Raw genomic sequence first — 72,089 nt, 5'->3', positions numbered from 1 at the left:
CACAAATAATACAAGACGCTCCAAGCAAAACACATATCATGTTGGTGAATAAAAATATAGCTCCAAGTAGGCATACTAAGACACAAAGACACAAATAATACAAGACGCTCCAAGCAAAACACATATCATGTTGGTGAATAAAAATATAGCTCCAAGTAAATTACCGATGGAAGTGGACGAAAGAGGGGATGCCTCCCGGGGCATCCCCAAGCTTTGACTTCTTGGTGTCCTTGGATTATCTTGGGGGTGCCATGGGCATCCCCAAGCTTAGTCTCTTTCCACTCCTTGTTCCATAATCCATCAAAAGAATTCACCCAAAACTTGAAAACTTCACAACACAAAACTCAAAATAGAAAACTTGTGAGCTCCGTTAGCGAAAGAAAACAAAAGACCACTTCAAGGTACTGTAATGAACTCATTTTTACTTATATTGGTGTTAAACCTACTGTATTCCAACTTCTCTATGGATTATAAACTATTTTACTAGCCATAGATTCATCAACAACACACGAAAAACAGAATCTGTCAAAAACAGAAAAGTCTGTAGTAATCTGTAGCTAGCGCAAGATCTGGAACCCCAAAAATTCTAAAATAAATTGCTGGACGTGAGGAATTTATCTATTAATCATCTGCAAAAATAATTAACTAAATATCACTCTTCAAATAAAAATGACAGCAGTTCTCGTGAGCGCTAAAGTTTCTGTTTTTTACAGCAAGTTCAACAAGACTTTCCCCAAGTCTTCCCAACGGTTCTACTTGGCACAAACACTAATTAAACACAAAAAACACAAGCAAAACAGAGGCTAAATAGTTTATTTATTACTAAGCAGGAGCTAAAATCAAGGAATAAAAATAAAATTGGGTTGCCTCCCAACAAGCGCTATCGTTTAACGCCCCTAGCTAGGCATAAAAGCGAGGATAGATCTAGGTATTGCCATCTTTGGTAGGCAATCCATAAGTGGCTCTCATGATAGTTTCATATGGTAATTTTATTTTCTTTCTTGGAAGCTGTTCCATGCCCTTTTTAATGGAAATTTAAATCTAATATTCCCTTCCTTCATATCAATAATCGCACCAACCGTTCTAAGGAAAGGTCTATCAAGAATAATAGGGCAACAAGGATTGCAATCTATATCAAGAACAATGAAATCTACGGGCACATAATTCCTATTTGCAACAATAAGAACATCATTAATCCTTCCCATAGGTTTCTTAATAGTGGAATCCGCAAGATGCAAGTTTAGAGAGCAATCATCAAAATCGCGGAAATCTAGTAAATCACATAAAGTTTTGGGAATAGTGGAGACACTAGCACCCAAATCACACAAAGCATAAAACTCATGATCTTTAATTTTAATTTTAATAGTTGGTTCCCACTCATCATAGAGCTTTCTAGGGATAGAAACTTTCAACTCAAGTTTTTCTTCATAAGATTGCATCAAGGCATCAACAATATGCTCGGTAAAGGCTTTATTTTGACTATAAGCATGTGGAGAATTTAGCACGGATTTCAACAAGGAAATACAATCAATTAAAGAGCAACTTTCATAATTAAATTCCTTGAAATCCAATATAGTGGGTTTAGCAACATCTAGATTTTTATTTCTTTCTATCCCACTTTCATCAATTTCATCATTAAGATCTAAATACTCCAATTTTTTAGAACGCCTTCTAGGTAAAGGAAGATCATATTCAGTTTCAACAAGATTAATATTGCAAAACAAAGATTTAATAGTGGACACATCAATAACTTTTAGATCTTCATCTTGATTTTCATAGGAATTGGAAGAACACGCTTTAATAGAGGCATCTTTGGAAGCACGCATCCTAGCGGTTCTTTCCTTGCACTCATCAATGGAAATTCTCATGGCTTTGAGAGACTCATTGATATCATGCTTAGGAGGAATAGATCTAAGCTTTAAAGAATCAACCTCAAGGGAAATTCTATCAACGTTCCTAGCCAAATCATCAACTTTAAGCAATTTCTCTTCAATCAAAGCATTAAAATTCTTTTGTGAATTCATAAATTCGTTAACACTATTCTCAAATTCCAAGGGCATCTTATTATAATTTCCATAAGAGTTGTTGTAGGAATTCCCATAATTATTAGAAGGATTACTAGGATATGGCCTAGGATTAAAATTCCCTCTATAAGCGTTGTTACCAAAATTATTCCTACCAACAAAATTCACATCTATAGATTCATTGTTATTCTCAATCAAAGTAGACAAAGGCGTATCATTAGGATCAGAAGAAACACTCTTAGTAGCAAATAATTTCATAAGTTCATCCATCTTTCCACTCAAAACATTGATTTCTTCTATCACATGCACTTTTTTATTAGAAGATCTTTCAGTATGCCATTGAGAATAATTAACCATAATATTATCTAGGAGTTTAGTAGCATCTCCTAAAGTGATTTCCATAAAAGTGCCTCCCGCGGCCGAATCTAAAAGATTTCTAGAAGCAAAATTCAATCCGGCATAAAAAATTTGTATAATCATCCACAGATTCAAACCATGAGTAGGGCAATTACGTGTCATTAATTTCATTCTCTCCCAAGCTTGTGCAACATGTTCATAATCAAGTTGTTTAAAGTTCATAATATCATTTCTAAGAGAGATGATCTTAGCGGGAGGAAAATACTTAGAGATAAAAGCATCTTTGCACTTGTTCCATGAATCAATACTATTCTTAGGCAAAGACGAAAACCAAGCTTTAGCACGATCTCTAAGCGAAAAAGGAAATAGCTTCAATTTAACGACATCATTATCGACATCTTTTTTCTTTTGCATATCACATAAATCAACGAAGCTATTCAGATGAGTAGCGGCATCTTCACTAGGAAGGCCGACGAATTGATCTTTCATAACAAGATTCAACAAAGCAGTATTGATTTCACGAGATTCAGTATTGGCAAGGGGAGCAATCGGAGTGCTAAGGAAATCATTATTATTGGTATTGGTGAAGTCACACAATTGGGTAGTATCTTGAGCCATTGCGACAAACAAGCAAACTAGCACACAAGCAAACAAGAGCAAACGGGCAAAAGATGCAAACAGAAAAAGAGAGGGAGGATAGGGAGAGAGAGGGCGAATAAAATGGCAAGGGTGAAGTGGGGGAGAGGAAAACGAGAGGAAAATGGCAAATAATGTAATGCGAGAGATAGGGATTGTGATGGGTACTTGGTATGTTGACTTTTTGCGTAGACTCCCCGGCAGCGGCACCAGACATCCTTCTTGCTACGTCTTGAGCTTGCATTGGTTTTCCCCGAAGAGGAAGGGATGATGCAGCAGAGTAGCATAAGTATTTCCCTTAGTTTTTGAGAACCAAGGGATCAATCCAGTAGGAGGCCACGCTCAAGTCCCTCGTACCTGCACAAAATGATAGCTACTCGCAACCAACGCGATTAGGGGTTGTCAATCCCTTCACGGTCACTTACGAGAGTGAGATCTGATAGATATAATATTTTTGGTATTTTTGGTACAAAGATGCAAAGTAAAAAGTAAAAGCAAAGTAAAAAAGCAAAGCGAGATTAAAGTGATGGAGATTGATATGATGAGAATAGACCCAGGGGCCATAGGTTTCACTAGTGGCTTCTCTCAAGAGCATAAGTATTCTACGGTGGGTGAACAAATTACTGTTGAGAAATTGACAGAATTGAGCATAGTTATGAGAATATCTAGGCATGATCATGTATATAGACATCACGTCCGTGACAAGTAGACCGAAACGATTCTGCATCTACTACTATTACTCCACTCATCGACCGCTATCCAGCATGCATCTAGAGTATTAAGTTAAAAACAGAGTAACACCTTAAGCAAGATGACATGATGTAGAGAGATAAATTCATGCAATATGAAATAAACCCCATCTTGTTATCCTCGATGGCAACGATGCAATACGTGCCTTGCTGCCCATTCTGTCACTGAGAAAGGACACCACAAGATCGAACCCAAAGCTAAGCACTTCTCCCATGGCAAGAACTACTAATCTAGTTGGCCAAACCAAACGGATAATTCCAAGAGACTTGCAAAGATAACCAATCATACATAAAAGAATTCAGAGAAGATTCAAATATTATTCATAGATAGACTTGATCATAAACCCGCAGTTCATCGGTCTCAACAAACACACCGCAAAAAGAAGATTATATCGAATAGATCTCCACAAGAGAGGGGAGAACTTTGTATTGAGATTCAAAGAGAGAGAAGAAGCCATCTAGCTACTAATTATGGACCCGAAGGTCTGAGGTAAACTACTCACACTTCATCGGAGAGGCTATGATGATGTAGAAGCCCTCTGTGATGACGGCCCTCTTCCGGTGGAGCTCCAGAACAGGCCCCAAGATGGGATCTCGTGGATACAGAAAGTTGCGGTGGTGGAATTAGGTTTTTGGCTCCTCTTCTGATCGTTTGGGGGTACATAGGTATATATAGGAGGAAGGAGTACGCCGGAAGAGCACCGAGGGGCCCACGAGGCAGGGGCGCACCCTAGGGGGGCGCCCCCCACCCTCGTGACCGCCTCTTTTGTTCCTTGGAGCAGGGTCCAAGTCTCCTGGATCACGTTTGGTGAGAAAATCACGTTCCCGAAGGTTTTATTCCGTTTGGACTCCGTTTGATATTCTATTTCTTCGAAACACTGAAATAGGCAAAAAAACAGCAATTCTGGGCTGGGCCTACGGTTAATAGGTTAGTCCCAAAAATAATATAAAAGTGGAAAATAAATCCCAATATAGTCCAAAACAGTGGATAATATAACATGGAGCAATCAAAAATTATAGATACGTTGGAGACGTATCATGAAGCTGACAGCAGTACTGGCTTCAAGGTTCTTGATAGGCTTGGCTTCAATCCATTTGGTGAACTTGTCGACTGCTACAAGCACATGAGTGAATCCACTCCTACCAGTCCTCAGAGGTCCAACCATATCCAATCCCCAAACAACAAAAGGCCAGACGAGTGGAATGGTCTTCAGGGCCAACGCAGGCTTGTGAGACATGTTGGTGTAAAATTGGCAACCTTCACATTTGTCGACTATTTCTTTTGCCATCTCATTTGCTCGTGGCTAGTAAAATCCCGCTCGGTATGCTTTGGCCACAATGGTCCGAGAGGATGCATGGTGACCACAGGTCCCCGAGTGAATGTCATTGAGGATCACTCGACCTTCTTCAGGTGTTATGCATTTCTGGCAGACTCCAGTCACACTTTCTCTGAACAACTGTCCTCTTATCACGGTAAAGGCTTTGGATCAACGGACGATCTGTCGAGCCTCTTCTTCATCTTCTGGGAGTTCCTTCCTAAGAATGTACGCGATATATGGTACCGTCCAATCGGGAGTGATGACCAAAACCTCCATGATCAAATCAACCACGGCTGGAACCTCGACTTCAGTCGGATCAGTGGCACTCTTTGGTTGCGGGGGCTCTTCAGTGAAAGGATCTTCTTGAACTGAAGGTGTATGAATATGTTCCAGGAACACATTGCTGGGAATGGCTTCCCTCTTGGAACCTATCTTTGCTAGATCATGAGTTGCTTGATTTTTCAGTCGGGGTATGTGATGGAGCTCTAACCCCTCAAACCTCTTTTCTAACTTTCTCACTACATTGCAATAACCAGTTATAGCTGGGCTTCTGACGTCCCACTCCTTCATCACCTGATTGACCACTAAATCTGAGTTGCCATAGACCATGAGGCGACGGACGCCGAGTGAAATGGCCATACGCAACCCGTACAGAAGTGCCTCATATTCGGCTTCATTGTTGGAAGAGTCAAAGTGAATCTGGAGAACATAGCTGAGTTTGTCACCACAGGGGGATACCAACACCAGCCCAGCACCGGATCCATTCAGCATCTTGGAGCCATCGAAGAACATGGTCCAATGCTCCGAGTGAATTTGGGATGGAAGTTGCTGTTCGATCCACTCGGCGAGGAAATCTGCTATTGCTTGGGACTTGATAGCTTTCTTTGCCTCAAACTTGATGTCCAGGGGAAGGAGTTCAATCGCCCACTTCGCCACTCCACCAGTTGCATCTCTATTGTTCAGAATCTCTGATAATGGAGCGTCGCTGACGACTGTAATGGAATGATAAGAGAAATAGTGTGCAACCTTCTTCGTGGTCATGTAAATCCCATAAAAAAGCTTCTGATAGTGTGGATATCTTTGCTTCGATGGAGTTAGAACTTCAAAAACGTAATATATTGGGCGCTGAACTTTATAGGCTTTTCCTTCTTCTTCCCGCTCGACCGTGAGTACTGTACTGACAACTTGTCCAGTGGCTGCAATATAAAGCAGTAAAGGCTCTTTGCTGATTGGTGCAGCAAGCACCGGCTGGGTGGAAAGCAGGGCTTTGAGCTCTGCAAATGCTGCAACAGCTTCGGGAGTCCACTTGAACTTATCAGACTTCTTCATCAGTCGGTAAAGAGGCAATGCCTTTCCACCGAGGCAAGAAATGAATCGACTCAAGGCGGCCAAACAACCAGTAAGCTTCTGAACATCGTGCACACGCACAGGGCGTTTCATCCGAAGTATAGCACCAACTTTCTCTGGGTTAGCGTCGATCCCTCGTTCGGAAACGAGGAAACTGAGTAACTTTCCGCTAGGAACTCCGAATGTGCACTTTGATGGATTAAGCTTGATATCATATCTTCTAAGGTTGGCAAAGGTTTCAACAAGGTCAGCCAGCAGGTCGGAACCCTTACGTGACTTGACCACAATGTCATCCATGTATGCTTCCACATTCCGACTGATTTGAGTGAGCAGACACTTCTGGATCATCCTCATGAATGTGGCTCCGGCGTTCTTCAAGCCGAATGGCATGGTGACATAACAGAAGCATCTGAATGGAGTGATGAAAGCCGTTTTTATCTCATCGGGTCCATACAGTCGAATCTGATGGTACCCGGAATAGGCCTCCAAAAAAGACAAACGCTCACACCCCGCAGTTGAGTCGACGATTTGGTCGATGAGGCGAGAGGAAAATGATCTTTCGGGCAGGCCCGATTGATATGCTTGAAGTCAATGCACATGCAAAGTGAACCATCCTTCTTGGAGACCATGACAACATTGGCGAGCCACTCGGAGTGGTAGATTTCTCGGATGAACTCAGCTGCCATGAGCCGAGCCACTTCTTCAGCAATTGCTTTTCTCTTCTGGATGGTGGACCGTCGGAGATGTTCCTTGACAGGTTTCACTTTCGGGTCGACTCACAAACGATGCTCAGCCAGTCCCCTGGGTACACCCGGCATGTCAGAAGGTTTCCATGCAAAGATGTCCCAGTTCTCACGGAGGAACTGGATGAGCGCTTCTTCCTATTTGTTGTCGAGTGTCGTTGAAATATGAGTCGGAGCAACATTGGGATCAGTCGGGTGAATATGAATCAGTTTCGTTTCTCCAGACGACTGAAATGCAGAGTCTGTGGCAGGCTTCTTAGCTCACAGCAAATCACTCAGATCTACATTTTTCTGGTACTCTTGCAATTCTACTACTGTCATTTGTGCATCGGCAATTTTTGAGCCCTTCTGGAAGCACTCTTCTACCTTCTGCCGATTGCCAGTGATAGTTATCACTCCTCTGGGGCCAGGCATTTTCAGTTTGAGGTACACATAACATGGTCGAGCCATGAAATGTGCATAAGCAGGCCTACCCAGAATGGCATGATAAGCACTCTTGAAATCCACTACCTCAAATTTCAACTTTTCCTTGCGGTAATTCTTGGAATCACCGAAAACCACTTCAAGGGCGATTTGGCCGAGTGATTCAGCCTTCTTGCCACGTATAACACCATGGAAGCTCATGTTGCTTTCACTAAGCTTGGACATCGGAATGCCCAGTCCCTTCAAGGTTTCAGCATAAAGAATATTCAGGCCACTACCGCCAGCCATCAGCACTTTAGTCAGTCGAGTGCCTTCAACAACTGGGTCGACTACCAGTGCTTGCCTCCCAGGGGTGGCTATATGCGCTGGATGGTCTGACTGGTCGAATGTGATGGCAGTCTAGGACCACTTCAGATAACTGGGTGTTGCCGGAGCAACCATGTTCACCTCTCTGTTAATAACTTTCAATCGACTTTTGCTCTCAACATCAGCAAAAATCATCAAAGTGGAATTGACATTGGGAAAACCATCATCATCTTCTTCCCTTTCCTCACCCTTGTCTGACTCCTTTTCCTTCTCCTTGGGTTGTTTCTCTCAGAACTACTGGATTAGGAGACGACACTGTCGAGTGGTGTGCTTAGGGTAAATGAGATTCCCCTCTTCATCTTTTTTGGTATGAATGTGGCATGGTAGATCCAACACATCATTCCCATCTTGATCTTTAACTTTCTTGGAAGTCCAGGGCCCTTTGGGCTTCTCCTTGAATTTCCCTAGGGCCACAACTAAAGCTTCACCAGGAGCAGCTGGTTCGGCCTTGCGCTTCTGTTTCCGACTGGAATTCCCTCCTCTGGTCTCTTGGGCGACTGTTTTGTGATTACCGCTCCGGAGTCGGTCTTTCTCTTCACCATTGGCATACTTGGTGGCAATCTCCATCATTCAACTCAGGGACATATCTCCTATCCGACCGAACTTCAGGTTCAACTCTCTGTACTTAACACCTTCCTTGAAGGCACAAACTGCTTGGTGATCCGACACATTCTCCACTGTATGGTGCAATGTGATCCATCTCTGGATATAATCTCTCAAGGTTTCATTCGGCTTCTGCACACAGGACTGCAACTCTGTCAACCCCGCCGGCCTTTTGCATGTACCTTCAAAGGTTCTAACAAACACTCAGGCAAGTTCCTCCCAACTATATACGCTTCCAGGTGCTAAATGATTCAACCACACTCTGGCTGAGCCCTCCAACATCAAAGGAAGGTGCTTCATGGCCACTTCATCATTGCCGCCACCGATCTGCACAGCCACTTGGTAGTCCTCAAGCCAAGTGTCAGGCTTGGACTCTCCAGTGAACTTGCTGACTCCAGTCGCCAACCTGAAGTTGGGAGGAATCACTGCTGCTTTGATGGCTCTGCTGGAACACTCGGGACCTGAAACATGCACCCTACTTCCAGTCGGATAATCTCTATCATGGCCCTCTTTGTGTGCCCTGTTCATGTCAACCAGACCTTGAACGAGAATAGATCTCGCATCAAAGCCTGGCTCTCTGGGGTCGACTGGAATTCTTCATTCGCCTCTATGGGGGCGCCTGTCCTCTTGCCGCCGATGCATGTACGACCCACTCCTCGGAGGAGGCATGGGCACTCAACGACGGTCATCGTGGTCAAGTCGATGATCATACTGCTCACGGTTCCTATACTGATCCTGCCAGTGCCCACGTCCCTCACGCCGCGGAGGTGATCTTGGGCTGTGAGCAGATTGGACAGTGTCTGCCACCACAGATCTGCTATGAATCTTATTCCGCGATTGAGATATTATTGTATTCTGCTCTCCTGCTACCTGGAGTAAAGCCTTAATCTGCATCAAACCTCAGCCAGCTTTCGACTGGGAAGGCTGAATTGACTCTACTATTTGGGCTGCAATTATGAGATTCTGGATCGGAGTTCGGTATACCTGAGTCAGAGGAGGAAAACGTTGTCGTCAGCTGGACTCAGGAATCCGCTGCCGAGCACGCTCGTCGAGTGTGTGCTGGAGGTTCTCTAGTCGAGTGCGCTTAGCCAAGTTGGCCAGGCACGCCTCCTCCAATACCCGGGCTGTAGGAGATATGCCCTAGAGGCAATAATAAATGCTATTACTTATCTCCATGTTCATAATTATGTTTATGTTCCATGCTATAACTGCTATGGTTCTCGAGTCTGCAATAACACGAGGCTCGGAGGAAGACTCATATGCACGTTTGGAACAATAAATGGTAAGAAGTATTCCTAGTCTGGCCTCTAAGACTAGCTCAAGTGTTGCATGATGATTCTGTTTTCCTGGTCATGGGCATGTCTATGCCAGCAATTTTGAGGGCACAATGTTAAGAGAACATTTGTGTTGAATTGACCCGGATTGATGTTATGCTATGAGATTCGTTCGTCACAAGTTAATGGTACATAACACAGAGATGGTTAATGTTTGCATAATTCCTTAGACCATGAGAGTATCGAGTTTCTTCATACTTGCTTCATGAACTTTGGGGTTTGTTAAACGTCATCCATAAATGGGTGGCTATTACGGCGGCTTACGGGTTCATGGAAAAGTGTGTCAAGTAACTTGATAGCTCAAGATTGGTATTTACTCCTCCGACGATGGAGAGATATTCTCAGGCCCTCTCGGTGTTACGGTATCCATCATCGTCTGGCCAGACACAATGTGATTTGATCACAGGGATGCCGCAACACAGAAATGAGAAAAGAGGACAAAACCGCTAACGAGGTAACTAGCATAGTGGACAAGTAGTTGATCCACGGGGATGCAAGTAAATCTCACCTCGGGTATTTGTAACATATCACGAAGCAACAGGAATAGCACACGACAACTGGAGGTTTACTCGAATATTCATTCGTGTGGGTATAGGGGTCAATATGGGTGTCCACGGCTCCGATGTTGATCATTGATCGGAAGGGGTTCCAGGTCATGTCTATACTTCACCGAACCTATAGGGTGATACGTCTCCAACGTATCTATAATTTTTGATTGCTCCATGCTATATTATCTACTATTTTGGACATTATTGGGCTTTATTATCCACTTTTATATTATTTTTGGGACTAACCTATTAACCGGAGGCCCAGCCCAGAATTGTTGTTTTTTTGCCTATTTCAGGGTTTCGAAGAAAAGGAATATCAAACGCAGTCCAAATGGAATGAAACCTTCGGGAACGTGATTTTCTCACCGAACGTGATCCAAGGGACTGGGACCCTACGTCAAGAAACAAAAGAGGAGGCCACGAGGTAGGGGGCGTGCCTCCCCCCTAGGCGCGCCCTCCACCCTCGTGGGGCCCCTGTTGCTCCACCGATGTACTCCTTCCTCCTATATATACCTACGTACCCCCAAACGATCAGATATGGAGCCAAAACCCTAATTCCACCGCCGCAACTTTCTGTATCCACGAGATCCCATCTTGGGGCCTGTTCCGGAGCTCCGACGGAGGGGGCATCGATCACGGAGGGCTTCTACATCAACACCATAGCCCCTCCGATGAAGTGTGAGTAGTTTACCTCAGACCTACGGGTCCATAGTTAGTAGCTAGATGGCTTCTTCTCTCTTTTTTGATCTCAATACAATGTTCTCCCCCTCTCTTGTGGAGATCTATTCGATGTAATCTTCTTTTTGCGGTGTGTTTGTTGAGACCGATGAATTGTGGGTTTATGATCAAGTCTATCTATGAACCATATTTGAATCTTCTCTGAATTCTTTTATGTATGATTGGTTATCTTTGCAAGTCTCTTCGAATTATCAGCTTGGTTTGGCCTATTAGATTGATCTTTCTTGCAATGGGAGAAGTGCTTAGCTTTGGGTTCAATCTTGTGGTGTCCTTTCCCAGTGACAGTAGGGGCAGCAAGGCACGTATTGTATTGTTGCCATCGAGGATAACAAGATGGGGTTTTCATCATATTGCATGAGTTTATCCCTCTACATCATGTCATCTTGCTTAAGGCGTTACTCTGTTTTCATTAACTTAATACTCTAGATGCATGCTGGATAGCGGTCGATGAGTGGAGTAATAGTAGTAGATGCAGACAGGAGTCGGTCTACTTGTCTCGGACGTGATGCCTACATACATGATCATACCTAGATATTCTCATAACTATGCTCAATTATGTCGATTGCTCAACAGTAATTTGTTCACCCACCGTAGAATACTTATGCTCTCGAGAGAAGCCACTAGTGAAACCTATGGCCCCCGGGTCTATCTTCATCATATTAATCTCCCAATACTTAGTTATTTCCTTTGCTTTTATTTTACTTTGCATCTTTATCACAAAAATACCAAAAATATTATCTTATCATATCTATCAGGTCTCACTCTTGTAAGTGGCCGTGTAGGGATTGACAACCCCTTATCGCGTTGGTTGCGAGGATTTATTTGTTTTGTGCAGGTACGAGGGACTGGCACATAGCCTCCTACTGGATTGATACCTTGGTTCTCAAAAACTAAGGGAAATACTTACGCTACTTTGCTGCATCATCCCTTTCTCTTCGGGGAAAACCAACGCAGTGCTCAAGAGGTAGCATAGGGTCACATGCTTAAGGGTCATCTATCTGCTGAATACTAGACAAGGAGTCTGAGAGAAAGTCACCGAAAAAGTTTCGGAGACAACGGAAGAGTTCCGAAGAGAGAACACCGAAAGAGTTTCAGTAAAACCTAAAAGTTGTTTCGGAATATATTATTAGGTCAAAATGGTTTCGGCACTCGCCTAGAAATTCTTAGAGGGCCCTAGAATTGGTCTAGGAACTTTTGGGAATTTTCGGAGAGAAAAACCGAAAATGTTCCGGAGCTGTCGTAACCGCCGTTATTGCTTTTCGCTGATAAAAATCACCACACCGGAAGTGTTTCGGATCATGACCAGAAGAATTTTAGAGGGTGCCGGAAATGTTCTGGGACCTTCCGGAATTTTTCAGAAAAACTGTTTCGCGGAAAACATCTTGTCTCGGCACGAGGGGACAAGATCCCATGAATCGGGGGTTACATGTTTGGTGGCTTTTTGTCTAGGGAGCACCCATGTTTCTAGGAGACATGTTGGTGGCTTGTTGCCCCCCCCCCCCATGGGGGGGGGCAAGGTTGTGGCTGGCCAAGGGGGTGCCTCCATGGTGTCCCCTTGGTGCCCCACTGGAGTTACCATTTCACCATTCATGTGGGACATGTAGCATGGGTGTTTTGGTATTTCCTCCATCACCCCACCCCTTGCCTTGGCCTATAAAAGGAGGAGAAGGGGCTGCCATTCTCCTCTACCCTTCTCACATACAAGTGTCATGCAATGATCTGGCTTCTCTCTCCCTCCCCGAGAAATAGTTTCGTAGAGCCGAAAGGCTGTCTGGGTTCTGGCAGGAACTAGTTCTGGACGGCGAAGCCCTGCCGGATAGATCACACCGTATGTGTGCAACTATGTAGAGAGATCGTAGTTTCGGTCTTAGTTCATGAGTGCCTCCCGGAGGGCTGTCCGTGTGACCATCCGAGTTTCAAAGGTCCTCCCGAAGGGCTGTCCGAGTGACCGTTCGAGTTTCGAAGGTCCTCCCGAAGGGCTGTCCACGACACCGTCCGGGGGGCTATTCGACCGCCTCCCGGAGGGCTGTCTGAGGAGCAGATGAGGTATACATCCTCGCGGTTGGAAGGTTGTAAATCCTAGCTGCGGGGATCTGCACCGCCGATCATCATCGACTCTACTTCCCGATGCGCTACGAGTCGGTAACGAAAAAGATCAAACCATGTATGCAGTCTCCATAGTGGTCCTGGGCTGGTGCGTAGGTCGGAAAATTTTTGTTTTCTGCTGCGTTACCCTACACGGGCCTTCGGGGTTTCTCCAACGATAGGAGTGTGAAGTACATCCATATTGCGGCGGCGAAGATCTTCCCTCTGCTGCGAAGAGAGGGGTTCGGGGCGGTACTCCTCGTGGACGCGCGACGGATCGCCGACGCCATCGCCACCGTCGTCGCGGGGGAAGCCAGGAGGACTACGTGGTCCATTGACCATCAAGACTTCCATCGCGGGGTCACTACTATCGCACTCGGATGCAGTCTCGATGGAGCCAGCCGACAGGTCTAACAGGCCGTAGAGAGTTTCATTGGGCTCGATTGCCGCGATTTGTGGGGTGGCCGATTGGCGGGCCACCACATGCCTCACCCACCACTGGAGTCGTGACCGACCGGATCACTTGCGCCGGCGAGCAGAGGGGAGCGAGGACGTCGTAGGAGCCGACTCATACTGAGTTGACGGCTGTCGAAGAAGGACGCCGCGGACGCACGCGCGGAAGTGCGTTGCCCTGCGGACGGGGAGCGTGTCGACGTCGAGCGGAGCCTCGTGGAGCCAAGCAGAGCTGTAGGCGATGAAGACGAGCACGCCAAGATGGATCTCACGGCCCTCAGCCAACCCTCCGCCGGAAACCATGATGATGGGAATCGGAAAAATCGCAACTTCTCCAACAAACTGCTAAGACACCTGCCCCAAGGTGGGTGCTAACTGTCGTGGATCTAAGACTGACAGTAGAATGGGGGTAGGTATGAGGAGGCAAGATCCTAGCTATGGAGTAGTTGTACACACGAATTTACGAGTTCAGGCCCTTCATGGAGGAAGTAATAGCCCTACGTCTCGGTGCCCAGAGGCGGTCGACTGGATTGTGTATATGTGTATGTTTACAAAGGATGCGAACCCTTGTCCCAGAGGAAGGGAGTGGCTTATATAGAGTGCGCCTGGACCCCAGCTCTCCTCCGTTACACGGGGTTCAATGTACATTAAGAGTGGAACGTTACTGGTAACGCTAGCAATTAAGTGATATAAACGATAATTAATTCTATGAGTAAACGCCCGACCGTTGTTGCGTAGAGTGGCTTTAGGTCTTCTGTATGTCGAGTGGTTTCTGTGATGGTCGAGTGTCATTGATTCTTCCGAGTGGAATGCCTCTGGTCGAGTGGATGATGGTACCCTTAGAATGCTTCTGGCTTCAGGGCGCTGACCTTGAGGAGGGCGTCCAGGTCAGGCCTATGACCCTATCCTAGATACATAGCTTCATCAGACACCCCTTTGCTAGTGATTTTGGGTCTTACCTCATAGACGCTAACAGGCGTCAACTGAAGGCCTCATGTGACCCCCTTTCCTGATAGCCCCTTTGCTCTATTGAGGAACTCGGGCCAACCCAATGGTCTAGTAACAACTAGCCTGAAGAACCCAAAGCAAAAACTGACCTCATGTCTCCTTGGGTAATAGCCGTTCGATCTATTTAAATACCACATTTGTATTGAAGCAAGAATTACGAGAACAACATTTTCTTGACCAGTTGTGAATCAACCTGTGGTTGGATGGTTAAGAGGACCTCAGCCCACCAGAGTTCATGTCCTAGATTTATTTCAGGGCTTCCGACCGATGTTCGTTTAGTGGGATGAGATGTTTCTGTCGACTGTGAGGCGCCTAAGACGACTTCGTAAATCTCAAGATGCTATGCTGCCTAGTCTATCGAGGATGCTCATAGGGATAGGGTGTGCATGCGTTCATAGGGGTGAGTGTATGCTCATGTATGTGAGCGACTTCGATTGTACCATGTTAAAAAACATTTGCTTGACAAGTGAAAAAGGCTATCCAACTCGCCATCAAATTCATATGGTGCCACGTCGACTTGTGGCTAATCTGTAGATGATTGCACGTATTGCTCGTGGTTCCTTGAATGATGTAATGCTGATGATTTTCTGGTAGTCGAAGATTTGCAATTGGAGAATTTGATCATGAAATGGTTGGGCGTCAATTCTCTGCCTTCTTCAGGCGCTACATAGGCCTCTGTGCTTGTACACCCACGGCTAAGCATGAGGGTGCATATGCGAAGGACTCTTGATGTGGCGCCAGTGATCCTTGGTATTAAACAGAAATCATTGTGATGATTTTGGTTGAGTTTGATTGGGAGATTACAGTTTAGGTCGATTCAATGGATTAGATAGGCAGGCCAGAAAATCGTTTTCCCCGCCAAACTACCATGTCATGTATTCATGTTGCGTATCTTGGCATTCCTTTTCTTTATGTCAACCTCTATATCATTCTTAAATCCTAGTTGTGTTGTCATATGTAGATATGCTGATGATATCATATTGTTCTTAAACTATGATAAATATGTTAGAAATTTCAAGTCAACATGTTTGAAACAATGGCTCGGTTGAAGACCGATTTGGAAAAAAAGTGAGGTGCTTTTGATCAAAGATGGCTATGATTTCCACTGTTTGTACTTATCAAATGGTGTACTTCGCTGGATCGTTCTCGGGCTCTTGGCCGTCGTGCCCTAACGGTGAATGATTCTATCCTTCAATGGTGGACCTCTTGGCAACTATCCATCCCACCAAAGCTTTCGCGAGGGCGTCAACTCGGCGGTGATTTCCTTGCTAAGGTGCATTTGACTTGAGCGGAGCCGGCATGTCTTCAAGCACACCTCTTTGCTCCCTTCGGCGGTAGTCGATAGAGTAATTGATCATTGTCGTGAGTGACGGACAGTAGGAAACAATACTTTAAGAAGAGTAGTACCATAAGTCCCTTGTTGTTGACCGTTCGGGCTGCCACCGTTGTTGGCGCCATGGGGCTACTCATCTAGATCATAGATTCTTTCTATCATAATACATAGGCACATATATCTCCTCATGTTCTAATAAAATACAATAATCAAAGACACTTACAATTTAAAAGATATCTTCTGTTTGATACATAAGATAAAAAATAACACAAGTTGGTTTGCTCGCCTGACTTCTCAACCTTACAGACCTTGCTCCTATTAATGGGAGCATAAGGAACAACTTTTATTTAACCACATCACATTTCAACAAAGATGCTTAGTTAAAACACAAACACATATCTAGTTGTTCTTTTCATAGTTCCAACCATTGTAACATCTTGGCTCTTGCACATACCCATATCAGGGATAGCCACCGCCACCAGATCCTCCGCCGTAACCTCCACCATATCCGCCACCACCACCGTATCCTCCACCTCCACCATATCCGCCGCCACCACCATATCCCCCACCAAAGCCGCTGCCAAATCCACCATTTCCATCGCCATTGCCATACCCGCCACCATATCCGGGTCCATAGCCTCCACCGCCGTAACCACGCCCATAACCGCCACCGTGCCCAGAATTGCCGTATCCTCCACCATACCCACCACCATTGTTTCCATAACCTCCATAGCCATAACCTCCGCCACCGTTTCCATATCCCCCACCATTACCGTATCCACCGGCGCCATACCCTCCACCGTTTCCATACCCTTCACCGTCTCTGTATCCTCCATCATGCTTGTTTCCACCTCCCCACTTCTCTTCCTTAGGCAGGTCCGACCCTCCTGCAGGTTTCACATTCTTCTCCTTGGACTCTGCATGAACACAATTCCTTAGTGAACATTGCATGAGGTAGGCAAGTAGTGAACATTGCTCGAGGTAGATAGGTAGCCGTGCATATATAGGATGAAGTATGAGTTGTGTAGTCTACTGTGTTAGTAAATACGTACTATAAGAGAGAGCATGTTTTACAAACCTTTAGCATCTGTAAGCTCTCTAGCACCCGCTACATCCTCGGAGAGAAGCAGGAGCGAGGCTAGTACGACACCAAGAAGAACTAGAGACTTGATCGCCATTGGCGATGATCAGTTTGATCGAGTTATAATAGCTAGCTTGGGGTGAGATGATATCGCTGCTAGAATTGCCGTACTTATAGAAGAGGCAAGACATGTATGCATGCACGCCTATGCCTATCTCCAATTTTAGAAGTTTCAACCTTCGATAACTCCATGCACCGCTATGGTTGGCTGTTAGCTAGGATATGATCAAACCGGGACCGAGCTTTGCTATATCTCGTTGTCACATTTGATTAGCTACCCCCACCCGCAGAGCGGGGCACTGACATTTATCCGTGGATTTACGTGTGATCGAGAGTGTAGAACCACTTGCTAACGAAGTAGAGATTGGCCACTTTTGTGCATCCGTGTATTAAATATTATCAGATTCATTGATCGACTATATCCTGGCTATTGATTCACTTGCTAACGTACAGTATAAAGACATTTTCAACACGGACCCTTAAAACACTGGCCTAAGTCTGGACGTAGCTGTTCGGACGCAGTGTGTCATCCAACATGATCAGTCGGGATATCCAAAATTCTAAAAACTGGACGCGAACCAGGGGATCTTTGCCGACATCCAGACCTCTGTCACGTACATGTCTGACACCCAGACCCACCCAAAAACCGAGCCCGCGCCCGCTGCCTCTCCCGCACGAAGTAGTTGCTGCACATTCATGCCGGTCAGCACAGCTCTAGAGCGTTTTCTTTACATTAATGCTGGCTCAGAACGGAAGCGACCTCTCATTGGAGTCAACATTGAAGCGGCATGCTGGGCAAGAGGGACACTCGGTCTCCATGCATGTTCCAGAGATGTGTGACCGGACATGACTGGAACAATGTAGGAGAGACTCTCGACGGAGCATTCAAACCGGCTCCAGTCCGTCCGCCTGCCGGCATTAAACAAGAGGGGCGACCGAGAAACCCACTCTGGCGCCCGCATTGATACAACCCGCCGCTTGGCCTGGCCGATACCCAAATGCCGCCTCCTTGACCGGCACGACCCACTCCACAACACATCCACATCCGCCATGATCGTGAGCTCTAGAGCGATGTGGGAGAGTCTCTAGACGAAGCAAAAGCAGGAGTTGGCCGGCATTGCGACCGACTGGCAGGCCCATCATGTGTGGCGGACTGAGGTTGGCTTGCGGGCAAGCGCACCGGAGGTCAGCGGCGAGACGACGGAGTAGGCATCCGACGATGAGCCGGCGCCCCCGCCCGCGTAGACGCACTTCAACACCGTCATGGTGGAAAAGCAGCTGGAGGACCAACACTACAACCTCCGTCTCCTCAACGAGCACTTGCTCGTGGAGGGACAAATCGCCGGCGAGCAGGAAAACGACGATGTCGTCGTGGCCATGGTCACGAAGGATATGGGCTTCCTTGATGAGCAGTGGGCGTTGTACCAGTCCATGCACAGCGCCTGCGACATTCGCCACAAGCGATAGCAGCTGCGTATCTTATGGGTGAAGAGGGACACTCTATTCATGAAGATCGGTGTGGAGGCAAACAAAGAGGAGCCGTAGACGACAACGGATGTCGCAAGCTTCCTATCGGATGCACCGCCCACGCGGTTTGCTTTTCGCCGCAACGATCATGAGGTCGGTCCGTCTATAGCCGGCGTCAAAGACACGACGAACTACATTGAGGAAGAGAAGTACATGGGACATGGGAACGCTTGGTGTCTCATGTGGGTTGTGCCCCCACGTCTTATTATTCCCTTCTCGCAGCTTCACTTCCTAGGGCTCATGGCCGGTGAGCTTGCCGAATATGGGGAAGATAGGAAATGGGACACGGCCACCGCCATGGCCGCGAACATTTACACAAGGTTAAAAAAGTGTCGTGCGCTTTTGGTTAGTTGAAATATGTCAAAAATTTAATGAATCGGTTTTGTTTAAATGAAAATTGTCCAATTTGCATGAAATTTTCCTGGTTTGTTCCAATTTCCTTTGAAATGTGTCTAGACGTTTGATAGGGTTGAATAGCCGGCTCCCGTATCACTATCCACGGACCCTTCCAAAAATAGATAGTGTGTCTGTTTTAAAAGTCCGTGTTGGAGATGTCCTTATATAGAGGTATAAAATTATCTGCTTACACGTACACACTAAAGTGGCACCCATAGCTTTACCGTGAAAATGCTTATACTTTTTGCTTTTGGTACTCTAATGAACTAATTTAATTAGCTAATTAATTCATCTTCTTCATAACTACATATTGTGACCTTTTCATTAGTTCAATGAAACTGATCTAAATAATTTCTAAAAATAAACGACTATGCTCCCTTTACGGTTGACTCATTGGATGAGGACGAGGAGGACTATATGGCCCATGCGCAGCTCGCCGCCAAGCGTTCGAGTGAGGACTACTTGGCATCACTTTTTCAGGTGGACCCACAGCTCTCCATGAGAACGACACTCTCCTCTAGTCCATCAAGGAAGAACGGGAGGTCAAGGCCAATCACTAGGAGAAGGCCCACCGTTGTGTCGAGAAACATAAGTATTTCACCGAGCTTGACAAGTTCGTCGACGAGATGAAGGAGAGCAATGACCCGTTGCCATGGATTCGGTCAACCGCCAATGATCACAAGGTGAGCCCCACTAGTAGGGGGAGGGGGGCTCTACCTGTCCCCTCCGACTCTGACTACTCGTTGCCCAGCTTCTCAGACTTCGATCTAGAGTAGAGCTCCATTACCAGAGTAATATAGCCAGATAGTTTGATATAGATGTAGTGTTGACGTAGTAGGTAATGCAGTGCATTAGTGAATGTACCATTTAATTAAGATTTGTATGATGTTAATGTGGTACTAATGTACCATGCTAGCTCTACTTGCACCGAAGTATTTATCAGTTCTTGTGCATATGATATGTGCCATGACAACTCGTTTTCCATGTTTCTTTTTATTTAAATTGTTTATTTCAAAGACATCAGGGATGGGAAAATTTTCTTGAATTTTTCCATGTTATTGTGATGATGATATTAATATGTGTTCTTTTGGTTATGTCTTTCTTATAAAAGGTGCTTCTTCAAGCATCAAGTGACTCGTGAAATCAATGAGGCTTTCTGGCAGTGGCGACCATGGCTACTCTTCCTCAAGTGGTTCTATACCCGCTGCCATGGAGGACCATGATATCTACACTCTTGACGAGGAGGAGGAGGAGGAGGTGCATGAGATGGTGTGTGAGGACGAGGAGGCGTCTGCCTCTAGCTCTATAGGTATGAAGAAGCGATCTGGATGTGGTTAGTCGGAGGTACCAAAGCTCATGCCTCTTGAGCACCGGCCTGTTGTTTGACCCTGCTGAGACAAGTAAATGATGTCCTTACAAGTTATTGGCATATAATATTTGAACACTGACATATGACATTCATTTTCATTGTGTAGTTAGTGGGAACTCGTTCAAGCGGCTTCACACCACCAGCAAGTGAACCACATCATTGGTGCTCTTCTGAAGGAGAACTTCCCTGACATGGACAAGCTGAATGACAAGGTGTAATCACCCCCATGATTCACTTGGGAGAAGTACAACGCTGCCTGGGATGACGAGTGTGACAACAAGTCCCATCGGATCTACCGAGGTATGCGGGTAGGTATATTCCACCCTGCATTGGTCCATATTCGATGCTTGGTAAATATTTAACTACTATTTGCAATGTTGTTGGAACACTTTACCTGCCAAGATGGGCACCTGGTTGAGGCACGCCTGATGGCAGAGAGAGCTTCCAAGAACCGTCTCTCTGACGTGAAGCACATTGTGTGATACACGACCGAGATGAGATGTCGCCCCCCGGAAGACGAGGGGAGGAAGATGAGTACTTATCGGTAAGTAACATCATTGCTTGGTACTACTTACATTAGTAGCTGCTTGTTTCTTCTATTAGTCATATGATGTATTTTGTCTAAGTAGCGGTGATGGAGCCATGGATCCCAGCTGATTGTTGGGCGACATTCATGGATATGTGGTGCGACCCTACGTGGCAGGTGCAGCACATTAGAAAAAGGGAGGAGCAACCGTGGATGAAGGGCCCGTCACACGTCCTGGGCGGCCTCACTCTGACAGTTCACCACCAAAAGATGGTATCTGTAACTCCAAGGTCAATTTTGTCTCTAGGTGCATATATGTTTATTAATCATGATCCTTTCTCTTGCAAGTGAGACAACACCATGGGTGCCACATTAGCATCATGCAGGCGTGGGCACATGGCCATAGGGGAAAGGGGGCCCAGGGTATTACAGTGACTCAACCAAGGAGAAGATGGATGCATACACAGTTGTGTACCGGGAGAAACATGGGTCCTTGGTTTATCCTCTGCAGTAGCCAGCCGATTAATAGTTGGTCATGAGGGTAGGAGGTGTGAAGAAGAGTGGTTGCCACCTTGTTTTCAAAGGTGCGGCCGCCACCTCCTCACATCCCAAACTATTTCAGATCCACTCACCGAGCCCAAGCTCAAGTTCCTCCATGAGGAGTCAATGATGACTCATTCGCGTGAGATTGCACGACTCCAGATTTGCACCTTTCATACCCATGTCTATATTCCTGAATTGCAACCTATATTTGGGCCACAAAGCTGGAAGGAGAAAGGATGAAAAAGGAGGAGGCCAACAAGGCCGCATAGGTGGCACGACCACGGGAAGAAGTGGCCGCAAGAGAGATGATCCAGGTAGAGTGATGACCCACAAGTATAGGGGATCTATCGTAGTCCTTTCGATAAGTAAGAGTGTCGAACCCAACGAGGAGCAGAAGGAAATGATAAGCGGTTTTCAGCAAGATATTCTCTGCAAGCACTGAAATTATAGGTAACAGATAGTTTTGTGATAAGATAATTTGTAACGAGAAACAAGTAATACAAGTAAATAAAGTGCAGCAAGGTGGCCCAATCCTTTTTGTAGCAAAGGAAAAGCCTGTACAAATTCTTATATAGAGAGAAGCGCTCCTGAGGACACATGGGAATATGATCAAGTTAGTTTTCATCACGATCATATGATTCACGTTCGGTACTTTGATAATCTGATATGTGGGTGGACCGGTGCTTGGGTACTGTCCTTACTTGGACAAGCATCCCACTTATGATTAACCTCTATTGCAAGCATCCGCAACTACAACAAAAGTATTAAGGTAAACCTAACCATAGCATGAAACATATGGATCCAAATCAGCCCCTTACGAAGAAATGCATAAACTAGGGTTTAAGCTTCTGTCACTCTAGCAACCCATCATCTACTTATTACTTCCCAATGCCTTCCTCTAGGCCCAAATAATGGTGAAGTGTCATGTAGTCGACGTTCACATAACACCACTAGAGGAGAGACAAGATACATCTCATCAAAATATCGAATGAATACCAAATTCACATGACTACTAATAGCAAGACTCCTCCCGTGTCCTCAGGAAAAAACGTAACTACTCACAAAGCATATTCATGTTCATAATCAGAGGAGTATTAATATGCATATAGGATCTGAACATATGATCTTCCACCAAATAAACCAACTAGCATCAACTACAAGGAGTAATTAACACTACTAGCAACCCACAGGTACCAATCCCGGACTTAGAGACAAGAATTGGATACAAGAGATGAACTAGGGTTTGAGAAGAGATGGTGATGGTGAAGATGTTGATGGAGATTGACCCCCTCCCGATGAGAGGATCGTTGGTGATGACGATGGCGATGATTTCCCCCTCCCGGAGGGAGGTTTCCCCGGCAGAACAGCTCCGCCGGAGCCCTAGATTGGTTCCGCCAAGGTTCCTCCTCGTGGCGGCGGAGTCTCGTCCCGAAAGCTGGCTTCTGATTTTTTTTTTCTCATCGAAAGACTCCATATAGTAGAAGATGGGCATCGGAGGGCCACCAGGGGGCCCACGAGGCAGGGGGCGCACCCCCCACCCTCGTGGGCAGGGTGTGCCCCCCCCCCTCCGGAACTTCTTGCGCTCGGTATTTTTTATATATTCTAAAAATGACTTCCGTGAAGTTTCAGGACTTTTGGAGCTGTGCAGAATAGGTCTCTAATATTTGCTCCTTTTACAGCCCAGAATCCCAGCTGCCGGCATTCTCCCTCTTTATGTAAACCTTATAAAATAAGAGAGAATAGGCATAAGTATTGTGACATAATGTGTAATAACAGCCCATAATGCAATAAATATCGATATAAAAGCATGATGCAAAATGGACGTATCAACTCCCCCAAGCTTAGACCTCGCTTGTCCTCAAGCGAAAGCCGAAATCGAAAAATATGTCCACATGTTTAGAGATAGAGGTGTCGATAAAAATAAAATACGGACATGAGGGCATCATGATCATTCTTAGAACAACAACTTATATAATTCTTGTCATATGATCTCTTATGCTAGAGTAACAATTAAATCACAATTTCAAGTATGAATCATAAACTTCATTGAAAACTAACAAACTATAATCTCAGCCATTGGAGCAATTGCAATTTATCATAATATAGGAAAGAGTCAATATAAGAGCTTTTCAGCAAGTCCACATACTCAACTATCATATAGTCTTTCACAATTGCTAACACTCACGCAATACTTATGGGTATGGAGTTTTAATTGGACACAGAGAAAGATAGGGGCTTATAGTTTTGCCTCCCAACATTTTACCTCAAGGGTAATGTCAACAATAATAGTTCATGAAATCTCACATCCAATTAGCCATATATACCAGGATCTTTCCAACATGTTGTGCTTGCCAAAAGATAAAATTTAAAAAGGAAGGGTGAAGATCACCATGACTCTTATAAAAGGTAGGAGATAAAAGTAAAAGATAGGCCCTTTGCAGAGGGAAGCAGAGGTTGTCATGCGCTTTTATGGTTGGATGCACAAAGTCTTAATGCGAAAGAACGTCACTTTATATTGCCACTTGTGATATGGACCTTTATTATGCATTCTGTCGCTTTTATTTCTTCCATATCACATGATCGTATAAAGCTTATTTTCTCCCACACTAATAAGTCATACATATTTAAAGAGAAATTTTTATTGCTTGCACCGATGACAACTTACTTGAGGGATCTTACTCAATCCATAAGTAGGTATGGTGGACTCTCATGGCAAAACTGGTTTAAGGGTGTTTGGAAGCACAAGTAGTATCTCTACTTGGTGCAATGAATTTGGCTAGCATGAGGGGGGAAAGGCAAGCTCAATTATGTTGGATGATCCATGACAATATAATTTATCTCAGATGTAAGAAAACATAACCCATTATGTTGTCTTCCTTGTCCAACGTAAACTCTTTAGCATGTCATATTTTAATGAGTGCTCACAATCATAAAAGATGTCCAAGATAGTATATTTATATGTGAAGACCTATCTTTCTTTATTACTTCTTATTAATTGCAACGATGACCAAAACTATGTTTGTCAATCTCTCAACAACTTTTATTCATCATACTCTTTCTATGTGAGCTCATTACTCTCCATAAGATCCATATGCTCTCTTTTATTTCTTTTTATTCTTTCTCTTTTATTTTATTCATTCAAGATCATGGCAAAACAATCAAGCCCTTGACTCAACACTAATCTTTATTATATATAGCTCACGGACTCGATTACGTAGAAGGATCATAAAGCAAAACTCACAACTAGATCATACTAAGAACTTTTATTCTACTAGATCAAAACATTATCAAAAGGATCGAACTAAGAAAAGCGGTAAAGGTAAAAGTGATGGTGATACGATACCGGGGCACTCCCCCAAGCTTGGCAGTTGCCAAGGGGAGTGCCCATACCCATGTGGTTATGTATCCTTTGTTGGTGAAGAAGATGTTGGTTTTGTTGATGGCGTAGGCTTGTCATCCTTCTTCCAAGGCATAGGCTCACCATAATAGAAGGATGATCGAGTCTCCTGAAACCTCAAATCTACAGCCAAACTCATCCTCTTGAATCTATATTCATACTCACAGTTTTGATTTTGCATGTCATAGATCTGGGCTTGGAGGTGCTCGAGTTTCTCATGAAGCTTGAAGATGGCCTCCCCAATGTCCTTGACATCCAGCTTGTGGTTATTGGTGAACTCCGTGATCATAATGTGATTGGAATCAAGTCCACGCTCCACCATCTCCTGGCACTTGAAAACTTCTTGCTCCAATGCCTCAAGCCTTGCCTCCGTGCTTCCGGTCTTCCTTGGTCCCTCAACATCGCGGATGTGCAACAACCCCTCACGCATCTCAATGGTTTGAGGGTGTTGCAGCAATTCCGCGAGGTAGGGGTTGATGAACTTATCGAAAAACTTGTCCTTGGGGGCACTTGAAGACGACATGACGACCTAGATCTGTCAGAAAAACAGCTCGAAACAAAGACGAGAGATATTTGCATGATACGGGAGTCAAAACCTCCGAGAGATTATATAATGAATTTTTACCGACCAAAATATGTAACGTGTAAGAAAACGGAGTCCGGAGAGCACACGAGGTGCCCACGAGGTAGGGGGCGCGCCCAGGGGGTAGGGTGTACCCTCCACCCTCGTGGAGCCCTCGTGTCCTTCCCGGACTGCTTCTTATTTTTCTATTTTTCTAAATATTCCAAAACGGAAGAAAATTGCCATTAGAACTGTTTTGGAGTCGGTTTACTTACCGTACCACATACCTATTCCTTTTCGGAGTCTGAAATGCTCCAGAAAGTGTCCCTTATGTATTCCTCTGGGGTTACGGTTGCAATAACATTGGTTTCAACATTTATAGGATTACCTAAGATATAATGTTTAATTCTTTGACCGTTCACCACCTTCGGATTTGTGCCTTCGAAGTTGTTGATTTTTATGGCACCGGAACGATAGACCTCCTCGATAACGTAAGGACCTTCCCATTTAGAGAGAAGTTTTCCTGCAAAAAATCTTAAATGAGAGTTGTATAACAATACATAATCACCTACATTAAAATCACGCTTTTGTATCCTTTTGTCATGCCATCTTTTAACTTTTTTCTTTAAACAATTTGGCATTCTCATAGGATTGGGTTCTCCATTCATCAGCTGAGCTAATGTCAAATAACCTCTTCTCACTGGCAAGTTTGAAATCATAATTGAGCTCTTTAATGGCCCAATATGCCTTATGTTCTAGCTCAAGAGGTAAATGACATGCTTTACCATAAACCATTTTATACGGAGACATACCCATAGGATTTTTATATGCATTTCTATAGGCCCATAAAGCATCATCAAGTTTCTTGGACCAATTATTTCTAGATCTATTAATAGTCTTTTGCAAAATTAATTTAAGCTTTCTGTTGCTCAATTCTACTTGACCACTAGACTATGGGTGATAAGGTGATGCAATTCTATGATTAACATCATACTTAGCAAGCATTTTACGGAAAAGCACCATGAATAAAATGTGAACCACCATCAGTCATTAAATATCTTGGGACTCCAAACCTCGGAAAATAACTTCTTTAAGCATCTTAATAGAGGTGTTATGATCAGCACTACTAGTTGGAATAGCTTCTACCCACTTAGTAACGTAATCAACAGCAACTAAAATATGTGTATATCCATTAGAGGCAGGAAAAGGTCCCATATAATCAAAGCCCCAAACATCAAATGGTTCAATAACAAGTGAATAATTCATAGGCATTTCTTGACGTCTACTAATATTACCAATTCTTTGACATTCATCACAAGATACAATAAACTTACGGGCATCCTTGAAGAGAGTAGGCCAATAAAAACCGATTGCAATACCTTGTGTGCAGTTCTATCTCCAGCATGGTGTCCTCCATAAGCCTCGGAGTGACACTTGCGTAGGATCTATTCCTGTTCATTCTCAGGTACACAACGTCTAATAACACCATCTACTCCTTTATAAAGATGTGGGTCATCCCAAAAGTAATGTCTCAAATCATAGATAAACTTTTTCTTTTGCTGGTATGTGAAACTAGGTGGTATAAATTTAGCAACAATATAATTAGCATAATCAGCATACCATGGAGCAGTACGAGAAGCATTTATGACATTTAATTATTCATCAGGAAAGATATCATCAATAGGTAGTGGGTCATCAAGAACATTCTCTAGACTAGACAAGTTGTCTGCAACGGGGTTCTCAGCTCCCTTTCTATCAATAATATGCAAATCAAATTCTTGTAGCAAGAGAACCCATCTAATAAGTCTAGGTTTAGCATCTTTCTTTTCCATAAGATATTTAATCGCAGCATGATCCGTGTGAATAGTTACTTTAGAATCAACAATATAAGGTCTGAACTTATCACAAGCGAATACAACTGCCAAAAATTCTTTTTCAGTAGTAGCATAATTTCTCTGAGCATTGTCTAGAGTTTTACTAGCATATTGAATAACATTTAATTTCTTATCAACTCTTTGCCCTAGAACAGCACCTACAGCATAATCACTAGCATCACACATAATTTCAAAGGGTAAATTCCAATCAGGTGGCTGAACAATAGGTGCAGAGATTAAAACTTTCTTAAGTATTTCAAATGCTTCTACGCAATCATCATCAAAAACAAATGGTATATCTTTTTGTAATAAATTAGTCAGAGGCCGAGAAATTTTTGAGAAGTCCTTAATGAACCTCCTATAAAAATCGGCGTGACCAAGGAAACTTCTTATACCTTTGATGTCCTTGGGACATGGCATCTTTTCAATAGCATCAACCTTAGCTTTATCAACTTCAATACCTCTTTCAGAAATTTTATGCCCCAAGACAATACCTTCATTAACCATGGAGTGGCACTTCTCCCAATTCAAGACAAGGTTAGTTTCCTCACATCTCTGCAAAACTCGATCAAGGTTGCTTAAGAAATCATCAAAAGAGGATCCATAGATGGAGAAATCGTCCATGAAAACCTCACAAATATTTTCACAAAAGTCAAAGAATATAGCCATCGCGCATATTTGAAAGGTAGCAGGTGCATTACATAAACCAAAAGGCATACGTCTATAAGTAAAAGTACCGAACGGGCAAGTAAAAGTGGTCTTAGATTGATCATCAGCTGACACAGGTATTTGAGAGAAACCAGAATAACCATCTAGAAAGCAAAAATGTGTATATTTGGATAATCTTTCTAGCATTTGATCAATAAAAGGTAAGGAATAATGATCTTTTTAGTAGCCTTATTTAATTTGCGGAAATCAATTACCATCCTATAACCTGTAATAATTCTTTGCGGAATTAATTCATCTTTATCATTAGAAACAACAGTAATACCTCCCTTTTTAGGGACATAATGGACATGACTTACCCACTGACTATCAGCAACGGGATAAATTATACCTGCCTCAAGGAGCTTTAGTATTTCCTTTCTTACCACTTCTTTCATCTTAGGATTCAGCCGTCGTTGGTGATCACGAACTGGTTTGGCATCTTTCTCCAAATTTATTTTGTGTTGACATAGTGTGGGACTAATGCCCTTAAGATCATCGAGAGTATATCCAATAGCAGCACGGTACTTCTTCAGAGTTTTCAATAATCTCTCTTCTTCATGCTCTGAAAGGTTAGCACTAATAATAACAGGATATATCTTTTTTGTCATCAAGATAAGCATATTTAAGAGTATCAGGTAACGGTTTGAGCTCAAACATGGGATCACCCTTGGGTGGAGGAGGATCCCGTAGGATTTCGACAGGCAAATTGTGTTTCAGGATGGGTTCCTGTTTAAAGAACACTTCATCTATTTCCCTTCTTTCATTCATAAACATATCATTTTCATGGTCTAACAAATATTGTTCTAAAGGATCACTAGGAGGCACGGCAATAGAAGCAAGACCAATAATTTCATCTTTACTAGGCAATTCCTCTTCACGGTGTTGTCTACGAAATTTAGAGAAATTAAATTCATGAGACATATCACCTAAATCAATAGTAACAACATCCTTTTCGCAATCTATCTTAGCATTAAATGTGTTCAAGAAGGGTCTACCAAATATAATGGGACAAAAGCTATCTTGTGGGGAACCAAGAACAATAAAATCAGCAAGATATTTAGTTTTCCCACACAAGACTTCAACATCTCTAACAATTCCAATTGGTGAAATAGTATCTCTATTGGCAAGTTTAATGGTGACATCAATATCTTCTATCTCAGCAGGTGCAATATCATGCATAATTTCTTTGTATAAGTCATGAGGTATATCACTAGCACTGGCACCCATATCACATAAGCCATGATAACAATGATCTCCTATTTATCAGAAATAACATGAATGCCTACCACAGGTCAATGTTTATCTTTAGCACAAGGTTTAGCAATTCTAGCAGTTTCATCACGGAAATGAATAACATGCCCATCAATATTATAAGACAAGAGATCTTTAACAATAGCAATATTAGGTTCAACTTTAATTTGCTCAGGAGGTGTATAGGTTCTAATATTGCTTTTACGAACCACAATTGAAGCTTTAGCATGATCTTTTATCCTAACAGGAAAAGGTGGTTTCTCAACATAAGCAGTAGGAACAATAGGATCTTTATAAGTGACAGTCTTTTCTTCAACTTTAATAGGTGCAACTACTTTTACTTCTATGGGAGGATGATATTTAAATCACTTCTCCCTAGGGAGATCAACATGAGTAGCAAAAGATTCACAGAAAGAAGCTACTATTTCCGAGTCAAGTCCATATTTAGTGCTAAATTTATGGAAAACATCGGTATCCATAAAAAATTTAACACAATCAAACTTAGGTGTCATACCTGACTCCTTACCTTCGTCGAGGTCCCAATCTTCAGAGTTGCGTTTAATTCTTTCCAATAAATCCCATTTGAATTCAATAGTCTTCATCATAAAAGAGCCAGCACAAGAAGTATCGAGCATGGTGCGATTGCTATCAGAAAGCCGAGCATATAAATTCTGAATAATTATTTCTCTTGAGAGCTCATGATTAGGGCATGAATATAACATTGATTTAAGCCTCCCCCAAGCTTGAGCGATGCTTTCTCCTTCGCGAGGCCAAAAATTATATATATAATTGCGATCATGATGAACAAGATGCATAGGATAAAACTTCTGATGAAATTCCAATTTCAATCGTTTGTAGTTCCATGATCACATATCATCACATAGCCTATACCATGTCAATGCATCTCCATTCAAAGATAAAGGGAAGACCTCTTCTTAATAACATCCTCGGGCACACCTACAAGCTTAAATAATCCACAAACTTCATCCACGTATATTAGGTGCTCATCAGGATGCATTGTTTCGTCTCCTGCAAAAGGATTAGCTAGCAGTTTTTCTATCATACCCGAAGGATACTCATAAGGAATTTCATTTTCAATAGGTTCGGTAGGTTGAGGAGCAACTCTTTGCTCTACTGGTCGGGGTGAAGATACCCCGAACAAGCCCCTCAGAGGATTACTTTCCATAGTAACAAGTGATAGTAAATTTCAGCACACTATATAAATTTTTTCTTACCAAATTCCACCTACCAAAGGCGCTTCACTCCCCGGCAACGGCGCCAGAAAAGAGTCTTGATGACCCACAAGTATAGGGGATCTATCGTAGTCCTTTCGATAAGTAAGAGTGTCGAACCCAACAAGGAGCAGAAGGAAATGATAAGAGGTTTTCAGCAAGGTAATCTCTGCAAGCACCGAAATTATAGGTAACAGATAGTTTTGTGATAAGATAATTTGTAACGAGCAACAAGTAATAAAAGTAAATAAAGTGCAGCAAGGTGGCCCAGTCCTTTTTGTAGCAAAGGACAAGCCTAGACAAATTCTTATATAGAGAAAAGCGCTCCCGAGGACACATGGGAATATCATCAAGCTAGTTTTCATCACGATCATATGATTCGCGTTCGGTACTTTCATAATCTGATATGTGGGTGGACCGGTGCTTGGGTATTGTCCTTACTTGGACAAGAATCCCACTTATGATTAACCTCTATTGAAAGCACCCGCAACTACAACAAAAGTATTAAGGTAAACCTAACCATAGCATGAAACATATGAATCCAAATCAGCCCCTTACGAAGCAACGCATAAACTAGGGTTTAAGCTTCTGTCACTCTAGCAACCCATCGTCTACTTATTACTTTCCGATGCCTTCCTCTAGGCCCAAATAATGGTGAAGTGTCATGTAGTCGACATTCACATAACACCACTAGAGGAGAGACAACATACATCTCATCAAAATATCAAACGAATACCAAATTCACATGACTACTAATAGCAAGACTCCTCCCATGCCCTCGGGAACGAACGTAACTACTCACAAATCATATTCATGTTCATAATCAGAGGAGTATTAATATGCATATAGGATCTGAACATATGATCTTCCACCAAATAAACCAACTAGCATCAACTATAAGGAGTAATTAACACTACTAGCAACCCACAGGTACCAATCCCGGACTTAGAGACAAGAATTGGATACAAGAGATGAACTAGGGTTTGAGAAGAGATGGTGCTGGTGAAGATGTTGATGGAGATTGACCCCCTCTCGATGAGAGGATCGTTGGTGATGACAATGGCGATGATTTCCCCCTCTCGGAGGGAAGTTTCCCCGGCAGAATAGCTCCGCCGGAGCCCTAGATTGGTTCCGCCAAGGTTCCGCCTCGCGGCGGCGGAGTCTCGTCCCGAAAGCTGGCTTCTGATTTTTTTTCTCATCGAAAGACTCCATATAGCAGAAGATGGGCATCGGAGGGCCACCAGGGGGCCCGCGAGGCAGCGGGCGCGCCCCCCACCCTCGTGGGCAGGGTGTGCCCCCCCCCCCTCCGGAACTTCTTGCGCTTAGTATTTTTTATATATTCTGAAAATGACTTTCGTGAAGTTTCAGGACTTTTGGAGCTGTGCAGAATAGGTCTCTAATATTTGCTCCTTTTACAGCCCAGAATCCCAGCTGCCGGCATTCTCCCTCTTTATGTAAACCTTATAAAATAAGAGAGAATAGGCATAAGTATTGTGACATAATGTGTAATAATAGCCCATAATGCAATAAATATCGATATAAAAGCATGATGCAAAATGGACGTATGGGCGGCCTCACTCTAACAGTTCACCACCAAAAGATGGTATCTGCAACTCCAAGGTCAATTTTGTCTCTAGGTGCATATATGTTTATTAATCATGATCATTTCTCTTGCAAGTGAGACAACACCATGGGTGCCACATTAGCATCATGCAGGCGTGGGCACATGGCCATTGGGGAAAGGGGGCCCAGGGTATTACAATGACTCAACCAAGGAGAAGATGGATGCATACACAGTTGTGTACCGGGAGAAACATGGGTCCCTGGTTTATCCTCTGCAGTAGCCAGCCGATTCATAGTTGGTCATGAGGGTAGGAGGTGTGAAGAAGAGTGGTTGCCACCTCGTTTTCAAAGGTGCGGACGCCACCTCCTCACATCCCAAACTATTTCAGATCCACTCACCGAGCACAAGCTCAAGTTCCTCCATGAGGAGTCAATGATGACTCATTCGCGTGAGATTGCACGACTCCAGATTTGCACCTTTCATACCCATGTCTACATTCCTGAATTGCAACCTATATTTGGGCCACAAAGCTGGAAGGAGAAAGGATGAAAAAGGAGGAGGCCAACAAGGTCGCATAGGTGGCACGACCACGGGAAGAAGTGGCCGCAAGAGAGATGCTCCAGGTAGAGTTCAAGGTTACTAATTTCCCATGATAGCCACCAATATTAACCGATCATCCACTATAATACAAGGCTAACAAAGATAACTGTAGGCGCTTCATGGAAGTGTCAAGGCTATGAAGCATACCCCTCCTCCTCCACCACAATCACAAAGCCCGCGTCCACGGAGTTGATGTTTTCGAGAGGTCATGTTGATGAACTACTTTCAAACTTCCAATGTTTCTTATCTTATGTGTGACTTGTACTATGCTTGTGAACTTTATATGCTTTTGATATTGTTATGTGACTTGTTGGTATATGGACTAGTTGTAATTGTCATGGTAATCGACAAGTTGCTAGCTTGTGTGCATTATATGTGATGTATATGTGGTCCTAGCTAAGTTTTGAATGGCTTTACAAAAAATATTTTATTAAAAAAATACGTTTTACCGAGGGGTGAACTCGGCAAAGATCTCCTATACCGAGTACCATACTTGGTAGTAGTGGCGCCTGACTGTCTTTGTCAACTCCAACAGGTAATTTGGCGAGCTCCTAGTAAAGGTACTACCGGCAAAGATTTTTCACTGCTAAAAATTAGTATAGTTGTTTGCCGAGCGCCCCGACATTCAACAAAGCGGGTCACGTGTCAGAACCTGGGAACACCTTTAAACTATACCATGTTCCTTGTGAGAGAACTCGTCAAACGTTTGCTGTATGTAAAAAATGAATTTTGAAAATATTTGCTGAGTCGCTTGCATAGGGAATTCTACAAACATGTCCCGAAACACTCCATCTATGGAGTGCCGAAATGAATAGGTTCGAGAGCTTCCATTTCAATGTGTCTTTCCGGAAAAAAATTGGATCAAAATAATGGTACATGAAGAAGAAAAAATGCCGTCAACCACAGACGTTGTGCCACGTGGCTCCTGGTTGTTGAGTGCCATGTCACTAGCTCTCGGCAAGGTGTGTATTGGTTGAGTGTTTTGGCATCGCTGAGTATTTTTCCGACAGCTATCAGTAAACTGAAGCCTCTATCGAGTGCCCACGTTTGCCAAGTGTGGTGCTCGCGAAAGGTTTGGTTTACCGAGAACCCGTGATATGGAACTCCGCGGAGAGACCGAGACAGTTGGCAAACACCAATTTTTTCAGTAGTGTATATAGAGTCTATGTAAAATAGTTTGTGCCTAAAATATGGCCAGACAAGGAATATTGACTCTGAGACCACATCATGTAAACACACGTGGACATTCAGATGTCCACACGGATTCAAATCCAAATCTGATGTCATCAATGCATGTTCTAAAACTAGTTCTAGGACTAAACCAAGACTACACTTGGTGCACATATTAGTCTATTAATCATCTTATCATTAGTAACCAAAGCCCATCTAGAAAGCCAAACACTATCAATTCGAAAGGTATATTCTCTTTCATACATAGGAGACAACACAAGCCTAGCTTACTTGCTCGATTTCTCAACATTACACCTATATGTGAGCATAAGGACACATCTTTTATTCAAGCACATCACAGATCAACATAGATGTTTAGTTAAAACATATATACATATCTACTCATTCATTATGACCTCCTTCACCATAGCCGTCTCAAGGACAGCCGGCACCACCGGATCCTCCACCATAACCTCCTCCTCCACCATACCCGCCACCACCACCGTATCATCCACTTCCACCGTATCCACCGCCACCACCATATCCTCCACCAAAGCCGCCGCCAAATCCCCCACCGTTGCCTGGATGACCATAACCGCCTCCATATCTGGGTCCATAACCTCCACCGCCATAACCGCCACCATGCCTAGAATTTCCGTATCCTCCACCATACCCACCACCATTGTTTCTGTACCCCCCCATTTCCATAGCCTCCCCCATTGTTTTCATACCCTCCACCGTTACCATACCCCCCACCATTCCCATACCCTCCATAATGCTTGCTTCCACCTCCCCATTTCTCGTCCTTCAGGCCCGGCCCTCCTGCAGGTTTTACATTCTTCTCCTTGGACTCCGCATACATACAATCGCTTAGTGAACATTGCTTGAGGTACTGTACTATGTCCATGGAAATGACTTAATTTCTGTCTACTTTGTTATGAAATATTAGAGAGAGAGAGAGAGAGAGAGAGAGAGAGAGAGGGAAATATGTTTGACAAACCTTTAGCATCAAGGAGCTCTCTAGCATGTGCTACATCCTGAGAGAGAAGCAGGAGCGAGGCTATTACGACACCGAGAAGAACTAGAGACTTGACCGCCATTGCTGACGACCAGATTGATCGGGTTATAATAGCTAGCTTAGGATGAGATGATATCGCTGCTAGAATTGACGTATTTATAGACGACGCAAGGCATGCATGCACGTCTATGTCTATCTCGTGGACTTAATAGACGGGAGCGAAAGTTTCAACCTTCAATAACTTCATGTACCGCTACGGTTGGCTGTTAGCTAGGATATGATCGAACCGGTCCGAGCATTGGTATATCTCGTTGTCAGACTTGATTAGCTAGTGCCTCCCGGAACGGGGCATTGACATTTATCCGTGGCCTTGAGTACGTATGATCGAGAGTGTGTAGAACCACTTGGTAACCAAGATCAGCTAACAAAGTAGAGATTGTCTATCTCTGTGCGTCCTTGAATTAATTATCGGATTCATTGATCGATTGCATCCTGCTATATTGAATCGACCAATTTGCTTATGTACCGTGTTGTGTACGTATACAAAATATTTTTTTAACCCAGTACAAACGTAAGCACTCATAAATACGTGTATACACTTATTCATATGAATGCAGATACGCACATCCTACTCCTATGAGTATCTTCGAAAGACTAAGTCAGCATATCATCTTGAGATTTTACGAAGTCACCGTAGGTGTCTCATAGTCGACGGAAACACCTTCTCCGACTGAATGCGCATCACCGGAAATTTTAAAATAAATTCAGAATAAATGCGAACACCAGGACTTGAATCCTGGTGGGCTGGAAATACTGTTGTCCATCTAACCATCTAATCATAGGTTGGTTCGCACATATAAAATATCTGCTTACACACGCACACACTAAAATGGCACACGTAGATTTGGTGTGAATATACTTCAACATAAAATTACTCGTCGTGGTTTTAGTTTAAATTTGAACTAAAACCACGACGAGTAATTTGGAACGGAGGGAGTACTTACATGCACACACGCGCGCACAACGGTTGTTGAAGACCAGTGTTGTGGAGCAAAATTTATAAGTCACAACATATACCTTGCTATACGGAAACGTCACATTGCACATAATATAACGCCTTGACGAGACATACAGGGTGTCAAACCCAAGGAACTTTGTATGCTTGTTGAGCTTATTTTTCTGTGATTTGTTGATATATGGACAAATAATTGTTGTCGTAATTCATAAATTGATTTCTTTTGACCCTGAAACCGTAGAACAATTGTTCTACGGTATATTAGTTTACAAATTGATACTTCCTTCGTTTTAAAATAGATGATTCAATTTTATATTAACTTTAGTATATAGTTAGTATAAAATTGGGTCATCTATTTTGAAACGGAAAGAGTAGCTTATATGGATATATGCGATGGATATGTTGATGCCTGCCGATATGGCTGTAATACTCCCACCATGGAACTTATTTTGAAATGGGGGAGTATAATATAGAGCCGTCAACCACGGAAGGTCATGCCACGTGCCTCCGTTTTGCTGAGTGCTTTGTCTCCGGCTCTAGGCAAAGGACCTATTGGTCGAGTGTTTTGGGTTTGCCAAGCACTTTTCTGCTAGCTCTTGGCAAACTGGCGTGGATTTGCCGAGAACCCGTGATATGGAGCTTGGCCAAACACCACATCACTCGGCAAACATCAATTTTTCAACAAATTTGTTATTTCACATTTAGATTATGGAATAGTTATTTTATATTTTTTCGATAAAGGATGGATTTTGTTAACTCAAAATGAAGCATGAAGGAGATACAAACATACTGAACACACACCTGGCCTCTGCATAATTAGGATATACACAGCCAACACCAACACACAAAAACTCGCTGAAGAATTGCAAAGTCATGTAAGACCAAAGCTAAGCATGGGCAAGAAAAAAGAGAGGAAAAAGAACCCCGAACCAATCGGTTCCGTGATTGGCAAACTACAACAATAATCATATCCGCACCGACCATCTCATGACATCACATGAACGACGAAGTTCTTCAATAGCAACGCCTTCAGGAAGGTAGAGGCGCTTGATCGCCGCCATCACCAGATCCAATCACGGAAGGTCAGAATCTAGATTTTCACCTTGAAGAACCAGTCCGAGCATATGCAAACAATGCTTTCAACAAGGTAACAAAGTAAAAACCTCACCATTGCCAGATATAACTGACACAAGTCCGACCTAGGCTTTCACCTTGGAGCTCGAGACATGGCACTCGAATAGCACCACCATCAACGCCACTTATGTGTTGTCGCCACCACTTTTTCACGATCCAAACAACTACATGTGATGTAAGACTGCCGTTGCTGCATCCATTCCTCTGCGTCAAGTCATTGCGCGTAGTTTGCAACTCCCCACTGAAGACAACCACCAAATCTAGGGAGAGGACCCTCACAAAGACCTTTGATGGTTAGCGCAATCCGTATGGAGTCCGCCGCCACAGAGCGGAGTGACGTAGGTGATGGAGCCACATGATCTGCCATTGCAGATGACCCCAAGGCCATGGCAGCACCACCATCACGCCGGAGCCCCACTGGAGCAGCACCCCGACAGCCCAGCCGTCTTCATCACCGCGGATCTGGCGATGACAGCCCGTCCGGCACCAGCTCTGATAGAACGGGCAGATCGAGCAGACCACAAAGTGAATTGAATCCAACCACTCCACAGGAAGCTTCGGCACCTCCTCCGCCATACCGCCCATCCCCTCGCCATCCAGCAAGGCCTAGCCCATCGCCGCACGCGCTGCCGCAAGCCGACAATGCCGCACACGTTTGCAGCTGCGACCGGCACACATCACCTGTTGTATTGCCCACAACTCAGATCTAAGCTCGGGGAGCAGGCCGCCGTGGATCGATCCAGCGAGGATGAGGTTGCGGGCGTGCAGGCGGCCGAGAGCTGCGCAGATCGATCCAGCCACAGCGGGAACGACCTGACAGCCAAACAAGCACTGGCCGTAATGGAGTCGAGGAGGGGCGGAGCTTTCGTGGACCGACCTTGGAGATGGAGGGGAATGTGTCACCTTCTTTGAGGAGGCGCCTTCGCCGACGGTTCTGGTGGCGGCCTGGGCGGCTAGGGTTCGGACGCCCCGGTGTCGCCCTACGAGCGACACAGGAGCGGCTTAAATTCAGGTCTGTTTGATCAACGAAATTGCTATTTTTCATCCGGATGAAATTAATTGGACTTCATCCGTTTTTCCGAGCGCCCGATCTCTGTCACGAGATTCGTGCTTTTTTCCGTCCACTTTGACCCGTGCCAGTATGTCCTTCCTGTGGCAGCGCCTATTCCCTTCTCCTCGCAACTAGAACAGAGGAGAGAGAAGTCCGTCCCGTTAGGGTGACGGTTGGTGTCCTTTCCGTAGTTTACGGAGGCGATCCCGAGGGCGATTCCGTTCGGTGCCTGGGGTTCCTTTCATTCCGCCGCCGCCATCTGGTTCTTCGTCCGGGGGACCTTCGAGCACTCTAATTCCTCAAGCCATCCACCAAATCCTTCTGTGCGCTTCCCTAGGGCGCGCAGTCGTAAAACACCTGCTTCCTAGGAGGGGTTGGGGGGCGGTCAGGGGAGTGCAGCCATGGCAGTAGATGGTGTTGCGGGGTTAATGAAGGGTCTGAAACTTTCTGAGGAGGAGAGGAAGGGCGTCAAGGTGCGGCTGGTATCCAGGGAGAATGGCAAGGCGTCGATGCTGCAGGCAGTAGGCAAGGTCATCTCCGAAAAGTTAGCGCACCCAGACGCGATCTGCCTCTCACTAGGCAGGGTTTGGTGCACAATTAAGGGGATCGAGTGTAAGGAGATCGGAGTAAATCAGTTCCTCATCACTTTTCATCAAGAGTCTGGTAAGCGGAAGGCGATCGAAGATGGACCATGGATGTTTGATAAAGAAGTTGTGGTGGTGGAGGACTATGTACCGAGCAATAGGCCAGAAGATTATGCCCCTAACAATATCCCAATTTGGGTTAGGGTTTATAACCTTCCTCTTGGCATGATGAACATGGAATCAGCAGAGGACATCGGTAATACCATTGGAGTGTTTGTGGAGGCGGACACGGGTGCGGATGGAGTTGCAATCGGTAGATTTCTGAGGGTGAAGATAAGGATGCATATTGACAGACCTATTATGAGAGGTTTCACGCTTGCTGGGGAGGAGGAAGGGGTAGACAAACAAGGCAAAGGTGTAACACCCCGGATATGATTTACCCAATATGTAATCCAACTCTTGCCGTTTCCGGCGTTAAGTTATTTTATTTTCTCGGGTTCAGGTTTTGTCTCTCTGTGTGTTATTGTTGTCATGCATCTCATAGCATGTCATCATGTGCATTGCATTTGCATACGTGTTCATCTCATGCATCCGAGCATTTTCCCCGTTGTCCGTTTTGCATTCCGGCGCTCCGTTCTCCTCCGGTGGTCATTTCTAACTTTCTTTCGTGTGTGGGGATTAAACATTTCCGGATTGGACCGAGATTTGCCAAGCGGCCTTGGTTTACTACCGGTAGACCGCCTGTCAAGTTTCGTACCATTTGGACTTCGTTTGATGCTCCAACGGTTAACCGAGGGACCAAAAAGGCCTCGTGTGTGTTGCAGCCCAACAAACCTCCCAATTTGGCCAAAAACCCACCAAAACCCTCTCCATCATCTAGAGCGTTCGATCACGATCGCGTGGCCGAAAACCGCACCTCATTTGGACTCTCCTAGCTCCCTCTATCTATTTAAAGCCCCCTCCGAAATCCGGACTTTCTTCTCCCCCCCGAAACCCTAAAAATCCCGCGCCGGCCGGACATGTCCGCCCGGCGGACATCCCGCCGCCGCCCCGCGCAGTGACACGCGCACGGTTGCACCCGTGGACATCCGCGCCGCCCGCTCCCCGCCGCGGACCCCGAGCCCGTTCCTCCGTGTCTGTGTTTCAATTGGCACCTAGCTTGAGTCAATCGACCTCTACTTTTGCTATTTCGTGAATCTGGGCAGATGGTCTACTTGTTAGCGATTTTGCCGAGGATATTGTAGTTGATCCGTGCATGCTATGTTATTGTTCTTGCCATGTCTAGCTTGTATAATGTGTATTGTTGATGGGCGTATGCTTATATTGTCATGACTTGATCTGTAGTGAGTGCATCGAGCTTGTAAACATGCCTACTTGATATCTGATTTGCATGCTCCAGTTTTTCACGAAGTCTGTGATCTGATTATGTTTTTGCCATGTTCACATGCTTGCAAATGTATTTTAGGATCCCTTTTGGCTCAAGGTCACTAAGGGACTTTTGTTAAGCTATTTGAGTAGCTCCATGCGATGCTTTACATTGCCATGTTCAGGTCCTGTAGCATATAGTTTTCATGCTCCAAAGTGTGCTACCTGATCTGACATTCCAGACAAGTGTTAATTTCACTAAGTCTGAAATCTGTTTACCAAATGCATTTTTGCCATGCTTGTTTGAACCTGTTAATGGATGAATTGGCCGTAGCTCAGTGTTCATCTTTTGTTAAGCATCATGAATGGAGCCCTGCCATGTATTTTGTTGTCATGTTTGGATGCTGTAGCATGTTCATCTTGTTGCATTTAGGTGTCTACTTGCTGTATATCGCAGACCGGTGCCATATTTGAATTGCTTGCCATTTCCAAACCGTGACTCCGATTCCGGCGTTCTTTATATCGTTTTCAAGCGATTTCATCTCACCTTTCCAGTGGCACACTTGGAATTCCATGTTGATGCCAGGTTCATTCATTCCTTGTCAAATCTTGCATATGCATCATATGTCGCATCCCGCATAGCATACTATGTTTGCATCATGTTGTTTGAGTTTGCACGTGGTTGATTTTGTTCCGTTTGATTGTTTGTCTTGTTTGGGTAGAGCCGGGAGACGAGTTCGCTAACGGGGAGCCCGTTGAGTTTGCTTTCGAGGATCCAGTCAACTCTGACAACTTTGCAGGCAAGATGATCATACCCTCGAAATCACTACTATCTTTGCTTTGCTAGATGCTCGCTCTTTTGCTATGCCTATGCTACGATGCCTACCACTTGCTTTCATGCCTCCCAAATTGCCATGTCAAACCTCTAACCCACCATGTCCTAGCAAACCGTTGATTGGCTATGTTACCGCTTTGCTCAGCCCCTCTTATAGCGTTGCTAGTTGCAGGTGAAGATTGGAGACCGTTCCTTGTTGGAACATTATTTACTTGTTGGGATATCATTATATTGCTTGTTATCTTAATGCATCTATATACTTGGTAAAGGGTGGAAGGCTCGGCCTCTCGCCTAGTGTTTTGTTCCACTCTTGCCGCCCTAGTTTCCGTTCATATCGGTGTTATGTTCCCGGATTTTGCGTTCCTTACGCGGTTGGGTTATAATGGGAACCCCTTGATAGTTCGCCTTGATTAAAGCTTTTCCAGCAATGCCCAACCTTGGTTTTACCATTTGCCACCTAGCCTCTTTTTTCCCTTGGGTTTCCGGAGCCCGAGGGTCATCTTATTTAACCCCCCCCCCCCCGGGCCAGTGCTCCTCTGAGTGTTGGTCTGAACTAGAGTCATGTGCAGCGCCCCCTCGGGGAAACTCGAGGTTTGGTTTTAGTTGTATGGAGAGCTTATCTGAGTGTGCCCTGAGAACGAGATATGTGCAGCTCCTATCGGGATTTGTCGGCACATTCGGGCGGTGTTGCTGGATTTGTTTTAACTTGTCGAAGTGTCTTGTAGAACCGGGATACCGAGTCTGATCGGAATGTCTCGGGAGAAGGTCTATTCCTTCGTTGACCGTGAGAGCTTGTCATGGGCTAAGTTGGGACTCCCCTGCAGGGTTTTGAACTTTCGAAAGCCGTGCCCGCGGTTATGGGCAGATAGGAATTTGTTAATGTCCGGTTGTAGATAACTTGAACCTTAACTTAATTAAAATGAATCAACTGTGTGGGTTACCGTGATGGTCTCTTCTCGGCAGAGTCCGGGAAGTGAACATGGTGTTGGAGTAATGCTTGCCGCAGGTTATTCTCTAGTTATTCGTTCGCGCTTTGCCTTCTCTTCTCGCTCTCTTTTGCGAACAGGTTAGCCACCATATATGCTAGTCGCTTGCTGCAGCTCCACATATTTACCTTGCCTTACCTATAAGCTTAAATAGTCTTGATCGCGAGGGTGCGAGATTGCTGAGTCCCTGTGGCTCACAGATTACTTCCAAACCAGATGCAGGGCCTGATGACTCCGTTCCAAATGACGCACTTGAGCTCAAGTGGGAGTTCGACGAGGACTCACGCCGTTACTATGTGTCTTTCCCTGATGATCAGTAGTGGTGCCCAGTTGGGGCGATCTGGACCGTGTCGCATGTTGGGTTGGTCTTTTATTTGGGCGCCGTAGTCGGGCCATGAGTGTTTGGTTGATGTAATGCTATTTATGTACTTTGATTGACGTGGCGAGTGTAAGCCAACTATGTATTCTCCCCTTTCATTATCTATATATTACATGGGATGTTGTGAAGATTGCCTAACTTGCGACATTGCTTTCAATGCGGTTATGCCTCTAAGTCGTGCCTCGACACGTAGGAGATATAGCCGCATCGAGGGCGTTACAAGTTGGTAATCAGAGCCTTCCCCGACCTTAGGAGCCCCCATTGCTTGATCGTTTTAGCAGCCGTTGTTGAGTCTAGAAAAATGTTTTGAGTCATTTAGGAATTATATATCGGAGAGTTTAGGAATTCTTTTTACTCCCCAGTCTCCTCATCGCTCTGGTAAGGCATCCTGACATAGAGTTTTGACTCTTCTCTTCTCAAATTTCACTAAAAAAATATAGGATCACGGGGGTATCTTGGAATCGTTTCGATGGTTTTGTGACGAGAACATTGTTCTTGGTGCCTCCTGTCTTTAGGGGTTGTGGCAGTGTCCCGGGGAGTTGAGCTCCGAGGTGTTGTCGTCACAATTTTATCGTTGCAGTTCTGGAATACCTGAGTTTAGTACGCCGACATCGAAAATCTCTTTTATGCAGTTCGTTGGTGAGATAACCTCGACGCCACCCAGTACTGGGGCGGGAGTTCGGGAGTATTGCCATAACTTGTATAACGGATGCTTTTCGAAGGTTGAGGTAGATGGTTTCCGAAGTTTTTCTCGGTTATGTGTTGAAGGATGGATACAGCTGGATGTAGGATTTGCTAGTTTTGGGTGAGATATTATGCTTCCCCTATATCCCCAACACCTGATTGCATAACCGGAAAGGTTCGGGAGTTTCATAGGTGGGAATTCTTGTAGCTTTAGTTCTTCTTCCACGGATATTTGGTTTGAGATTGGGATTTCTTACCGAGTATTCGTTCTTGATCTGTACCTTGTTGATTTATTCCTCTATCTAAATTCTAAGTGGCTTCTCAATTTATGGATATGTGACCATTCCAAGTGGAATGCATTCGTTCATTTTGTTCGGATGTGAAGACTATATGTTGCAATTTCAACCCGTTTGATTCAGCTTCATTTTATCTGTCAATGTGCTAACGGTTGCCACCCTCTTCAGTATGGCTCCCACTAAGAGCAGCAATCAAAATCAAAATCAGAATCAGGATCCGCCACCACCTCCACCTCCTCTGGAGGCATGGCAAGCTGTGATGGCCGCAACCAATGCAAACACACAGTTGATCATGCAAATTCTTCAAGAGCGCAACCAAGTGAACCAAGGCAACTAAGGCAACAATCAGAACCACTTTGCTACACTCAACCAGTTCCTTGCTAACGCGCCAAAGTCTTTCAGCAATTGTGTTGAGGCAACTGATGCTGACGATTGGCTTGTGGACTTGTGCAAGCATTTCGAGTGCAGTAACGTCAGACCTGAGGACTTTGTCAAGTTCGCTTCCTTCCAACTCAAAGACCAAGCTGCAGAATGGTTCCAGCAGTACAAAGATTCCAGAGGAGGCCGTGTGATTACCTGGGATGAATTCCGTCAAGACTTCAAAGCTCATCATATTCCTCAAAGCGTGGTTGAAAGCAAGCATGAGGAATTCTGCAACCTGAAGCAAGGCTCTTTGTCTGTCTATGACTACAACAAGTTGTTTCAGAAGCTCGCTCGCTTTGCTAAGCAGGACGTCCCTGACGAGAAGAGCATGATATACCAGTTCAGGGGTGGTCTCAGAGAAGAAATCCAGCTAGCTCTTGTTCTCTTTGAGCCCTTGAGGTACGATGAGTTCTATAGCATGGCATTGAAGCAAGAGGCTGCTCAACTGAGGTGTGATGCTTCCAAGAAGCGAGTCAGAGATGCTACTCCTCCTTCCTCTACTCAAGTGGCCAAGCAGTAGAAGTATTGGCTTCCTCCTCCTCCGTTCCGTCAGCCGTATCAGAAGAGCAAAGGTGGCAGTGGATCTTCCCACCCACCCAACCTTGGCTTTCAGAACAAGACTTCGTCTCAAGCCCCAAGATCGAGTGCTCCGTATCACCGTCCGCTTTCAGAGGTCACGTGCAACAAGTGCCAACAGAAGGGTCACTATGCCAACAAGTGCTTCAACCAGAGGCGTCTCCCTCCTCCTCCTCCTGTGAGATCGGCAAGTACAGCTGTGGTCAAGCATAACCCCAAGCACGCCAAGGTCAACTTGATGAATGCAGCTCAGGCAGAGGACTCGTCAAATTTCATCATGGGTAACCTTCCTGTTAACAATGTTCCTGCAAAAGTTCTTTTTGACACTGGTGCATCGCATTGTTTCATTTCCAAACCTTTTGCATCAAAGTATGAGTGCTATTATCAGTATCTGCAAAATTCTTTGCAAATCGTGTCACCGGGCAAGCAGATGACAGCTAATTTCTGCGTCCCAGATATTACTATCACGTTGGGCGACTACAAATTTCTAGCTTCTCCTATTGTCCTTGGTGACTCGGATATTGATCTTATTCTCGGAATGGATTGGCTTTCTAAGCACAAGGCGCATCTTGATTGTGTAGCCAGGCAGATTCAATTGACTCATTCGTCTGAGGATGTAATTGTCTTTGCCGCTCGTGATGATACCATCCGCCTATTTTCTCTCAATGAGAAGGGTGAACTGGATGCCATCTCGCAAATCCAGTCGTTTTCGAATATCAAGACGTCTTTCCAGAAGAGCTTCCAGGAATGCCTCTGCACCGGCCAGTTGAATTTGTCATCGATCTTGAGTCTGGCACGGAACTAGTGTGCAAGCGTCCTTATAAGCTCGGATCTGAAGAGTTGAAGGAGCTGAAGAAGCAACTCGATATTCAAGAGAGAATGGGTCTCATCCGACCTAGTTCTTCTTCATGGGATTGTGGTGTTCTTTTTGTGAAGAAGAAGGATGGAACGGACCGACTTTGTGTTGATTACCGTCCATTGAACAAGAAGACTATCAAGAACAAATACCCACTTCCCAACATCAACGAGCTGTTCGAACAACTCAAAGGTGCCCAAGTATTCTCCAAGCTTGATCTCCGTATGGCTTATCATCAGATTCGAATCCGTGAGCAATATATTCCCAAGACGGCTTTCAGGACAAGCTATGGTTCATATGAATACACTGTCATGTCTTTTGGCCTCGTCAACGCTCCTCCGACTTTCTCTCGCATGATGAACTTCATCTTCAACGCCTACACCAATGACTTTGTTTTGGTCTATCTCGACGACATTCTGGTCTTTTCGAAGAACAAGGAAGATCATGCCAAGCACTTGCGTTTGGTGCTCGATAAGCTCAGGGAACACCAGTTCTACGCCAACTTCTCCAAGTGCGAATTTTGGCTCGATGAGGTTCTTTATCTTGGTCATATTATCTCTGCCAAGGGCATTGCGGTGAATCCTGAGAAGGTTTCTGCAATTGTGAATTGGGAACCACCTCAGAACGTGAAGCAACTACGTAGCTTCCTCGGTCTCGCAAGCTACTGTCGAAGATTCGTTGAAAACTTTTCTAAGATCGCGAAGCCTCTCTCAAATCTTCTCCAGAAGCACGTCAAGTATGTTTGGTCTCCGGAATGTGACATCGCTTTCAACACTTTGAAAGAGAAATTGGTCACTGCTCCAGTTCTGACTCCTCCTGATGAATCCAAACCGTACGAGGTCTTTTGCGATGCCTCTCTCCAAGGTCTCGGCGCAGTGTTGATGCAAGAGAAGAAGGTTGTGGCATATACCTCTCGCCAGTTAAAGCCCAACGAGAAGAACTACCCCACTCATGACCTCGAGTTGGCGGCAGTTGTGCATGCTCTTTTGACTTGGAGACATCTCTTATTGGGAAGAAAAGTGGACATTTTCACTAACCACAAGAGTCTCAAGTACATCTTCACTCAGCCTAATCTCAACCTCGGGCAAACTCGATGGGTCGAAATGATTCAAGAGTATAATCCGAGTATCGAGTATACTCCAGGCAAGGTCAATGTGATTGCTGACGCATTGAGCAGGAAGTCTTATTGCAACAGTCTGATTCTCAAGCCTTATCAACCCGAGCTTTGTGAAGCTTTCCGCAAACTTAATCTACAAGTTGTTCCTCAAGGTTTCCTCGCCAACCTTCAAGTCTCTCCTACCTTGGAAGACTAGATTCGCCAAGCTCAGCTTCTTGATGCTATGGTAAAAAAGGTGAAGATTGGGATTGCCAAGAGCCAACCCAAGTACAAGTGCTACCGCCTTGATGACAAGGATACTCTCTTCTTTGAGGATCGTATTGTTGTGCCCAAAGGTGACCTTCGTAAAGTGATCATGAATGAGGCTCACAATTCTCTTCTCTCCATCCACCCTGGGAGCACGAAGATGTATCAGGACCTCAAGCAGGCTTATTGGTGGACTCGAATGAAGCGCGGGATTGCTCAGTTCATGAATGAATGTGATGTCTGCAGAAGAGTGAAGGCAGAACACCAAAGGCAAGCTGGTCTCCTCCAACCTCTTGCCATTCCAGAATGGAAGTTTGACCACATTGAGATGGACTTCGTGACTGGGTTTCCAAAGTCCAAGCGTGGCAATGATGCTATATTCGTTGTCATCGACAAACTCACTAAAGTGGCTCATTTTCTGCCTATCAAAGAGTCAATCACTGCAGCTCAATTGGCGGAACTCTATACCTCTCGAATTGTCTCTCTGCACGGTATTCCACAAGTGATCTCTTCAGACCGTGGCAGCATCTTTACCTCCAAGTTTTGGGATTCTTTTCAGAAGGCCATGGGCACCAACATCCGCTTCAGCACAGCTTTCCATCCTCAAACTAGCGGTCAAGTCGAGCGTGTCAACCAGATTCTTGAAGATATGCTCAGGGCTTGTGTGATCTCCTTCGGCATGAAGTGGGAGGATTGCCTTCCTTATGCTGAATTCTCCTACAACAACAGTTTTCAAGCAAGTTCGAGCAAGGCCTCATTTGAAATTCTGTATGGCAGGAAGTGCCGTACCCCTCTCAACTGGTCTGAAACCGGTGAAGGTCAACTTTTGGGAAATGACTTAATCACAGAGGCAGAGAAAATGTGCAAAGTCATTCGAGATAACCTCAAAGCAGCCCAATCCCGCCAGAAGAGCTACTATGATAGTAAGCACCGTGATTTGGCTTTCGAGATCGGAGATCATGTTTACCTCCGCGTCTCTCCAATGAAAGGTACTCGTCGCTTCGGTATCAAAGGGAAGCTTGCCCCCAGATACGTGGGACCTTTCAAGATCGTCAGCAAGAGAGGCGATCTCGCCTATCAACTCGAGCTTCCTTCAAACTTTGCAAATGTGCATGACGTGTTCCATGTCTCTCAGCTCCGAAAGTGCTTCAAGACTCCTAACCGCACCGTCAACTTCGAAGACATTGAGCTCCAAGAAGATCTCTCTTCTCGTGAGCACCCCGTTGCTATTCTTGAAGAGACTGAACGCAAGACTCGCAACAAGTCAATCAAATTCCTCAAAGTCAAGTGGTCACACCATTCCGACTGGGAAGCCACCTGGGAACGCGAGGATCACCTCCGTTCTAAGTACCCGGCGTTCTTTCAGTCCTAGATCTCGGGATGAGATCCTTTCGTAGTGGTGGAGTGTTGTAACACCCCGGATATGATTTACCCAATATGTAATCCAACTCTTGCCGTTTCCGGCGTTAAGTTATTTTATTTTCTCGGGTTCGGGTTTTGTCTCCGTGTGTGTTATCGTTGTCATGCATCTCATAGCATGTCATCATGTGCATTGCATTTGCATACGTGTTCATCTCATGCATCCGAGCATTTTCCCCGTTGTCTGTTTTGCATTTCGGCGCTCCGTTCTCCTCCGGTGGTCATTTCTACCTTTCTTTCGTGTGTGGGGATTAAACATTTCCGGATTGGACCGAGATTTGCCAAGCGGCCTTAGTTTACTACCGGTAGACCGCCTGTCAAGTTTCGCACCATTTGGACTTCGTTTGATGCTCCAACGGTTAACCGAGGGACCAAAAAGGCCTCGTGTGTGTTGCAGCCCAACACCCCTCTAATTTGGCCCAAAACCCACCAAAACCCTCTCCATCATCTAGAGCGTTCGATCACGATCGTGTGGCCGAAAACCGCACCTCATTTGGACTCTCTTAGCTTCCTCTATGCCTATTTAAAGACCCCCTCCGAGATCCACGTTTCTTCTTCCCCCCGAAACCCTAAAAATCGCATCGCGCCGCGCCGGACATGTACGTCCCTGGCCGGACGTTTCCCGCCGCCGCGCCCAGCCAGTGACAGCGCGCCACGTGTCGCGCTGGGAGATCCCCCGCCACCGGCCCGCTCGGCCCGCCGCGGGCCCCCGAGCCCGTTCCCTCCGTGCCGCCCGAGCCGGCAGGCTCCTCCGCCCGGCGCCACAGCGCTTCCTCGCCGGTGGCCGCCGCTCCGCCGCGCCGCCCCACCTCGCCGCCCGCCGGTGGCCCTCCGCGCCGCGCCTCCACGTCGGCTCGCCGTGGAGCCGCGCCCCGCCGCCGTTCTACTCCAACTCCGGCGCCGCCCCGCGCTTCCTCCTCCCCCGCCGGCCTCTCTCCGACGAGCTCAAGCTCCATCTCCGGCGAGCTTGAGGACGAACCTCGGGAAGTGTGCAAATCTCAGATCTGAGTTTTCTCGGTTGACTTTTTGCCCCTAAACCCTAATTATTTTGCTATGTTCGTCGTGCCGTAACTCCGCATCCGTAGCTCCGTTTTGGTCATATAGAATATCAAAATGTTCGTCTCAGAGAGCACATCATTCCATCTCATTGCATTATTTTCATTTGAGTTCATCTTGATGCCCTAAATGCTGTTGGAAGAATGCTATTTGAGATAATTGTCAGATCTGCTACTCCAGTTAGATATTTGTCATTTTTTCCATGATTATTGTGTGCATGATATGCCCTTGAGCTCTACATGTATTTTGTTATATGCTTTGCCATCTATCCAGAGGTGCAACCCATGTATTTTTGTGATATGTGTGGTGACTAACACAAGCTTGCAAAGTGGTGCATTCGTTAATGCTGATTTCAGGGACTTAGCAATCCCACTAAGTCCTTAATCTGTTTATTTCATTATGCCACATGTTCATGTTGTTTTCTAGTGATCCGTGCCTCTTTTGAGGATGATCAGTAAGGGTGATTTGTTAATCTTGTAGTGTTCTATCCATCCATGTCTTTGTTTGCAATTATGGAGCACCCTAGCTTGAGTCAATCGAGCTCTACTTTTGCTATTTCGTGGATCTGGGCAGATTGTCTACTTGTTAGCGATTTTGCCGAGGATGTTGTAGTTGATCCGTGCATGCTATGTTATTGTTCTTGCCATGTCTAGCTTGTATAATGTGTATTCTTGATGGGTGTATGCTTAGATTGTCATGACTTGCTCTGTAGTGAGTGCATCGAGCTCATAAACATGCCTACTTGATATCTGATTTGCATGCTCCAGTTTTTCACTAAGTCTGCGATCTGATTATGTTTTTGCCATGTTCACATGCTTGCAAATGTGTTTTAGGATCCCTTTTGGCTCAAGGTCACTAAGGGACTTTTGTTAAGTTCGTTGAGTAGCTCCATGCCATGCTTTACTTTGCCATGTTCAGGTCCTGTAGCATATAGTTTTCATGCTCCAAAGTGTGCTACCTGATCTGAAATTCCACACAAGTGTTAATTTCACCAAGTCTGAAATCTGTTTACCAAATGCGTTTTTGCCATGCTTGTTTGAACCTATTAATGGATGAATTGGCCGTAGCTCAGTGTTCATCTTTTGTTAAGCATCATGAATGGATCCCTACCGTGTATTTTGTTGTCATGTTTGGGTGCTGTAGCATGTTCATCTTGTTGCATTTAGGTGTCTACTTGTTGTATATCGCAGACCGGTGCCATATTTGAATTGCTTGCCATTTCCAAACCGTGACTCCGATTCCGGCATTCTTTATATCGTTTTCAAGTGATTTCAACTCACCTTTCCAGTGTCACACTTGGAATTCCAAGTTGAGGCCAGGTTCATTCATTCCTTGTCAAATCTTGCATATGCATCACATGTCGCATCCCGCATAGCATACTATGTTTGCATCATGTTGTTTGAGTTTGCACGTGGTTGATTTTGTTCCGTTTGCTTGTTTGTCTTGTTTGGGTAGATCCGGGAGACGAGTTCGCTAACGAGGAGCCCGTTGAGTTTGCTTTCGAGGATCCAGTCACCTCTGACAACTGTGCAGGCAAGATGATCATACCCTCGAAACCACTACTATCTTTGCTTTGCTAGATGCTCGCTCTTTTGCTATGCCTATGCTACGATGCCTACCACTTGCTTATCATGCCTCCCAAATTGCCATGTCTAACCTCTAACCCACCATGTCCTAGCAAACCGTTGATTGGCTATGTTACCGCTTTGCTCAGCCCCTCTTATAGCGTTGCTAGTTGCAGGTGAAGATTGGAGACCGTTCCTTGTTGGAACATTATTTACTTGTTGGGATATTATTATATTGCCTTGTTATCTTAATGCATCTATATACTTGGTAAAGGGTGGAAGGCTCGGCCTCTCGCCTAGTGTTTTGTTCCACTCTTGCCGCCCTAGTTTCCGTCATATCGGTGTTATGTTCCCGGAATTTGCGTTCCTTACGCGGTTGGGTGATAATGGGAACCCCTTGATAGTTCGCCTTGATTAAAGCTTTTCCAGCAATGCCCAACCTTGGTTTTACCATTTGCCACCTAGCCTCTTTTTCCCTTGGGTTTCCGGAGCCCGAGGGTCATCTTATTTAACCCCCCCCCCCCCGGGGCCAGTGCTCCTCTGAGTGTTGGTCCGAACTAGAGTCCTGTGCAGCACCCCCTCGGGGAAACTCGAGGTTTGGTTTTAGTTGTATGGAGAGCTTATCTGAGTGTGCCCTGAGAACGAGATATGTGCAGCTCCTATCGGGATTTGTCGGCACATTCGGGCGGTGTTGCTGGATTTGTTTTAACTTGTCGAAGTTTCTTGTAGAACCGGGATACCGAGTCTGATCGGAATGTCTCGGGAGAAGGTCTATTCCTTCGTTGACCGTGAGAGCTTGTCATGGGCTAAGTTGGGCTCCCCTGCAGGGTTTTGAACTTTAGAAAGCCGTGCCCGCGGTTATGGGCAGATGGGAATTTGTTAATGTCCGGTTCTAGATAACTTGAACCTTAACTTAATTAAAATGAATCAACTGTGTGGGTTACCGTGATGGTCTCTTCTCGGCAGAGTCTGGGAAGTGAACACGGTGTTGGAGTAATGCTTGCCGCAGGTTATTCTCTAGTTATTCGTTCGCGCTTTGCCTTCTCTTCTCGCTCTCTTTTGCGAACAGGTTAGCCACCATATATGCTAGTCGCTTGCTGCAACTCCACATATTTACCTTGCCTTACCTATAAGCTTAAATAGTCTTGATCGCGAGGGTGCGAGATTGCTGAGTCCCTGTGGCTCACAGATTACTTCCAAACCAGATGCAGGGCCTGATGACTCCGTTCCAGATGACGTGCTTGAGCTCAAGTGGGAGTTCGACGAGGACTCACGCCGTTACTATGTGTCTTTCCCTGATGATCAGTAGTGGTGCCCAGTTGGGGCGATCTAGACCGTGTCGCATGTTGGGTTGGTCTTTTATTTGGGCGCCGTAGTCGGGCCATGAGTGTTTGGTTGATGTAATGCTATTTATGTACTTTAATTGACGTGGTGAGTGTAATCCAACTATGTATTCTCCCCTTTTATTATCTATATATTACATGGGATGTTGTGAAGATTGCCTAACTTGCGACATTGCTTTCAATGCGGTTATGCCTCTAAGTCGTGCCTCGACACGTAGGAGATATAGCCGCATCGAGGGCGTTACAAAAGGGGAGGCTGCAATGGAGAGTGGGGAAGAGGAAGAGGATAGAGATTGGTGTAGGCTGGAATATGAATTTCTTCCTGATTTCTGCTACTCATGCGGGATCATCGGCCATGTGGAGAAAGACTGCGATAAGAAAGCTGTGAAGGGAGAAAGTCCACGGTTTGGAAGATGGCTACGGGCGGACTTAGGTCAACGCAGAGGGTGGGGGGAGGAGAAAGCATGGAGGTCTGGAGGCAGAAGTTCAAGTGGGACACGTAGTTTTGGTTTTGGCCGATCAGAAGGGAGATCAGGGAGTGGAAACGAGAGTCTATCATGGAGGAAGAGTGATTCCAGCGGTGGTGGCTCAGGTAGGACAGGGAAGGAGGAGGAGGTCACTAGGCCTGTCAAAAATGATAATAAACATAGAGGCCAAGGCAAACCGAAGAAGCTGGAACTGGGTGTAAGTGCGGAACAGCATCTGCAGATTATCCCTGTTGGCCAGGATGGAGTGGTCAATGCGGTACCAAACAAGGCACACACAGAAACCATGGTCCCAACGAACAAGGTAGAAAGGAGGGTTGCATCAGGTGGCAGTGGAGAAAAAGATAAGGGCGCAGGAGGGAGGAAGTACAAAAAGAAAGGGAGGGAGAGGACCATGGAGGCAAGTGAACATGTGGAGGCCACGGGTGTGGGAGGGAAGAGGGGGAGGACTGAAGAAGAAGATGAAGTGGAGAAGTTGGGAAAGAAGGGTAAGTTGGAATAGAAGGTAGGAGAGGATGTGCCAGTGTCCCATGCACAAGGTGGAAACGTCAATGATAAGATATCGGCTGGGCTGCCGGAGCAGCCCCGCCGGGATCAATGAAACTGATCGGTTGGAACTGCCGAGGCCTCGGGAACGGCCCAGCAGTTCGTAGCCTCCTTGAGCTAGGGAGGACAGAGGAGCCTGACGTGTTGTTTTTGGCGGAGACGAAATTAACAGAGAAGGATCTTGAAAAGTTTCGATGGTCGTTGGGGTTAGCAAATATGGTGGTTTGGAATCCTGTGGGTCGAAGTAGAGGTGTAGCGCTTTTTTTGGAGGAGAGGATTAAGTATCTCGTTAAGATCGTATGGGAGGCGACATGTGGATGTGGATGTAACGGAGGAGGATGGGAGGATTTGGAGACTGACGGGGGTGTATGGTGAATCTGAGCTGGAGCGCAAGGTGGAGACTTCGAAGATGATGCGCATCCTTGGGCAACAGCACCAAAATGGTCGTCCTTGGTTATGCCTTGGAGACTATAATGAGATCCTAACAGGGGACGAAAAGATGGGGGGTGATGTCCGCCCTCAAAGGTTTATGGACAACTTTCTGGCAGCTTTGGAGGCGTGTGATTTATGCGACATTGGATATGAAGGAGACAAATACACTTGGAGGAATCACAGCAAGGAGGTTGATACGTACATCTGTGAATGCCTGGACAGAGCCACGGCCAATGCAAAATGGTGCGAATGGTTCCCGGAATTCAGTGTGATCAACGGAGCTCCTCGCCACTCAGACCACAGACCGATAATCGTTAACACACAAGGTGTGCCCAGTGTGGCGAGCGGAGGTGATCGGGGGTTCAGATTCGAGGCATGGTGGTTGCAGGAAGAGGGGTGTGGTGCTGAGATCCAAGGAGCGTGGGAGGAAGGCTGCCTGAAGGAGAGGGATGATGTTGCTTCTGTGATGATCAATGTGGCTGGGAGGATGAAAAGGTGGAGTAGGGAGGTGGTGGGAGAATTAGAGGGGAGACTAAGGAGAGCCCGGAGGGAGCTGGAGGCATGCATGCGGGCGCCTGTTTCAGAAGCAAAAGTCAGGGAGGAAGCGCATCTGAGGTGTCTTGTAGAGGAGTTGGAGATAAAGAAGAACACCAAAGCAAAGCAACATTCTCATGTTACATGGCTCCGGGATGGCAATAAAAGCACAAAATATTTTATGGCCGTTGCATCTGCGAAGAAGAAAGCCAACCGGATTAAGAAGCTGAGAAGGGAGGATGGATCGGAGGTGAAGGAAGGGGAGGAGTTAACTAATTATGTTTACTCTTATTTTCAGGACCTGTTTACTTCTACGGGGGCTAATCGCCTGTCGGAACTCATTGACAAGGTTAAACCCCGCGTGACTCCTGCAATGCGAGCAATTCTGGAAGCGGATGTCACCAGGGAGGAAGTTAAGGCGGCGTTAGACCACATTGGTGATTTGAAGGCCCCGGGCCCTGATGGGATGCCCTCGATCGTTTATAAGAAACATTGGCATTTTATGGGGGACAAAGTGGTGGATGAGGTTCTTGCGGTGATAAACGGTGGAGCTATGCCGACCGGGTGGAATGACACGGTCGTGGTTCTCATTCCGAAGGTCAAGAATCCCCATAGGATCAAGGATCTTCGCCCGATAAGCCTTTGCAACGTGGTCTACAAATTAGTCTCGAAGGTTATCGCCAACCGACTCAAAATTGTGCTTCCTGACATCATTTCTCTGAATCAAAGTGCTTTTGTTCCTGGCCGTATGATTACCGACAATGTGTTAGTGGCTTATGAGGTGTCACACTACCTACTGAACAAGAAGAGAGGCAAGGAGGGCATCGCAGCGGTGAAAGCGGACATGAGCAAAGCTTACGACAGGGTCGAGTGGGGATTCCTGAGAGAGATGCTGACAAAGCTGGGCTTCGGTACTCGCTGGATCGACTTAGTCATGCACTGTGTTAGCTCGGTTCGGTACCAGATCAAGGTTAACGACGTTTTATCTGAGCAGTTCTCGCCCTCCCGAGGACTCAGGCAAGGGGACCCTGCCTCGCCGTATCTTTTTGTCATTTGTGCGGAGGGTTTGTCAGCATTGTTACACGATGCGGAGGAGACCGGTACAATCACTGGTGTTAGGATTTGTTCTCAAGCGCCGGTGGTGTCGCACCTACTCTTCGCCGATGATTCTGTCCTTCTGCTGAAAGCGCAACAAACAGAGGCACAAGAGCTGCGTAGGATACTGGACCTTTATGAGGAGTGCTCGGGGCAATGTATCAATCTGGAGAAGTCTGCAGTCATGTTTAGTCCCAATACAAGTGATACGGTAAAAACGAGTGTCAAGGACGCTCTACAAATCCAGAGCAAGACTTGGAACGAAAAGTACTTGGGGCTGCCTGTTCATGTGGGCAAATCTAGGAGGAAGGCCTTTGCTTTTGTCAAAGGCGCAATGGCTGGGAGAGTTTATGGATGGAAGGAAAGGCTCATAGCGAAGGCGGGCAAGGAAACTTTGGTCACAACAGTCGCTCAGGCCATCCCTACATTTGCAATGTCTTGCTTTTACCTAACAAAGTCCTTCTGTGATGAACTAAGTTCATTGGTAGGAGACTATTGGTGGAGCCAACAAGATAAATCCCATTGTACCCACTGGATCGGATGGAAAACTCTCATTAAGCCCAAAGCACAAGGGGGTTTAGGGTTCCGTGACATGCATGACTTCAACTTGGCTCTTCTATCCAGGCAGATTTGGCGACTGATTCAGCATCCTGAATCCCTTTGTGCCCAAACGCTGAAAGCGCGTTATTTCCCCAACGGACAGATTCTTGAAGCGGCTCCTAGGGACGGCATCTCCTATTCATGGCGCAGCCTCCTACATGGTCTTCATCTTTTCAGGGAGGGGTACATTTGGAGAATTGGAGATTGCACCCAAGTGAATATTTGGTCCGATCCCTGGATTCCACGGCCCTGGTCACGGCGTGTCCTGACACCCAAGGGACAGAACCTCCTACAGCGTGTATCTGATCTCATCGATCCGTTATCTGGTCAGTGGGACGAGCAATTGGTGAGAGACACCTTCTGGGCGGATGACATCAAACATATTCTCCAAATTCCGCTACGGGAGGGAGTTCGGGATTTCATTGCATGGCATTATGATTCCAAAGGCACCCACTCCGTTAAAAGCGCTTACAAGCTTCAGCATCAGCTTGAGCTTCATATGCATAATGCCGGTGTGGGTGGCAGCGAGGAAAATCCTAGTAATCTGAACTCGGTTAAGGATGATTCATGGAAGCGCATGTGGAAATTACCGTGCCCAAAAAACATTCAGATGTTCGCGTGGAGGCTGAAGCACGACTCCCTAGCTCTCCGCACTAATGTAGCTCGCAAAGGGATCCGTATTGCGGATACAAAATGTCTTTTCTGCGGAAGGGCTGACGAGGACGGGGCGCATCTCTTCATCAAATGCAAGACAGTAAAGGAAGTGTGGAGGGACTTAGGCTTGGAGAAAGAGCGCATGGAGCTGGAAGTAATCACGTCTGTGCATGCGATGATAGAGTATGTTTGGGGTCTAGATGAGAAAAAGAGGCTCCACGTACTCACTTTCTAGTGGCTTTGGTGGTCAAACAGGAATAAGCTTAGAGAGGGTGAGATGCCTCTAGCGCCATCGAAAGTAGCGAGGCGAACAAGAAGCAATGTGATTGAGTATGTGCACATCTTTCTAAATCCCCCTGTCAAGAACAACCCGGAGAGGTGGCGACCGCCAAGTGACATGGAATACAAGATTAATGTCGATGGTTCTTTTATGCCCGGGCAGAACCATGCAGGCTGGGGAGTTGCGGCAAGAACAAAACAAGGAAACTTGATCTGTGCTCGGACGGGACGGACTGACAACATATGTGATGCTTTCGCTGCTGAAGCTGCAGCTATGTCACATGCGATCAACTTGGCAGCAGAACTTGGTATGGTTCGTGTGGAGTTTGAGACTGACTCGCAACTACTGGAGGAGGCGCTGGACCTGCGTAGGGTGGATTCTTCGGCCTACATAGCGGTGATTGAAGACATGAAATACCAGTTAAAGCTTTGGTTTTCTCATTTTAACATCTTTGTTTGTCGTCGTAGCGTGAACTCTGTCGCTTATGAACTTGCTAGTCTTGGTCGTTTATGTGAATCAGCCCACTGTATGCAGCGGGATCCGGATGTACCAGCCCAAGTGGGCGCCTGTGTGTTGGGTGATTTGCCCGCACGTTGAGTAATAAAGCCATGTTGCTTTCAAAAAAAAACAGAGGAGAGAGAGAGAGATCCATGGAGATTTGGAGCTCCCCTGTCCCTCGATTCGCTAGGGTGCCCCGGCGTCCAGCGCTCTCCCTCCGGCCGCCCAAGCCCCTCCGGCTTCTCCGATGTCCGCGTCGGAGGGGCAGCATATCTCGGCCACCGTACCCAACCCCGGCCTCCATTTCCCCCGCCGGCATTTATGGTCCTGTGATGTATGTTCGTCGATTATGACCTGATCTATCCCCCATTCGCTAGGGGTTGTTGTTAGCTGTGTGTAGGATTTCACGGTCAGATCTATTCCCCTTTCGTCCGTTGTGTGTGGTAATTTCCCGTTGCTGTGTTGAATCTCGTCTATCATGTGAGCTACATTGTCTGGTTGAATTCAGCTAGTTGTCATGCGCCTGGACATGCGGGGATCCTAATTTCATCCATGTCCATGTCGCTGTCGGATGTGATGATGTTTCTTTTAGTTCAGAACCCTTGCTTTGCTTGTACGGATGGATGGATGGGATCCTCATTTGTTTCCTCGCCCTCACCTACCTACCAACCAAACTAGTCTACTGCCACTGCCACTGCCAGGCTACTACTAATAATCACAACCACCACCCTGACAACTAAAGTATATAATACACTTTAATTTCAGTCCATTTTCATTGTTTACAATGAAGTAGTTTTGTAAATGTGTATATATGCTGCTCCGTTCAATTTCATTCAGTTAGTCTCATGCCAAGTCATTTTGGTTTCAGGAAATTCCATTCAATCTGTGCATGTACATTCCTGAATTCCAATTCAGAAATTTCAAGAATTACATTATGTTACTGGATTTTACACTGTAACTCTAATTGGATTTACAATGTAATTCTTAGTGTATTTTATTGATTTCTTACAGTGTAATTCTCAGCGGATCTACACTGTAATTCTCAGTGGATTTATACAGTAATCCTTAGTGGAATTACAGTGAACTTTCTTAGTCGATACACTGTAATTCTAATTGGATTTACATTTTTTTCACTGTAATTCTATTTTTTAGTGAATCTTCACTGTAATTCGTAGTGCTCTTGTAATGTAATACTTTAGTTGATTTTACAGTGTAATTCCTCAATGGTTTTGCATTGTAATTTTTGGTGCATTTGCCAATGTATGTTAGTGGATTTTACAGTGTAACTCTCAATGGATTTACACTGTAATTCTTTATTTTGAATTTTACAGTGTAATTCTCAGTGGATTCACACTGTAATTCTTAATTTTTTTACTGTGTAAATCTTTGTGCATTGTACTGTATTTACTTATTTTATCAGTGATTTTTACACTGGTTATCATATTGGGTTGCATTGTGTGTAGGACTTCTCTTGCAACTGTTGATTGCTTTTAGTTCATTTTAAATCTTTTCTTAGGTTTCTGTTGTTGTCATGCTTGATGCTAATCTTAGTTTTTGGTATTTTTGCAGGGTGTTTTATGGATAGTTGCATGATAATGTCTGGTTAGTTCTTTTTTCCCAGTTTTATTTGTGTAATTTATTTTGTCGGGTCATCTTATTTGTGTGTAATCCAGTGATGATGTATTGATTGGAATATTTCTTGTACTGTTCATTTTACCCCCTTTTAGCTCAGTTGATGTGATTAATTGTATACCCTTGTAATTAGCTATTTTATACTCCCCCAGTAAAGAAATATAAGAGCGTTTAGATCACTCAAGTAGTGATCTAAACGCTCTTATATTAGATTACGGAGGGAGCATTTTAGCACATTACACTTTTATGGAAGTATTTGTATTTTTTGATTTAGTTCATGTGTTCTTTTTGTTATATTGTCTTTGCCTAACCCATTTATGTATCTGGTAATGGGTATGTAGTAAGCATTTTCGTTTTGTATTTTTTGTATAATATTTATCCTTTATGCCATATTTCTCAGTATTTTTTTATTCTATGTGATTTATATATTAGGGAATTGTTTAATCTATGGGTAGACTCGGGAAGTGTTTTGGTAAGGGTATTCATTCTGCTTGTTCCGAAGAGCAAGGTGATTCAGATGGTGATCCTTTTGTGCCCAATGATTTTGCTGAGGACGATTCTTTCCAAGTTTCCGAGGTCCTTCTCTTTTTTTCTTGTGTTCTCTTTTTTCCCTTTTGTATATTGTTTTTGTGGCTTAGCTTATTTGGTCCCAGTAGTTTATTCTCTTTATGTTCTCTTGTATTTATGCAGGATGGTGAAATGGATAACCCTGAGTGTGAAAAAGCTTATATGATTTCTATGTGTCCCACATAAGTGTGTTGTTGTATTTGTCGTATTTTTATGCCATGTTCATTCTAGATTGAGCATTTTTCTTCATCTGACATATACTTGTGTGACCTGAAGAAACTGCTATTTATTATCACTTTTATAGATTCTTTTTGTTTCTTGCTACTAGCGTAAGTGCCTTCTAGTGTCAGTGCTTTTAGCCTGATCGTGTTACTCATTTTTCTGTTAATTTCTATTTTCAGTGTTTATCTTAATACTAATCAATATTCAGTGTTAACAAGTATCAGTTCATAGCAGTTTACACTTCCAAAGTTACTTATATCCAGTCATTCAATCACAACTATTTACGAACAGGGAGGAAGTGTCCAAACTGTTAGATCAAAGTTTCTTAAGAGTGTTTAGTTTTTCAGTTTCCATAGTTTGTGGAAATAGTCATATATTCTCTCAACTGCAGTAATCCTCAACCTTGTATATTTTCAACTAGTTTTACCTAAATGGAATTGCTAGCCTAGTAGTGTGTTTTTGTCCCCAAAATGGAATTCCTAGCCTAGTGATCTTGAGCGGGTTTTTGTCCCTTGTAGTATGTTCTTTTTTGCAAATTCAGAAACCTATGACCTGGGCATCTAGTTTTTAGTATATAGTGGTCTTGTGATTATAGACTAGTTGTACATGTGACCATATCCTAGTTGTTCCTAGTATTTGTGCTGGTTCCTTCTTTTGTGTGCTTATATTCTCTTTTCCATCTGTTCTTTCTTCCAGATTTCTTCAGGCAGGAGAGAGACGATAGGAGGTGATGAATGCACAGGAGGGGGGAGAGGGATGTTTTCCTTGTGTTTTTCCTACTTCTCCAGCCATGTTGTTGACGTTTGTCTCCCAGATCTTGGAGGAATCGCCCTCTCTGGTGGCGCTTCTCCATGTTCGTCCTCCTATATGTGGTTGTACTTGTACCAGTGCATTTTGTCAGTGTAGTTAACTTTGTTTAGTGAATTTTACACTGTAAAGCTGATAAAATTACAGTGTATTTATTACTGGTTTTACAGTGTTTTTATAAGTGGATTTGCACTGTAATTCCTATCTGGACTTACACTGTAATTCTTCTCTAAGTTTACAATGTAATTTTGGCTGGTTTTACGGTGTAGTTCTTTGTCGATATTGCAGCTTTGATATGATTTACACTGTAAATCTTAGTTCAATTTCGGTGTACTTTTAGGTTATTTTACACTGTAATTCTTAGTGGATTACAATGCATTTTAAAGTGGAATTTACTCTGTAATTCATCAGTGTATCTGTTAGTGTAATTTTAGTACTTCCTCAGTGGAATTCGTACTGTTATTTAAGCAGTATTTACAGTGTAATTCCTTTTGTGTATTTCATGTGGAATTGTTAGTGTATTTTTGGTGGATTCATAGTGTAAATCCACTGAAGATTTACAATGTACTTTTGGTGGATTTTACACTGTTTTTTGCAAGTTTCATTACTAGTGGAATTTCAGTGTCTTTTAGTGGAGTTACTATGCATTTTTAGTGGTTTCTGCACTGCCATTTTCAGTGGTATTGTTAGTGTATTTTTAGCCCTTTGTATATTTAAGTCACAGCAACAACGACTGTCATTAGTCGGCTGTGTGGTTAGATGTCATCAGTTTTGGTCCTTGTGCGGGTTGGAAAAGTGTAGGGTGTGGACTCGTTTAAAGCCTGCTGTGCAGTCCTGTTTTACAAACGATTTGCGGGACAGAAAGAGGGACAGGGGACACTTGTCATCCTTTAGTTGGCTGAAAAATATGGATGAAAGCGAATTGGATTTCATCCGGATGTAGAATAGACAATCCGGATGAAATTAATTGTACTTCATCCGTTTTTGTGATCAAAGGCTTTAAGATTTGTATTTTTGTGCGCACAGGCACGTATGAAGCGGTTGTTTCCATGTTTCCTGTGTTGTTCGTTGGGCCGTTGTCCTTTTAGTTGTGTTTATTTTTGGGCTGCAGTTTTATACGCATGTTGGGCTGCGATGCTCAGCTTTTATTTATTTTTTTCATTTGGAAAGCAATTGGGAAACAGATGCCAAGAGGTTTGATGTTTGGGAGACCAGTGATACACCAAATATATCATTTTCTAATCATCTTAGTCTCATCCTTTTTTTCTTTCTTTGTCAGTTTTTATTCTACTGTACACAAATAATATCTTATTAAATTCAACCACATCAACGTCGTATTTGTCATAGTGAACGAGAATTATATGTTCACCTTTAATGCTTAACTTTTTCTGTCTCATTTGCAAGCTCACACTCGACTCGTAGTGAGACCGGCATTTATTCTCCCAAAAGCAAGGTTCATCCTCGACTCTGGGGAAACAAAATTTTCCTAGTTGCAAGTTCATCCTCGACTCGCAACTGGGTCCGACCTTTTTTGTGCTAGTTATAAGGCCACCCTCGACTCGAAACTAGGGTCTGATCTTTTTTTCCTCCCAGTTGCAAGCCCACCCTCGACTCGCAACTAGGCCTATTTTTTTCGTCCCAGTTGCAAGTCCATCTTCGACTCGCAACTGGGGTCCGATCTTTTCTCTTAGTTGCAAGTCCACCCTCAACTCGCCAGTGGGCCAGACCCTTTTTTCTACTTGCAAGTCCATGTCCAAATCACAACTGAGGCCAAACCTTTTTTTGTCCCAGTTACAAGTTTATCTTCGACTCGCAATCAGGGTCTGGCCTTTTTGGTGTCGGTTGCAAGTCCACCCTTGACTCGCAACTGAAGCCCGGTCTTTTTTGTCCTAGTTGCAAGTCCGCGTTCGACTTGTGACTGAGGCATAATCTTTTCTTTGTCCCAGTTGCAAGTCCACGCTCGACTCACAACTGAGGCCTATTTTTTTGTCCCAGTTGTAAGTCCACTCTCGCCTCGCATCTGGGGCCCGATCTTTTTTGTCCTGGTTGTAAGTTCACCCTCAACCCACAACTAAGGCCTGACCTTTTTTCGTCCCAGTTTCAAGTCCACCCAAGACTCGCAACTGGATCTGACCTTTTTTGTTTCAGTTGCAAGTTCACGCTCGACACACATCTGGGACCGATCTTTTTTCTGTCCCAGTTGCAAGTCCACCACCGACTCGCAATCAAGTTGTTCTTTTTGTTCTTCTACCAGTTGCAAGTCCACCTCGACTCGCAACTGGCCCCGTAGTAAGTGTTGTCCCACTTACAAGCATTGTTTCAAAATCCTAACCAGTGATCGAACCGGATGCCTCTAGTTCAGGTTTTTACCAGTCAGGCCACTACTTCACTTATTCATTTGTTTGTGTTCTTGAGCCATAAAAATTTGTTATCGGGACAAACCAGTGACGTCGTCCGCTTTCCTAGCGCCCAAGGGTCGATCCCCAGCGGCGTCATTTTATTTCCTTTTTCCCAACGATGCTGGTGTGTGCCAACGGTTCAACCGGTTTCGGTTTTTCTTTCAGTTTGAGCAAAAAAATGGCCGGTTAGACCAGTTTTGTCCGCATCGTTTGTAGAATGGTCTGATTAGCTTATAAAACCCATGAGGCCGCTGGTTCTGGTTTCTTCAGTTTTTTCCTAGCTTTTCATTTTTTATGTTTATTTTCTTTGCTGGCTTTCCATTTCTTTTATTTATTTTTTCCAAAAATGTTTTCCTTTTCTTCTTCTTAATCATTTTTCTATTTCAAAAGGTGTTTGGAATTTGAAAAGTTCTTTGTTTTAGTAAAAAGGGATTTCTCAAAAAATGTTAGAAAATATCAAAACAACTCGTGTTTTATAAAAAACTAGAAGAACGTCCGTGCGTTGCAACGGGGCCACGTTAACTTAAAGAGTTCAATATTACGACATTGGCGACCTTTTTTACCATCAAATCCTCACACACACACACTCCCTCCCTCTTCCTCACTCTCTCTCCCCCTCTCCCTCTCTCTAACACACACACATATCCATCTTATTGGGTACGGGACCATAATCCATCTATTTCACACACACACGCTAGTGCATAACAATATGGATTATGTGTATTATATTTGCCACCAGAACTGAGGGAATTAATTTCATGTAAATCGGCCAGCCACAGCTCCAAGAATACGTGGAGGAGGTGGCCCGGGTCAGCGTCGGCGCCGTCCGGCGCAGGCCACGGGCCCGCTTCCAAGTGCACGTGCAATGCACGTCTTCACAAATATTACAACCAGATGTGAGAAATCACATACTAACACGATGTTGCAATCAATTTGTAATTAAAAAAGCCAAAGTCTTTTTACTTAAACAAGAATTCCTTATGTTGGAGTTTAAACAAACCCCACAATAGCCCTACTTATCACCTAATTAAGTAGATGCATGACTTATGAAGCGCATAAGAAATCATGTTAACTTGGAACTAAAATTCCAACAAAAGAGTGAGGAATAAACCTTTTTATCATTGCTCTGAAGTCTGAACCTCCCCCTATTTGTTAGTGAAATGTGAGTATGCTTGGAAGATAATAATTTCTTATGCAACATATGCTTTTACATCCGAAAGAGCTACAAAATATGTTGACCTATCTATGTGCACTTCCTAAATCAAGCGGATAAAATTATTTCTATCGGCAATATAAAATATTAAACATTAGAAAGAAAGGGACAATGTCCACTAACCATGCAAATATTCTGACCATGGGATATTTAGGCTGGCGTATATGGGAAATCAAAGCTAAAAATGACTCGATGAGTTAGGGATACATCAATAAATATTGTAAAAAGTGATAAAAACAAATCTGCAGCAACTCGCGACCCCACGAACTCGTATTCGCAATGAGCAAGTTAGTGAGGCCACCATGGTAGGCTAGCACCAAGGGACAAGGGCAACAACCGCCTTCCCATCCAACCTACTGATTCTGCTGGCGCTACTTTCATCCTAAGCCCATGAGTACCGTTAGTGTGTTGCCACGTACGGAGAAACTATGAACTGAAATTTTCATCCAAATCATGAAAAATGTTAATGTTCCTCTCCTCTCCCGTCCCTCGTGTGAACATACCCAATTTGTGGTTGGCTCGCTACATTCAGCATAGCTCTGATGTGCACTGCCCTCGCTCTTGATTAGTTGCCGCAGTGCCACGCATCTACGCCAACAAGCTGGCGAAACAAATGCAAATGTTACACCGAGTCAAAATCAACCATCCCACAATCGTAACAATAGAAAAGATAATAACCAAAATTTAACAGAAGAACTATTGCTTGGCTCCCAGATCCATCTCGATAGCCCTTGATCTGGTTGCTGAGCTTCTCCTAGCCGCCTCAACATCACGTCATTACCAAACATGTAGTGGATGCCTAGTGGGACAAGGATTAAGAAATAACATGAGGTGAAAAATGCGATGGCTGTCAATTCCATAAGACGATCCAAGTAATTAGACAAAACAGATCGGGAGCATCTTGTATAATCTCAAAAAAGCAACTAAAAATATGAGAAATGAAGTGATGAAAATCAGCCCCTGCTCTCACTTATGCTCGCTTTTGTAATGGGAGGCAAGGAATGGGATACCGGGAGAAGAAAGGATCACATGGACGGCAAGCCTCCACCACCGGCAAGTGGGGTTGCTTCACATCCAATCTCCACGGCCGCCGCCTCCATGGGGACGAACTCCCATGTTCACAACTGGGCTCCCAATCGGCCGCTGCCTCGCCGACCTTGACGACGAAGTAGTCCCTCCCTTTGATCCCATTCGCAACGGAGGCAACACCCATCCCAGCAGACGGGTCCGCGGTGAGATCCCTACTGGATTGTGGTCGCGCCTCCCCAAACCTCACCGCGGGACACATGAGAGGGCGCCGTTGCCATGGTCAGGCTTGGATGGGGAAAGGAGGCGACATAGCAGCAACGGCGCCTTCGCCGGGATTGGTGGCGACGGCGGCGGCGAGCGAGCGGGAGGACGGCGGCGGCGAGAGAGTAGGAGGGTGGTGGCGGCAGTCCATCGGCCGCCGTGACGTGAGAGGAGGATGGGGATGGGGCCGCGATCTGGACGTATGGAGCGGTCGAGAGGAGGGGAAGCAGGCGACTGGGTTTTTCCATCATGCGGGGTTTGGAGGAGGTCAAACGAGAGGGTTTTTTTCATGCGGGAGGCAGAGCAACGAGGGCGGATGTAGGGAGACGGGACGCGGTCGGTTGGCAGGAAAAGGAAAGCTACGCAAAATCACATCAATATAAGAAAATATCCCATCAATACTTGATTGATTGCGATTTATTTTCTATATGGTAACTAATCTGATCATCAATACTTGATTGATTGTGATTTATTTTTTATATGGTAACTAATCTGATGGGTTTATGTGGGTGGTGAAGCGAAAAGGAAAGCTACGCATTTTTTTAGTCAGTAGAGATGATTGATGATAAGAAAGGAAAAATCACATCAATATAAGGAAATATCCCATCAATACTTGATTGATTGCGATTTATTTTTTATACGGTAACTAATCCGATCATCAATACTTGATTGATTGCGATTTATTTTTTATATGGTAACTAATCTGATGGGTTTATGTGGGTGGTGAAGCGAAAAGGAAAGCTACGCATTTTTTAGGCAGTAGAGACGATTGATGATAAAAAAGGGGAAATCACATCAATATAAGGAAATATCCCATCAATACTTGATTGATTGTGATTTATTTTTTATATGGTAACTAATCTGATCATCAATACTTGATTGATTGCGATTTTTTTTATGGTAACTAATCTGATGGGTTTATGTGGGTGGTGAAGCGAAAAGACAGGTGGGAGGGAGACGAAATAAAACCAGCGAAATAAAACCAACGAAAGTGGTGAGACGAAATAAAAACCAGCGAAAAATAACCGGCGGACTATTCGTAGATTTTTTTTGGTTCGTCTGTCTTGGTGCGACGGGATGTTAGGGCCTGGAGTGCGTGGGGGCGGGCGGGGGACAAGGCTTGAGGTTTTTTTTTGGTTCTATGCGGCTTAGCGTGAGACGGGAGGTTGGGCGTGTGCGGGACTCGATCGCGGGGTTTTCCTTGGTTTTTCGCGGCTGAGAGGGAGGTGGGAGAAAGTACCAAAGAAGTACCAAAAAAGACCGGGTGAGGTGGGACGAAAATAAAACCCGGAACACGACCTACCAACTGAGACATTAGGAGTAGAGATGTTTGCAAGTTTTAAAATATGTTCATTCTTTAAAAAAAGCTAAAAGGTTTGAAACAATGTTCCTTCGTCAAAAATTGCTCACAAATACTCCATCCGTAAAGAAATATAAAAGTGTTTAGATCATATATTTCTTTGCAGAGGTAGTACTAATCATCTCCAAGTAACTCTCAAGTTGTACACGCCATTTTTTTCCACGGGCGACTGAACCTGAAACAGTGGAGCTAATGGCTTGCCGAAGAGCTATTCAATTGGCACAAGAACTGAACATCCAGAAGATAATTATAGAGTCTGATTCACAGGTGGCGGTGCGCAAGATTAGAAGCGGAATGAAAGATCTTTCAGCTACTGGGCAACTAGTTGAAGAGATCAAGAGTTTGCTTAGGTATTTTCAGGAGTTTAGTTGCTTGGGTGCGACGCTCTGTGACTAAGGCCGCACATGTTCTAGCTAGAGAAGGTTGCTGTACTTTGCTATGTAAAACTTGCTTCCATGCGGCTCCGGAGTGTGTACTCTCGGAATTAGACGCAGATGGAGCTGTAAGCTCTGAATAAATAAGCAACAAGTTCCCCTAAAAAAAGTTGTACACGTATTGGACTAAAATGCAAGCTCACAGCTATACTACAATCGTTTTCAAACGCATAGGCATCCAGGTGCCGTGTTTGATTGCTAACAAATGGGTCCTCAAGTTTGGATTAGGCCCCAGCCAGAAGTCAGATCGCTGGGTGAGAGATCGTGCAAAGTGATTACTAGCAGCCAACGGGCCACGGCTGCTAGGGAAGGGAGCGTCAAACAAATAATCTGAGACAAACAAACAAAAGAGGATCACAAATACTGCTGAGTGTCATATTTAGATATGAGATATTATATCATATCTAGATGTGATATAGTTAAACTCATTTTCCAATAGTGATAGCTGCATGTTGAGATAAATAGAAAGAGTTGAATCATCCAATAAGGCTATGCCTAACTGGTTGTGCGTACAACTCAAATCTGCTCCACACATCGTCATGTCCATCACATCACCCGGTACATATGCTGTCATATCTGCATGTCCACTCTCTCTCTTCTCTATTCTCTCTCCCAAACAAATTCACCTCTTTTATTTTCATCTTTTCTAACTTAAATCATTTATATCTTTCAAACCAATATTCTGATTTCAAAACAAATTAGTTCTTTATAATCATGACTCAAAGACCTTTATAATAAGACTAATGTTGAATATATTTTTAACTACTTTGGATTTTTAGTGAGTGAAATTTATTATTGAAACGAGTGAAATGAGTGAAATTTGTTATTGAAACAAGTGAAATCAGTTTTTTTTGCGGGGTAAGTGAAATCAGTTGTTGATATTAGTGAAACGAGTTAATCAGTTTTTGAAATGAGTGAAATCTGTTATTGAAAACGAGTGAAATGAGTAAAATGAGATAAAAACCAATTTTTGAAATCATCAAAATCTATTATTGAAACAAGTGAAATGAGTGGAATGTGTTAAATATGCTATTGAAACAAGTGAAATGAGTGAATTATGTTATCAAAACGAGTGAAATTAGTGAAATCTATTGTTAAAAAGAGTGAAACATGTTATTGAAACGAGTGAAATCTATTATTGAAAAGAGTGAAACATGTTATTGAAACTAGTGAAATATGTTATTGAAAAATTTAAACTAGTCAAAATAGAACCAAAATTAATCTTGTTGTAAAGATCCTTTTGTCAGAAGTTCAAATATATATAAACTTCTGAAATCGAAATATTAGTTGAAAAGATGTAACGGATTTAAGTTAGGAAAGGTGGAATAAAAGGGATGATTTGTTTGGGAGAGAGAAGAGAGAGAGTGGGCACATGCTGATGTGACATCATGTGTACCGGCTGATATGGATTATTACATAGATTGGTCCTCATAAACTCAGTACTAAGTAATATGGTACTATATATGATTTCCTTCTTCCAGTTGCCAAAAGGAGTTTTATATAGATTGGATTATTTCCGATCAAGATTCTTTTGGCAAGGAGCGAGCGAAAGAAATATCGACTGGCTAAATGGAGTATGGTTTGTCGTCCCAAAGACCAAGGCGGGTTGGGCATTCATGACCTTGAGGTTAAGAATAGGGCCCTCCTCGGCAAATGGTTGTTTAAATTACTGACCGAAAATGGTGTATGGCAAACCCTCATGAGGAGGAAATATGTGGGCTCCAAGGCGGTATCCCAAGTATACTGGAAGCCTGGGGATTCTCACTTTTGGGCGGGTCTAATGGCTACAAAGAAATATTTCTTCTCATATGGATCCTTCTCGATTAAGGACGGCTCGGAAATTAGATTCTGGGAGGACAAGTGGCTAGGAAATGCCACACTCCAGGAACAATATCCGGCTCTATACAACATTGTGCGTCACAAGGGTGATACTATTTCCACTGTAATGGAATCATTTCCGCCAAATGTGACGTTCAGAAGAGATTTAATTGGACCTAGACTCCAATCGTGGTACATCCTGCTTCAACGGTTGTCCACGGTGCAATTGTCACATGGGTCTGATGTATTTTGATGGAACCTACATGAGAATGGAAAATTCTCAGTGGAGTCTATGTATAGAGCGTTAATCCGGTCTGATGTGCTAGTTGATAATAATAAGAAGATCTAGAAGATGAAGATACCTCTTAAGAATAAATATTTGCATGGTATCTTCGTCGCGGAGTCATTCTTACTAAAGATAACCTTATCAAGAGGAATTGGCATGGAAGTCCGCGATGTGTTTTTTGTCATCATGATGAGACAATAAAATATTTATTCTTCCAATGCAAATTGGCTCGGTCTATATGGTCAGTCATCCAGATAGCTTCTGGCTTGTATCCTCCTTGTAGTGTTGCCAATGTATTTGACAACTGGTTACATGGGATTGATCACAGGTTTAAAACTCTTCTTAGGGTGGGAGCGCTAGCCGTTATTTGGTCGTTTTGGCTATGTAGAAATGATAAGATTTTTAACGATAAAAGTACTTCTCTAATGAAGGTTATCTACAGATGTACCGGGACTCTTCGTTTATGGTCATTTCTACAATGCGTGGAGAATCGAGACCTATTTACGGAGGTGTGTACACGATTGGAGGATACGGCGAGGGATACTTTTATCCAACATGGGGTGGCAACATGATCATAGGATTGGCCCACCTCCGCTTTAGGCGTTATACAGACTCTATATTTGTATTCCGCCTATCTATTTTTCGTTCTTGCAGAGGACTTTTGTGTGGCTGTGTGCATTTTAGTTATGTAGAAGCTGGGTGTAATGTTTAAACTTTTTAAGTAATAAAGCGTCTCTTTTTGAAAAAATATGTACCGGCTGATGTGACGTGCATGACGATGTGTGGTGGAGATTTGGGTTATGCGCACAATGAGTTAGACAAAATTTCTTACAAGCGTGAACAAACCGGCGGATGAGACCTAAAAAAATATGCATTTTTGAGCTAATACTTCTGTCAAGAAAACACAAGCCATGTGATCCCAAAGTAAACACAACATATAACCGAAGGATAAAAAGAAAACAAAGCTGAGACGATGGCATCAACGGAGCAACCACACTGACACATCATAAAAACAGTCACACATGCAGCAACACATGGAGCTAGAATCGGCAGTGCGCCTTGCAGTTGGCGTCGCAGTCGTAGAAGCAAGGGCCGTCGCACTGCATCGGGCACAGCAGCTTCATGCCCCGGCACCTCCCCGGCGCCGTGCAACGCGCGTACTCCCCCATGCGGTACATTCTCGAGCTGTAGCTGGGCCGATGCCGCGCTCTCCTCCCGCGCGCCGCCCCCGGCCGGCTTCCGTTTCCGCGCCACTCCGACCTGGTGCTCTTGCCACCGCCGCCACCTCCTCCGCCGCCTCCTCCTCCACCACCGCCCTCACTGCCCCATCCCCACCCCGACCCCCAGCCGTATCACCAAGAACTGCCGCCGCTACTCCCCCCGCCTCCTCCACCACCACATCCACCGCCCCCCATGTCTTCTTGCTTTCGGCCGACGGTGCCGCTTCCATTGTAGGTACCGCCCCGGGTATCCGGCGCCTGCACCTTAACTCGAGCAGCTTCTGCCACGGGAATCACCGGCACTAGCAAGAGAGCCATGAAGAGCGCAGTGGCGCCGCACATAGTGGGCGCGCGGAGGTCATGCATACTGGCAAAGGAAAGAGAGACTTGACGGATGCTGGCTTCTGTACTGAAGCGACGAGACGAGAGGAGGAGCGAGCTGCCTTACATACAGGCGTAGCGGCAGGCGCAAGGTTCGACCGCTCGATCAGCTGTGGTAGTGGGCAATGATGGATTCATGGGAGCAGTTAAAGTACTGTACGGCGCAACGAGGTAGCACGAGCAGGCGATCGAGAGGGACAAACCACATCCAGTTGACAAAGAAACGGGATGAGATAGATGACTTCAAGTGCACTTCTTCCGTTTCACAGTGTAAAGCAACAAGCACATGGATGTAGGAGTATTATGGTAGAGCTAGCATGGCTCACACCAGGAGAGGAGAAATCGGCCGGCCATGGCGTCGGCGTGCTCACTTCTCCATTTACATGACCAAATATGAACATGTTAATCGTTTTATTACTCTGTTGAGCATTGTAAAAGATGCATCGCACATGCATATTCTAGTTGGTTCTCCGTCGCGTGTGGCCATCTGCTGGTGTTCTGTTCTGCTTGAGAACATTGCACCGCCGTCTCGTGCTCACCAGTAACTGCATGCATGGCAAGCTGCTGGCCTCTGTTAGTTACGGACGATCATGGCTTAGTCATCAGTCGTGCCGATCCAGTCGTAGCCCGCACGTTCACGATCTGCAACTTGCCGCTTTAGCCTTCATCCCTATGATCGACCGCCGAAGGCCCGGCAGATCATCAGGCCAACTTTTGTAGTGATTTCTATTGCCTTTCCAATGACACAAACGCCTCGTTGTCATGTTGTTTCACTGCATCACTGTTTCCTGTTACGGTCAGTATGGCTGCACAATTTGAAGTTTTTGTGATCTGTCTATCGGTCATGTTCTATAAGTATGTACTTCCTTCCTTCGCGAATATAAAATGTTCTAACTTTTTTTGAATCAGATATATATAGACATGTTTTAGTATGTTTGTTCATTTATTTAAGTTTTTATGTTGTCTATACTCCTTTTATTCCACAATATAGTGTGTCCGCGTTTCCGAAGACCTAACTTTGACCATATATTTAACAAACAAGACCAAATGTGACGGAAACAAAAATTATATCACTGAATTCGTATCGAAATACGAATTCGGTGGTAAATTTTTTGCCCTCCCCCCCCTCCCCCGCAATCGGTCGGTCTTGTTGGTTAAATTTACAGTCAAACTTAAATCTCAAGATGTGTGGGCGCACTATATTATGAAATGGAGGAAGTATTAAAATATTAAAAACATCTTATAATTGTGAACGGAAGAGTACAAATGTATGTATCACATTAAACTAGTTTATGTCCATGAGTAGGATATATCAATAAGGGAGTCTTTTCTACCATACAAAAAGAGAGAAAGACTAAACGACAGCACAGGCCTATCCATGGATGCGACTATACTGTAGCACAACACAGTGAAAAATCTGGAAAAAAACTACTACCTCTGTAACTTTTTTAACAAAGACAAT

At 44.6% G+C, this 72,089-nt stretch overlaps 1 protein-coding gene, 1 long non-coding RNA gene and 1 pseudogene across 3 annotated transcripts; 1 reads left to right on the top strand and 2 right to left on the bottom strand.

The window, feature by feature from the left end:
- Positions 1–16,254: 16,254 nt before the first annotated feature.
- LOC125524640 (putative glycine-rich cell wall structural protein 1) lies at positions 16,255–17,408 on the bottom strand. The gene is made up of 2 exons (XM_048689677.1): positions 17,145–17,408; positions 16,255–16,983 (listed from the first exon to the last, which is right to left on the bottom strand). The coding sequence occupies exons 1-2, from the start codon at positions 17,242–17,244 to the stop codon at positions 16,526–16,528; spliced, it is 558 nt and encodes a 185-aa protein (XP_048545634.1). The 5' UTR covers positions 17,245–17,408; the 3' UTR covers positions 16,255–16,525.
- A 16,737-nt stretch (positions 17,409–34,145) lies between these two features.
- On the bottom strand, positions 34,146–35,075 carry LOC125524641 (annotated as a pseudogene).
- A 21,919-nt stretch (positions 35,076–56,994) lies between these two features.
- LOC125523839 lies at positions 56,995–60,494 on the top strand. 2 transcript variants are annotated; one of them, XR_007290451.1, is made up of 3 exons: positions 57,046–58,600; positions 59,063–59,206; positions 60,116–60,494. It is a non-coding gene; the product is annotated as an uncharacterized LOC125523839 (long non-coding RNA). The 2 variants fall into 2 exon arrangements; XR_007290450.1 differs by having other exon boundaries at positions 56,995–59,206.
- Positions 60,495–72,089: the final 11,595 nt, after the last annotated feature.

The sequence above is a fragment of the Triticum urartu genome, chromosome 7, assembly GCF_003073215.2.
Source record: "Triticum urartu cultivar G1812 chromosome 7, Tu2.1, whole genome shotgun sequence".
Lineage (NCBI taxonomy): Eukaryota > Viridiplantae > Streptophyta > Magnoliopsida > Poales > Poaceae > Triticum > Triticum urartu.
The sequence above is the reverse complement of the archived record's forward strand: the minus strand, read 5'-3'. Positions and strand labels throughout refer to the sequence as shown.

Excerpts from the sequence above, each read along its gene's own strand:
- LOC125524640 (XM_048689677.1), bottom strand. The coding sequence starts at position 17,244 with ATGGCGATCAAGTCTCTAGTTCTTCTTGGTGTCGTACTAGCCTCGCTC. Across the intron at positions 16,984-17,144 it reads AGAGCTTACAGATGCTAAAG|AGTCCAAGGAGAAGAATGTG; the intron begins GTTTGTAAAACA and ends GTGTTCATGCAG.